The 72,089-nt window shown below is 38.6% G+C and overlaps 3 protein-coding genes across 3 annotated transcripts in view; 1 reads left to right on the top strand and 2 right to left on the bottom strand.

Moving 5' to 3' along the window:
- LOC148012297 (uncharacterized) overlaps positions 1-4,325 on the top strand; it is a 6,738-nt gene extending 2,413 nt beyond the window's left edge. The window contains exons 2-5 of the mRNA XM_087669139.1: positions 2,555-2,657; positions 3,171-3,781; positions 3,953-4,185; positions 4,229-4,325. Coding sequence (XP_087525265.1) covers positions 2,555-2,657; positions 3,171-3,781; positions 3,953-4,185; positions 4,229-4,325 — 1,044 coding nt within the window. The remainder of the gene's footprint in view (positions 1-2,554; positions 2,658-3,170; positions 3,782-3,952; positions 4,186-4,228) is intronic.
- A 23,886-nt stretch (positions 4,326-28,211) lies between these two features.
- LOC148012296 (pentatricopeptide repeat-containing protein DOT4, chloroplastic-like) lies at positions 28,212-35,159 on the bottom strand. The gene has a single exon (XM_087668919.1). The coding sequence runs from the start codon at positions 35,088-35,090 to the stop codon at positions 33,867-33,869; it is 1,224 nt and encodes a 407-aa protein (XP_087525045.1). The 5' UTR covers positions 35,091-35,159; the 3' UTR covers positions 28,212-33,866.
- LOC148012295 (pentatricopeptide repeat-containing protein At1g71460, chloroplastic-like) lies at positions 35,108-36,328 on the bottom strand. The gene is made up of 2 exons (XM_087668920.1): positions 35,367-36,328; positions 35,108-35,245 (listed from the first exon to the last, which is right to left on the bottom strand). Exons 1-2 carry the CDS (start codon positions 35,934-35,936, stop codon positions 35,162-35,164), a joined length of 654 nt encoding a protein of 217 aa, XP_087525046.1. The 5' UTR covers positions 35,937-36,328; the 3' UTR covers positions 35,108-35,161.
- Between the last annotated feature and the right edge of the window lie 35,761 nt (positions 36,329-72,089).

Genomic DNA, 72,089 nt, shown 5'->3' with positions numbered 1-72,089 from the left:
CTCTCTCTCTCTCTCTCTCTCTCTCTCTCTCTCTCTCTCTCTCTCTCTCTCTCTCTCTCTCTCTCAGTGTTTGGTTCAATTTATTGGGGGTGATGCATTCTTCTCTCTTTTAAAGAGTTTGTAAACATTGATCTATATCTATAGTTTATTTATAGATATAATTATTATGTCTTGCAATCTAGAGAGAAAACTTCATTGATTTTTGCTATGTAGTACGTATCAAAGAGTAATATTTTTGCAATGTAGTACGTATCAAAGAGTAATATTTTCTGTAAAATATGTTTCAATGTCCAGGAACTTGCTATGTATTGGAATAAGATTGTGTATTCTTTCTCTTTTCAAGAGTTTGTAAATATTAAGTACATTTTTATTTTTAAGTATATTGTCTCTTTCTTGAGGTTTGATCTATAGAAATACTTATTATGTCTTGCAATCTATAGAGAATAGTTCATTGATTTAAAAATCCTAACGTTTTATAGTTTATTGCACATTCATGTTGAAGAGTGATGTTTGGGTTTGAGTTATAGGTTGGGGGATCGTGCGCCGGTTGGATATAGCTTTTTTTGTTGTCTTTGGGTTAGATATATTTTGACTATTATTGTTCCTTGCACGTAGGAGGATTGTGTTGATTTAAATTGTCGTAGAATTTTTTGGATTATGTGATTCTAGATTGATTCTACTTTTAAGTCTTTTTGAAAATACTAATCCCAATCAAGTCTCTCCTTGAAAGAATGCATATTTTCTCTTGATGTGCAGGCTTTGTGAGAATCCAAACAATATGGGATTAAATAATCAGAGAACTAGCAGGGATTATGTGTTGCGTATTCATAGGCATAGACTCAACTCTACACGATATAGACGACGACAGATTGCTAGGCTTAGGGCTCAAATGGCAAGACATGACAGGAGGGGGTATAAAGAGATGTGTTCTACTATAGTTGAGTGCCAGAATGTTTTGCAAGGAGGGGCTCTAAATCATGATAGCTTGATTCGTGAGAGACTTCACAGCTTGATTGAGCAGCAATTTGCTAATGATTATAACTATGATGCTGAAAATCACCAAAACTTAGGAAATGCTGTGATTAATGAGTCACGTGTCAATAATGCACCAACCTTTAGTGCTCAAAATGGAGGTTTTTGCTCCATTTTACATGCTTTGCCTGCAATGGATATTCATCCTGCAACTACAATCTTGCTATTTCAAGACCTAATTGTGCATTCCATGGGGAGTCTTTCTGAGATGTGTGAGCGATGTTCGGCTAAATTGTGGAGATGTGAGGCTCAAGTGCAGGGGTCAGTTTTGTTCGGTAAACATTATTGTCGAAATGGAAAAGTAATGTTGCCACAGTTGCAATATCCACCACAACTATTGCATGATTTGTTGCATGGTATGCATCCTCAAAGCAGAGTATTTAAAAATAATATATGAGCATATAATAGTGCTCTTGCATTTGTGTCGCTTGGTGCCAATGTTGATGAGCTTTTGCCTGTTGTGGGAAATTCTTATACCTTTAGAGTGCATGGCTCCATTTATCATCGTATAGGCTCTTTGATTCCTAATGTACAATGACAGGAAAGGCCAAGATTTGCACAACTTTATGTTTATGATATTGAGCATGAGTTATCTAATCGGTTGGATGTTATGCCTAATTTATTGCCAAACTTGCTTGGGGAGCTTCAGTCTATGATGCATCAACGCAATGCATATGCACAAGCTTTTAGATCCGTGGGTATGCAATTGCAAAACAATCCCTTGCATGATTTGAGAATGACTATTTTTGGGGTTCAACATGCTAATAGACAATACTCAGCTCTAGTGGCAACTAAGGTTGCGGCTATCATGCCAGGACAAGGCGATGAGAATACTCTTGATCTTTGAGACATACATGTTTATAGTCGGGATGGACGATGTATTGCTATTTCAAACTTGCATAGGGCATACATGCCAATGCTATATGTCCTTCTTTTTCCTATTGGTGATTATGGTTGGCATGTAAAGGTACCTTATAGTGGTGTTAATGTTCCAATTAATATACATGGATTATCTAATAAGGATTGTGTTAATCAAATGTAATTTTATGCATTTCGACTACAAGTGCATGAGGACACTGAGGTGTGCATGTTCAGCCTGGCCATTAGCTTGAGGATAGCATGGTAAAGATTTCTGATGGATGATGAGAAAGGTGGATAGGAGATGAGCGATCTACGGGGTGGGCGATTGTTGCAACAATTTATTGTTGATGCTTATTGTAGTATAGAGCAATGTAGGTTAGCTTGGTGTTGTCAAAATCAATCAGTTTTACGCTCAGAAGTTTATAAGGGCTTAGCAGATATGGTGGGAGTGATGGATGATGGGCCAATGGGGATTATTGGTGCCTCTATTGGTAAAAGGGTGGTTTTGCCGTCTTCTTTTACTGGTGGGCCAAGACACATGTATTAGTTGTATCAAGATGCCATGGCTATAGTGCGAAGTAAGGGAAAACCCGATCTATTTATAATGATGACATGTAATCCAAAGTGGTTAGAGATAACTAATGCTTTGTTGCCTGGACAGACTGCTTATGATCGTCCGGATTTGACTGCTTGGGTATTTCATAAAAAACATGCTGATATAATGCATACATTGCTGAAAAGGAATCTGTTTGGAAATGTTGCAGGTTATGTTAGTGTGATTGAGTTTCAAAAGCGGGGGCTACCACATTCTCATACTTTGCTAATTTTGGAGCACCCTTTTAAACCCTCTAAAGCATGCCATTATAATAGATTTGTTTGTGCTGAGTTTCCTGATAGAGAAAAGTTTTCAGCTTTGTTTGAAACTATCTCAAAATGCAATGTCCATGGTCCTTGCGGTGTAATGAATCCCAAGAGCCCTTGCATGCGCAATGGTCGATGCACTAAAAAATTCCCTCGGAGGTTTGTGAATGTAACAACTGTTGATAGCTCTGGCTATCCTGTTTATAGAAGACGAGATGATGAAAAGACAGTCACAATAAAGGGTAATACTATTGATAATCGATGGATTATTCCATACAATCCGTACTTGAGTAAAAAATACAATGCACATATAAATGTTGAGGTATGCTCAACGGTGGCAGCTGTCAAGTATTTGTATAAGTATATATATAAGGAACATGATCGTGCAACGATTAAATTTTCTATTGGAAACTCAGGGTTAAATGGTACGACCTTTCGTGAAGTAGATGAGATTGAGAGTCATTTAGATGCACTGTATGTTTCTGCTTCGGAAGCATGTTGGCAAATATATGACTATGCATTGCACAATGAGAAGCCTGATATACAGCGGTTGCAGGTACACTTGCCTGGTGAGAATTATGTGGCGTTTCAAGATACAGACAATATATCACATGTCATGCAAAATGAAGATATCAGGAAAACTACTCTTACGGAATGGTTTGCGTGCAATTGTGTTCATCCAGAGGCTCGAGCTATTCGGTATCAAGACTTCCCAGTGTATTGGGTGTGGAATGCACAACGGAAGGTATCGACAAAGAGAAAGCGTGGAAATACGTGTGGTCGAATATACTTTGTGCCGCCCACATCTGGTGAGCGTTATTACTTGCAAATGCTCTTGACAGTGTCTCGAGGATGTATGTCTTTTGATGATTTGCGTACTGTTGGCAACATGGTGTACAACACCTTTAAGGAAGCCCGCATTGCAAAGGGCATGTTAGAGGGTGATGATGAGTGTGTTGTGTGCTTGGAAGAGGTTGCATCTGTACAAGTTGGTGCCCAGTTGCGTGCTTTCTTTGCTGCAATTTTGGTCTTCTGTGAGCCTGCACAGCCTGGTCAACTCTGGGATAGGTTTATGTCAACGATGGTGGAGGATATTTTGTATAAGTTACAGCTAGAGCATGTGCATATATCTTCTGCAGTTCTACAACAAGAGGCATCAAAGAGGGCTTTATTGCATCTTCAGGATCTTTTACGATAGCATGGGCAAAGATTGTCTGACTTTGATGGATTTCCAGAACCTCATCGAACAGATTCTCAGTTGTGTGCTAACCCTCTTTTAGAAGATGAATATGCATATGATATACTGGAGCAACATAGAGTTTGTGTTTCTATGGAGGCAATGTTCAATGATGGACAGAGGGTTACATATAATGCAGTTATAGGTGCCATTGGTGGAAACTTTGGGGATGTTTTTTTTTTTGGATGGTCACAGTGGGTCTGGAAAGACATTTCTTTACAAGTGTTTGATTGCTAGGTTGCGCAGTGATGGTCATATAGCGTTGGCAACGGCATCATCTGGCATTGCTGCTTTGCTTCTGCAGGGCGGTCGTTGTCGTCGCGTTAAGAGTTGAAGGTCTACCACCCAAGCTTTTAGTGCAGAAGAAGAGTTTAGGATTCAAGATTCAGAAAGGGAAATTGGATTGGGGTTTAATAAGATCCGGGATTTTAGAAATGATTTAGGTACGGAAGAAGAGTTCAAGCCTTCTCACTATGTACTTAGCATACATAAACAGAAGGAATAAGACTATCTTGATTACATCAAATGCCTCAGGATACATACATCATATCATAAAGGATATTTTCAGATTCTCAATTCATTTATGAATGTCAAATGCAAGCTCTAATGGCGTCTATTTCATGTACATAGATGAATTTCAACCCTTCGGTTCAAGTATATTGTTGATAGTTTTAAATGCTTCCAAGATTTGGGCCAAAGATACATTAAATGAATTGAAAAAGTATAATTTTAGCTTCAGCAGTGTTTTAAAACAGAAAATTCCAGCCCATAATCAAGTTCAAAATGAGTGCATAAACTCCATGAAATGAATTGAAAAAGTATAATTTTAGCTTCATCCCTGTTTTAAAACAGAAAATTCCTGCCCATAATCAAGTTCAAAATGAGTGCATAAACTCAAGAAGAAGCACTTTTGATCATCTATGAACAATGTCCTGAAGAAAAGAGGTCATTTCCCTCTATTACAACCATAAAAAACCCATGTTTGCTCATAAAAATTGATCATAACAGTGGGCTGCCCTGTTTATGACTGGTTATTACAGCCCATAACAGTCCATAAGTCTTCGATATCCTCACCCTTTGCTTGCCCCAAAGTCACTCAAGTACTTGGGTACAAGTCGGGCTTCATTGGACCAAGAATAAGGTAAACAAGATAAGAGAAGTCATGCATAAGGGCAAGCTGAATACTCTTCTCTCAGATTTCCCTCTTTTACAGACTGTTTCAGCATGTATTTTTGTCAGACCAAAGAGGTAGAGAAGTGGAGCTCTCACCATGTTTACATCTTCAGTAGTTGGGCATGTTAATCTTCAATTTGCATGCTCCATTTCATGCACCATAGCTCCAATTCTCTCCAGTTTGCCTCAGACAGTGCAACCCGCATTTTGCGTCGAAAAACGCGGGCTGCTCTCTGCTCAGTCCCTGGTCACTTTTTGATTAGCCTAGGTCACTTGCTGGTCACTTAAGTCAGTTACTTATGGTCCCATGTGGACCTAGTGGACTTTTGACAGTTTTTGGCATCATTCTTGGGTTCTGACCATATTTTTGTACCTGAATTAATGTGATTTATCCTGTAGACTGTCAATTACTTCCAGATGTCCAAGTTGTAGGTTCCCATAGACTTATTTTTCATAAATATACATGGTATAACTGAAAATTATATGCTAAATACAAAAGAACTTGTATAACTAAGGTGGTTATTGGATAACAATGCCTAAATTTTGTATGCAAATATCTCATATAACTTTCAGTAAATCTCTTCTGTGTTCATAAAAATCCCATGATTTATATCGTGAACAGTAAACTCTTTGACATTCACCCCCTCCTAACTTGCACATCCTCTGGCATGTGCCATTTCATAAGATTACAGGTCAAGGAGGGTCTTCTTCTTCATCTTCATTCCCTAAGTCTTTTTCTTCCTGCATGTCTTCAAGTAGAGGGCTTATATCTAAGTCATCAAGTTCATAAGTTGAAGATTCTCTTCATTTGAAGAGTTTGATTCGTTTCCTAGCTATTGGAGTCTTTATCATGGTCCCATCCATTTCAGCCAAAGAGTAAGTAGCATTATGATATACTACTTTTACAACATATGGTCCAAACGATCACTTGGTTAACTTCCTATGAGCACTATGTTGATTGTCTAGGCTGCTATCATAAATAAGAACCCAGTCATTCTCTTGAATAGCTCTTGGATGGAGTCGATGGTGCTTGTCAAACCTCTTCTTATTCTTTAATCTTGCTGTTTTTAGCCTTTCAATGGCTATTTTAACATCTTCTGGCCTTCTTTCAAGTTGCCTTATACGTAAAGACAGCAATTCTTCCCTATTCATGCCTTCATCCCAAGGCAAGATACTCCATGTGACAATAGATTCCTCAATAGGCATAATAGGTGGCTGTCCATACATGAGTTCAGCTGGCATATATCATGTCACTGCACTATGGGTTGTTCTATCAGCCCATGATGCGAATGGTAGCATTTTAGGCCATTCCCTCGACTTTCCTTTGCATGATTTTGCTAAAGCTTTAAGAATTGGTTGATGACCTCTTTCACTCTTACCATTGCCTTCAGGATTGTAGGTTGAAGTAAGAGATAGCTTAATTCCCAATTGAGCAAAGAAATGGCAAGCCTCATCGGCATCCAATTCTCCTCTATCAGCAGTTACTTTAGTAACACATCCATACCTGCAAAATACTTCTTCAAGTAAAAATCTACAAACAGCATGAGTGGATTTTGTTGTCAAGGCCTTTCCTTCCACTTGATTTGTGAGATCTTCTCTAGCAAGTACTAGATATCTCATGTTCCAAATTCCTGTAGGCATGGTTACTAAATCAATAACCCATCTATAGTGAATGGATAAAGGATAGGTAGGCTGAAGCCCATCTCTATGCTTTACCATAGAATACATTTGACAAACATGACAAGACTCAATAAAATGCTCAATGTCTTTATACATGTTTTGCCACCAAAATTTCTCTTTTATTTTGGCAAAAGTACCACATATGCCTCTATGACCAGTCAATAGGCTTTCATAGAATTCTTGCATGACCTGTCTTTGTGTCTTTTTGTCACCTAAGACACGAACAGGCGCCCTTCCTTTCTTTTTTGCATGCCTCCAAAGGTAGCCATCTTTAAGAAAAAAACCATAGGCTTTTCTCTTAATTCTCTTGAAATCTTCATTAGTCTATTCTTCCTTCTTTGTCATAGTGCTCAAAAATTGGCCAATTTTTAGCCAATCATCTGCATAATATTCTTCTTTAGAGTGTGAACAAACCATAACAAAACATGGAATATGCTGTTTACTAGCTGTCCATTGTCCTTCTTTGGTTGATTCATCCTTCCTTGCTAATGTAAAAGTTGTTTTAACAGTTGAACCTGTTGTTCTTGTTGTAATTTTTGTTGTACCTGCATTAACAGCATCATTTATAAACTCTGATTCTTCTTCATCCATCATTTCTTCTTCATCCATATATCTGGCACGTGAAAGCATGTCAGCAAACAACTGGATTATCTCTACCTGCAATATGTTTCAAATCAGGATTTAAGGACTTAATATAGGCTATCCATCTTAGCATGGCTATGTCAGGAGTGGAACAGTTGGCTATCATGCCCAAGAGTGAAAGGCAATATGTCTCAACTATAACATGTGTGCCCATGAAGTACTCCCTGTCACATTTTAATGCAGTTACTACTCCCCAAAGCTCTCTTTTAATTTGAGCATACCTTCTTTGTCGTTCATTAAGAACCTTCGCTCCAAAGCGGATTACATATTTGTTGCCTTCAAGGTCGTCTTGACCAACTGCCCATCCTATTCCAATAGGACTTGTGTCATTGTGAGTATAATGGGCTGTTCATTAGAGTAGTTAGCCCTCTTTAAAGTGGGAGCTGAAGTCAGCATTTTCTTGAGTTTCCGAATAGCCTGAGTGTGTTCTTTTGTCCATAGAAACCTTTGGCCCTTTCTTAGAAGCTGATAAAAACTTTCAGCAACATGGGCAAAATGTGGTATCCAAATAAGGTAGAAGACACATGCACCAAGAAATCTTCTCACTTCTGAAACATTTGTACATTCTTCTTGCATTTTGTTGACTGCATTTATTTTAGATGGAGAAGGCTTTCGGCCATATGGTTCACAAAATGACTAACCACAAGGACTTCTTCAACTCCAAAAACAAATTTAGCTCCTGAAAGAGTAAGATGAACTTCTTCTAATTTGGACAGGATCTGAGCACAATCATTAATATGATCAAAAACAAACTTTCAGCATCCAATTTCATTAAGTTCTTCATTTTTCTCATGAACTTCACATCCTTTGATTGGAACATCATCAAGAAAAGGAAGAGTCAATTGAGGAATATAATCCCTCAATACTTTATGCATAGCATTCATCATGTGAGCTACTGAATTCGAAACCCCTTGAGGTAGAGTACACATGCAGACTAGGCCAAGAGGCGTCTTCATTGTGGTAATGTCACGGCTTTCCAAAGCAAGCTAAAATTGATCGTAGCTTGAATATAAGTCTCCCATGGAATAGATTGCCCTTCCTGCAAATGCTTCGGCAAACTCATCCACAATTGGTCATGATCCAACATTTCTTATAGTAACTTTATTGACGGGTTGCAAATCTTGAATGAATCGTAAAGATCCATTCTTCTTAGGTATGGTAAACCATCGGTTGGAATATGGCGCTAAAGATGGCTCCAATATTCGCATTTTTATCTTTTCATTCAAAAGCTCCAATAATTTAGGCAAATGAGCCCTTGGAACCGGAATTGGTTTAAGATTCCAAGGCACATGTGGGACTGTAAAAATTACCATTGGTGCCACAATGCTTGGATCCACATAGCCAATTTCATGTGGCTGAAATGAAAAAGCTTTACCATGGTTCTTTAACATCTGCATGAAGATTTGCTTTTCAGCTGGCAAGAGAAAAGAGTTGTCACCAATTTTCAGCTTTTTTAGACTTTCTGCTGTAAATTGGTGACCAATATCTTTAGGATCACGAAGGCTTGGTTGTTTGGAAGCCCTTTCTGCCAGTCCATCACTTTCAAGTGGTAGAGGAGTAGCTACCAGCTTGACCTTCTTATCAACTATTTTATACTTTGTTTCTACTCTTGCTTCATCCTTGTTTGGCTGTCCAAAAGCTTCATAATCTGCAAATTCTTGAATTATGTCATACATATCCAATGTACATACCTGTATGGACTGATTTTCAGCTTGATTTTCTGCATGAATGGCTGTATAAATTTCAGCCATTGTATCATTATAATTCAGCCCATAAAATAGTCCTGATATTTCTTCATCTTTAGGTAAAACATCAATTTGCTTTAGCTCTTGCTCTATATGACTCAAATACTTTCTTTCAGCCCTGTTCATGGCTGAAAACTATTTATAACAACCCACTCCATTGGCTGAAAAAACCTGCAAATCAGCTTTTGGCCTTGCCTCCTTTATATGTAGAGGCAATTTTTTGTGACATGATGCACTGCCATAGCCTCCACTTATAGCAGCGCTACCCGAAAACCCTTAAATTCTCGAGCATTAGGAGGAACAGGATGATCTCTCAATCAATCCCTATTCCGATGATGATTAACACAGACAGTTAGGAATTGAACAGCTTTATCATTATCCTTGCTTTTTATCCGAGCATATGATGAACCATCATCAAGAGCCTTTGTCTCTAAACGAGACTCGGAAATAAATGGTTGTCCAAGAATGATTGGATAACTACAGGAATCTTGAACAAAGAAATGAAATTCATCTTTTACATTACCAATAGTAACTTGTACATAAGGGCATGCTGCATAAAGATCGCCAGAAGAGTTATTGGCTGCCTTCATGCGCCACCCTGGGTCCACATCAATGGGCCATCCACCATTCTCATAGAGACTTCTTGACATAACATTAATTTCTGAACCATGGTCTATAAGGGCATTGCATGGAGTTTCTTTCTCACCAATTTTAACAACAGTTTCAGTAGTCGCCCTTGCCAATGGGTACGGGAATAGTGACTACTTGGAATAAAGTGAGTTTCAATTTATTCTTGCATATTGTGAAGAAGAGTCTCTTTCTTATGCATGGGCTGCACTTTAGATTGAGAAGTTTCCACCATTATGGCTTCTTCAGCTTCTGCTTCATAAATGTCTTCTTCTTTGGCTTCTATGGCTGCAATCAATTCTTTGATTGCCTCCAGTCGAATCCCTTGGGTTTTGAGCTTCTCTTCATCCTGCAATTACACATGAAGTACTTGCAAAAAAGCATGTACAGATTCTTCAATTTTCTCACCAACATATTGTCTTTTTCCTTTAATTACATCAATTATTACATCATGAAATCCTCGTTTTGCAATACCGAGAATTTCACCTAATGTAAATTCAATTCTGCTTCCAAGAATCCTTTCTTCTAGGATCCGTTTAAGATCCGTTGCTGTCTCTATGTCAGACTACAACTTGTAACTGGGATGTTTTCTTTTTCTTTTTCCTTCTGTTTTCTTTGCTTGAGGGGCTTCTCCCATGTCAAATTCTAGTGGTGGCGGATTTTCAGCAGCCTTCTATTGGTCTGGTTTGCTTCTTGTTATGCATTTAGCCGATCCTGAAGAGGAAGGACCGGCAACATCTTCTTCTCTTTTCTTCTATCATGGCTTCTTGATTATTAATTTGAGCTAACCGGGCAAAAGCTGGAAATGAATCCACAGGCTCGGACCATCCGGTTCTTCCTCGAATACATTGGCTGGCAATGGTTAAATCATCCTTACTTGCCTTGCCTTGCTCCATGCGTTCCAAGGCCTGCGTCCACACTTTAGATTTTGCATTAGTTTTACATGTTTTAACAATTTCATTAGTTGACTCAATTTACAACCCATAAGTTGCAGCATCAACAGCTGCATAGGCCGTTCTTGTTGCCAAATCCTCCAATCTTTTCTTCATGCCACCGTTGCCGAAGTTTGGCTCAAGAGGAAGCCCGATTTCGGTTGCATGAATTTTACCATCCTTCCAAAAGACTAATTTTTGTGCTTCAGCTTCACGGAATGCACCGCACTCCTTCTTGTCATGCTGAAGGCTATCACACCAAATGCAATGTCTTTTGAAGCCTTCTCGTGCAGGCCTTTGGGCGGTTGACCGACCCCTTTCTTCTACTTTAACATCAAGCCTTTCTACTTTAGAATTAATTTCTGTTAAATTAAGATGGAGATCCCGCATGCTTTTAATTAACTCGTCCATGACATCCTTCTTTGGAGAAGGAATAGCAAAATTTCTTGATTGCTCGGCCATAGAGACAGGAGGTCGAGAAACTGGAACATGCTCCTTCATAGATTCAATTGTTACAGGGGTTGATCTCCATCTTAGGCGCAATCGCTCTCTTTGAGCAATCATATTAACTGCTTCAGTGACATCACTCCAAGCAGTCTTCAATCCCGACTCAGAGTCAGGGTCTTCAAGTCGGTCAGTCAATTTCTCCTGAAGAGAAGAATCTGCAGCTTTTAAAAATAATTCGATCTTTTGACTTTCCATACCTTGTTGGTCATCGGGATCTAGTTGGGCAAATTTGCTTTCAAACTCTCGATGAAGAGTAGTTAGCAGTTAGACCCTTATTGGGCCTTTCGACCCATTTAGTGAAGATTTTCTTTGTCATAAGGCCAGAATCTTCAAGGAAAAATTCTGCTCGAAGAGCCTTCTTGAACACAGTCCATCATGCATCTTTTTGGGAAAGACCATGAATTCAGTCCTGGAGACCATGCACAGCCAGGCGGGCAAAGTAACGGCTCCAGGCATGTTGAGGAACTCCAAAGAAGACCATCTTGTCAATGTAGAGGCGGATAAAAGAGGACACATTTTGCCCATTAAATTGCTTGAGCTCATGCCCAACTGCTTCTAAGGCCTTAATGGCAGCAGCATCAATCTGCCCTTCTTCTTGTCTCCATTGTTGTTGCAATTGCAACTGTTGCTGAAATTGCAGCTATTGTTGTTGGCTCTCTTACATTAGACGAACCAACTATTGCAAAGCATCTCCTCCTGAACTTGATGATTCTCCCATTGGACTTCTTCTTCCGCAGCGGACCTTTACATCGGGTTCACCACTATCGTCGCGTTAAGAGTTGAAGGTCTACCACCCAAGCTTTTAGTGCAGAAGAAGAGTTTAGGATTCAAGATTCGAAAAGGGAAATTGGATTGGGGTTTAATAAGATCCGAGATTTAGAAATGATTTAGGTACGGAAGAAGAGTTCAAGCCTTCTCACTATGTACTTACCATACATGAATAGAAGGAATAAGACTATCTTGATTACATCAAATGCCTCAGGATACATACATCATATCATAAAGGATATTTTTAGATTCTCAATTCATTTATGAATGTCAAATGCAAGCTCTAATGGCATCTATTTCATGTACATAGATGAATTTCAACCCTTTGGAACAAGTATATTGTTGATAGTTTTAAATGCATCCAAGATTTGGGCCAAAGATACATGAAATGAATTGAAAAAGTATAATTTTAGCTTCAGCAGTGTTTTAAAACAGAAAATTCCAGCCCATAATCAAGTTCAAAATGAGTGCATAAACTCCATGAAATGAATTGAAAAAGTATAATTTTAGCTTCAGTCCTGTTTTAAAACAGAAAATTCCAGCCCATAATCAAGTTCAAAATGAGTGTATAAACTCAAGAAGAAGCACTTTTGATCATCTATGAACAATGTCCTGAAGAAAAGAGGTCACTTCCCTCCATTACAACCATAAAAAACCCATGTTTGCTCATAAAAATTGATCATAACAGTGGGCTGCCCTGTTTATGACTGGTTATTACAGCCCATAACAATCCATAAGTCTTCAATATCCTCACCCTTTGCTTGCCCCAAAGTCACTCAAGTACTTGGGTACAAGTCGGGCTTCATTGGACCAAGAATAAGGTAAACAAGATAAGAGAAGTCGTGCATAAGGGCAAGCTGAATACTCTTCTCTCAGATTTCCCTCTTTTATAGACTGTTTCAGCATGTATTTTCGTCAGACCAAAGAGGTAGAGAAGTGGAGCTCTCACTATGTTTACATCATCAGTAGTTGGGCATGTTAATCTTCAGTTTGCATGCTCCATTTCATGCACCATAGCTCCAGCTCTCTCCAATTTGCCTCAGACAGTGCAGCCCGCATTTTGCGCCAAAAAATGCGGGCTGCTCTCTGCTCAGTCCCTGGTCACTTTTTGGCCAGCCTAGGTCACTTGCTGGTCACTTAAGTCAGTTACTTTCTGTCCCATTTGGACCTAGTGGACTTTTGACCGTTTTTGACATCATTCTTGGGTTCTGACCATATTTTTGTACCTGAATTAATGTGATTTATCCTGTAGACTGTCAATTACTTCCAGATGTCCAAGTTGTAGGTTCCCATGGACTTATTTTTCATAAATGTACATGGTATAACTGAAAATTATATGCTAAATACAAAAGAACTTGTATAACTAAGGTGGTTATTGGATAACAATGCCTGAATTTTGTATGCAAATATCTCATATAACTTCCAGTAAATCTCTTATGTGTTCATAAGAATCCCATGATTTATATCATGAACAGTAAACTCTTTGGCATCGTACTGCTCACTCGAGATTTAAAATTCCATTGGACCTATGTAATCGATCCACCTGTAATATTCCTGTTCAGAGCGATCTTGCTCAACTATTCAGACAATCGAGCCTTATTTTATGGGATGAGGCTCCCATGATGCATAGGTTTGCATTTGAAGCTATTGATAGAACTTTAAGAGATATTATGAGCTGTGATAAACCATTTGGTGAAAAGGTTACTTTGCTTGGGGGTGATTTTAGGCAAATCTTGCCCGTCGTGATGAAGGGCTCCCATGAAGATATTGCTAATGCGGCACTATGTTGCTCTCATTTATGGCAGTATGTTAAGGTGCTAAGGTTGTCTGGGAATATGAGGATGTCAATTGCTGGTGGTGTAATGGATAATGGATTTGTTGGTTGGATTCAAGGGATAGGGGATGGAGTGGGTATTACGGAGAATTGTGAGAAGTTACATATTCCATCTAGCATGGTATTGAAAGGGTGCTCTATTGAAACCTTGGTTAATAGTGTGTATGGTGAAGTATCCGCGGTGAGAGACTTTGGGGCATATTTTAGTGAGAGTGCTATTCTTGCAGCACGGAATACAGAGGTAGCTTCTTTGAATCATTGTGCATTGCAATCAATGCCAAGAGAAGTTATACAGTACTATAGTGCGGATTCAATTGCAGAGACGGGTGATAGCTCATTTTTATACTCTATAGAGTATTTAAATACACTGGATCTTGGAGGTGGATTTCCTCCCCATCTATTGTTGCTAAAGACAAATGCACCTATTATTCTGCTTAGGAACTTAAATCCAGCAAAAGGTTTGTGTAATGGTACACGGTTGATGTGTAAGGCATTCAATAAAAAAGTGATAGATGCTGAAATAATAACAGGGATAAATGTAGGGGAACGAGTTTTTATTCCTAGGATCACTTTTATTCCTAGCACCTTGCAATTTCCGTTTGCTATGAGGCGGAGGCAATTTCCTATTCGATTGGCCTTTGCTATGATAATCAATAAGTCGCAAGGCCAGACATTGTTTGTTGTTGGTCTTTACTTAAAGACACCAGTATTTACACATGGACAGTTGTATGCTGCATTTTCAAGGGTGAAATCCTCATGCGGTGTGAGGGTGTTATTGGATGAGGATGGAAGCACTGTGAATATCACGACGAACATTGTGTACAAGGAGGTACTTCAAAAGATGCAATGAGGTGCATTGCTTTTTTGCAAAGATACATACAGAGATGAGTTTTTTGGAGAGTGGAAGATATGCTTGCATTTTTTTAGAGATGTATCTATTGAATTTTGATGGCTTTGTAGTCCTTGCTTGGTGTGTAGGTGAGATAGCCTCGAAGCTGTATTCGGTTGGCATATACTCGATGGTAATTGAGTATATATTCTCTACATTGTATATAAGTGTTTGCTTGACTTTTGCAGATGCCTACTCCAAGCTGGGGTTATTATCCAACTTCTGAGTATCAGAAGGAACTGTAGTGTAGCTTGCGCACAGTGACAATGGATGATATTATAAAAAGAACGCTTGCAAGGGTCATTGAGCATTTGTATGATGATGTCAACATAGAGATTTTACTTCCAGTCTTTATTGAGGTGGTGCATTGTGGGTATACTCAGTGCTTTCGAGTGCATATGGGTGAAGCTGAGAAGGACAAGAGGTTTCGGCGATCTCACACTGATAGAATATCGAGGGGGTGGCCGGCGTATGAATTTAAGAACCTCAATTGTTTTGTGACACTACATCAAGCTGTGACAATGCCTGCCAAGTGGTTTGCAAGTGCTAAGCCAGGTATTGTTATTCCAATGTTAAGTGATCTTTGTCAATTGTTGGATGTGTTCATATTGACATTGTGAGCTTTTAAAATTTTAGGCGCAAGAAAGAGAGGAAAGACTATCATGTCCCCTCTACCATCACCAGGACGAAGAGTGGCAACGGGACTTGCTTCTCCTGAGCATGCTGTGTTCGAGAATGGAATTTTTCCCAGTGATTCCTCAAAGAAAAGAAAGCTTCATTTTGGTAGGCCCGATGGAAAGTTTCAACATCTTTGTAGCATTTGGATGTAGATGCATCTATATCTACTTATCATAGGTGTAATCAAGAAGTGGTACTTCGTGGTTTGTTGATACTTGGATTTATGGTACAAAGTTTTCGGCTCTGAAGCAAGGTTTGGTTTTGGGCTTTGCTTTACCTATCTGTATTTGATGCTTGGATATGCTTACACTTTGTGGTTCATTTCAGTGTAGCAATGTTATTTCTGATTGTAACGTCGAATGATCATGTAGAGCTACTGTAGCAGGTGTTGTTGTTTGAATGTTAAGTCCCCTGTACCATCAACAAGACGAAGAGTGGTGATCAGACTTGCTTCACCTTGCCATGCTATATTGGAGAGCGGAAATACTATTATGTCCCCTGTAGCATCAACAAGACGAAGAATGGCGATCGGACTTGCTTCGCCCGGTCATGCTATGTTGGAGAGTGGAAAATTTTCCAATTATTTCTCAGAGAAATAAAAGCTTCATTTTGGTTAGATCCTATAGGAACTATAAATTTTTTTGTAACATTTGGATGTAGATGCATAGGCACAATCAAGGAGTGACACTTTGTGGTTTGTTGATACTTTAAATTGTGGTGCAAAGTTATTGGTGCAATCTCTAGAAGAAAATTTGGTTTCGGGCTTTGCTTCACCTATGTGGGTTATTAATACTGGGAGTTTGCATGCAATGCTTGGACAAACTTAAATTTGTGGTGTGGTTCGTTTCACTGTAGGAATGTTATTTCTCATTGTAACATCCAAGGATACAAGTTGTTTCTAATTGTTGTGCAGAGCAAGTATAGATACAAGTCTATAAGTTTGGGGCATGGTCATTGCATGTATGTATGAGTCTATGTACTCCTTGATGCAAATGCATATTTGGTCTTTTATACATGTGTGTAAGAGAGAGAGAGAGAGAGAGAGAGAGAGAGAGAGAGAGAGAGACGTTGAGAGTGATTGAGTGAGTGAGTGAGTGTGGATACAGAGGGGGGAGGTGTAAATGGGATGAGAGATAGAGGGGTTGTGAGTAGAGGAGAGTAAAGCATGTGATGTTTTTGTGATAGCATTATCCACTGTGCGATTTCGTGGCAGCGAAGCTTTCGCGAAGTGGGATAGCGTTCCTTGCGCGCGAAGTGTGCTAGGAACGCTAGTATAGACAAATAGAACTCCTCTCTTCTCACCCCTTGGTTTGTTAAAGAAGAGCCTACGCTTACACCTCCTTCCTCACAAGTCTCTCTGGTTGTGATGTTTGAGAAATAAACCCTAACCTCATGCTAGGCCCATTGGGGACATCAATCCTTGTGTACCTAGGGGAATAAATTCTTGCTTATGCCATTGATAGGCTTTGTGCTCATGCACAACATGCTCCAATGAACTCTTGATGGAACCATTGAGATTGAAGACCCCTACTCAGTGTCATTGGAGACCTTCTCAACCCTCTGCTTGCCTAACCCGTTTCTCATTCCAGGGCTCTGGTTGAGTGTATCTGAATTCCCCAATGCATTGTGTCAAACATGTGTGCTTGATTGAAGGTGTACTTTCTCATGTACATGCAATTAAGTTTGTTGAGTATAGCTTTACCAGGCCTCATGCCATGCATTCATGAAAAATGTATATTTTAGTGCTTTATCCCCCATAATGGCATGGATGTTGTAGAGATGTAAGGGTATACAAAACCTCATCTCATTGTTGCTCAACCTTGGATCTAGCTCCATTTAGTTAGGCCATACAACACATCCATCCCAAACAAAGTTAAATGCATTGTGAAAATCAAACCTAGAGGCTCCTAGCTTGTCAAGAGGTTAGGCTTTACTGGATTATTGAAACGCATAAGAAACTTCCACATATGTGAACCAAGTTCAAAAAGATAGCTACATATTGCAAACTTAGGGGGTTTTTTATGGTTTTACAAAAATGCATCATAGCATATCCAACTACAATTACACTCAGAGAATGCAATCATTGAGTGATCGATGAATCATTGAGTAAATGGAGTGATATCAAGTCATGTTGTCAAAAGCAAAAGTTAGTGTTAGTATTGACAAATCAAGTGATTGTAAGAGTTTTTGTACTTCGAAGCTAACTACAAGACCACTTCAACTATATGCCAAATCTAGATGGAATGATGTATATCAATCATATGCTCCCTCAAGTCAAGTTTGCTCATAGTCTCTCACCCCACGAGGTTTCCTATCATCTCATCTCACTCTCTCGTCTTGCCACGAATACAAATTTGTAGCCGGTTAAGCAAGAAGACAACTCTAGAATATTGGTCTATGCAAGAGAACTCACCTCGTGTAGTCTAGAAATCCGTGTGAGCTCCCAACCTCCGATGACTCCACCAATGCATGCTATGACAAGCTCTGCACTTCTCGGCCTTTTTCCTTCATGCGCAAAGATACAACCTCTGTCGCTTGTTCCTCCAAGCTTCGTGAGTTCACCTCTTATAAGAGATAGAAAATAGGGTACATAGGGGTAGGTATAAAAGGTGAAGGTACCAATCATTTTGTACCCAGTTTTGATATAAATACAGGTCTTTTCTTGTTTCATCTCTCTCTATCTATCCTTTCATAGCTTCCAGTCATCTCTTTCCTGTCTTTTTCTCTCCATTTCTAGTATTTGTCTCTCCTCGTCCTCCAAACTTTCTCTCTCCTCTACACTCTTCTTCTCTCTTTCTTGCAGTCTTCTCTCTCCTCTCAGATTCCTTCATGACAAGTGGTAAGCTTAGGCTTTTGATCCATTTGATTTTCTCATTTTCAAACATATCTTCTCCAATTTTCCACCGTTAAATCTTAAACAATAGGTATGTGACCCACATGGTAGATACATGTAGGCATTCTACTTAGGCAAAGACTAAACTTGTTTGAATGTGTTTGTCAAAGGATTGCATGCTCTATATTCGTGTCTGTGCCATAAATTATGCGAACAAACTCTGTTCCCTAAAAGGCTTAATTAGTGAAGTTGATTTTAAAGGTCACACATAAATGTGATAGGACCTAATTAGATAACTAAAGAATGGCTACTAAGGGAAGCGGGAGGGTGGAACCCCCGATGGGTCCATCCTACGGTAGGGTGGTCCCAAAGAACTAGGAGGCTTCTCACAAGGTTCTATAGTCATACGACCTTTAGGTATTGTTAGGATAGAACCCAATTCGTGTCATTTTAGGGGACCGAAATGGGACTATGCCCTATGGGCAGAGAGGTTGAGTGAGACATCCCTCTCATTTCCCATTCTCTTTGAACCAAGTGCAACATGGTTCTACTTCGGCTTGGGTATCTCTGTGTAAAGTAGGATGTCTAGGACCACTAACACTAGAATGTTGTCAGGAGACCTTGACCACTAGGAACCCAGATTTCATGTCAATCCTAGTGGGTTCAGTGCGAACGTTCCCTTGCAAGGCAGACTCGAGAAACCTTAGACGACAAACTCCAAAACATTCCATGGGGATGCCGGGCAACAACGCTTAGATTCGTTTCTCGATGGACCACTAAAACGTGCTTGGACAGCCAATAGGCAGGCACGTTACAAATGGGTTCTAAGGGAAGAAATGTTATCATTGAGCAAAGGTTTGGAGCTCCAAAGGTTACTAAGGGTGGAGTTATTGTAGTGAAAAGCATCACATTCAAATTTAAACTGAAAACATGTTGGAGCAAGTCTTGGAAGAAAGTTACTAGTGTTGCAAATGAGGTTGCAGTAGTGGGGGATGGAATGACTTGTAAGACAGTTCTTATGAGAGTTATATTACTTATCATAAAGAAGCTATAATTTGGAAGATGGGCATGTTATATGTTTGGACATGGCATTGGAGTTTTCACTGGGTAGTGATGTGATAGAGATGGATGAGTTGGTTCTATGTTGAAAGAAGATGCATTAAAGCAGCTCTACTGATTGATACAGAAGTAGGAAACTTAGGACATGTTGCAAAACCTTTTTCAAATGAGGTGATTGATGGGAAAACTATGACATCAATTTTATCACCATAGGTAACTTGCATATTTTCTCCAAGATTCGTTGAACTTTTACATGCTTAACAAAGTTCACTTTCACAGTTGATAGCATCCATTTGGCAAATCAAGGATTTTCTAGACTTAATTATGAGCTTACAACTAAATGAGCTTATGGGTTTTAATGGTTTTAGCAACCACTAGCAATTATAGAAAAAGGCAAAGCTATTCAAGAATTATTGGTGTTTAAAAATCTCATGAGTCAGCAAATATTTTGCAAGAAGCTGCATTGGAAGATACTCTAATACTGAATGTAAATTAGTAGCATAAAATTGCTTGATCTTATAATAACATGCAGAGGATATTTTGATGTCACAGACCAGGGCAGCCGTGTGTGTTAACGAGCAAGATCTGGAAACGGGAGTGAACTTCTCAGCAACAACCAGGAAAACAATCTCTACTACCTCATAGATTTTGAGTTTACTAAGCTTAAAGGCTTTTCAGTGTTTAAAACTTTATGAAAACCATGAAAAACGTTTTGGAAACGTAGAAGGCTTTTAAAAGCACTATGTATGTATTAACAAGAGGGGTCTATAAAAGGAGAAGTGAGAAGACTAAGCCCTTGCCCTACCCTCCATACACACTTCTATTTTGAGAGAGAGGAGAGATGAGGGTCCCATACAATTGTATGGTTGTTTGTGTGAGACAATCAAGCTTGCGTAAACTCGAATGTTAGAAGCACAAGGAGTTGTATCAATATTAAAGAGGTAGGAAGTGTTTGTGTTTTGTTCTAAACTCTAGTATTTTGGTTTGGAGTTTGTTGATTGCTCTACTTTGTGTTTGATTATAGGCGTACTTGAGCTAGAAGAGGCATAGATGTTTGTTTGTGTTCATGAGTTGGTTCACAATTTTTGTTTTGTGTTGAAAAATGACAATCTCAATTTCCTACCAGCGCTCCTTAATGTCTTGCTATTGGGTGGTGAAAGAGGCTTTTCTTCGATCACCGCTCACTTAACAACGAGACAAAGAAGTTTGGAGACAAAGACAGAGAAGGCTGGGGAAGAGAGAAGACTAGACATAGAGGTTTGGAGATAGGGCTAGTTACAACAGGAAATCCAAAGAAAGGAGTGCTTGAGTGGTGAGAGACAAAGGTGCATGATTTGCAAGAGCACACTTTTACTAGCATAAAATGATTGCTTGATACACTGGTTGCCTCCCCTCTCTTTTTATAGTTGAAGAGAGCGGAGAGAAAAATATCTTCGTACAATATCACTATCTAGAGATGGAGTGGTGGAGGAGGTTTTCCCCAGACTATCACCAAAACTCTCTAGATTGGGAGCTTGTAATTGGGTCCAGTATTGGGAGCTTGTAATTGGGTCCAGTGTGCTTCTAAAAGTCCCAAGAGAAAAAGAGGAAAAATCCCTACCTAGGGTGGTTGTTGAGATAGGTCGAGGGCCTATCCCCCAAGGTACAAGAAGTCTCCAGAGAAAGTCTCTAGAAAAGTCCAAAACTCTCTCTACTAGAAAAAAATAAGTCACTCAAGTAAAAATAATCTACTAAACTACCTTATACACAATAAAGATTGTTCCTATGCCATAAAGTGTATATAAATCAAACACTTGTTGCTATATACAAGTGTGAAATACAACTCAAAGCTTCTTACAAAAGAGCTAGAGTGCGGTGTTCTCATGCAGTGTACAACGGCCATCCATACAAAGCATTGCACCCTCACTAAAAAAGATATGAACTACATCATTTGGCGTCAATGTAGCAAGGGAAATTCTCCATAGCATCCACTTGTGATGCAATGTCTTGCCATATGTGCAATAGCTTGGAAATCCAAAAACTTTATATGCTTTATGAAAATGGAATATATATAAATATTTTGTCTCATACAATGTGTACTTACTTCCAATAATTTCAAGTAAAATGTCTTGTTTTGTTTCTAAAATGCATGACCATTACCTTATGTTTAACATATGCATGCATTGCAAGTAATAGTAGGTACACATATCGTGTACTATATACCAACTAATAGCAATGACTAATACAAAGGGTAGATATAACAACATGCAAGTAGGGAATCTCATTCATTCCTTGGCTTTTTTAATGGTGAAGAGGAGGGGCCTTTAAATGCAAAAAGGAGTTCTTTCTTTACTTCAAATATGATGTTCTTCCCCTTCAACCCTTCCTCTAGAAGAAGCACATTCAACACTTTGGCAAGCTCACCTAACGTAGCAAGCACATACATTGCTCCACTACACGCTTGGTCAAATAAATAAGATAGCTTTGACCGCTTAACTAGCACCACCTTCTCCAAGTCTGATGTTATAGGTATTCTTCATAAACTTCCAAACTTGGTCAATGTTCGAATTTTCATGATTGTTTCCTCCCCTCCTAGCAAGTATTTCTTATGGAAAACCACCACATCCACAACAATGTTGCCGATGTACTCCTTAAGGCTGAGTCCTTTCGTCGGATCCACATGCCAAGTTCATCCTTGCCTCAATGCAAACTCACCTATATATAATATATCCTAAACTACATGGTCAAATAAAAAATATGATTACTAACTTACCTAGAGTTGTCAAAATATGGTGAAACTTGAGCAAGGCTACATCAGGTCCACATGAGTTTGCTGGTGAAATCTTGGGTCAAAATGAGGCCTGGAGTTGCCTTGTCCACCCTAGTCTGAATAGATCATGTTGTAATGCTTCAAACTTAGCCTCAAATATAAGATAATTTTCCTAAATCATTGCAATCTACTCCTATGCTGGTATAATAGAACTAACTATATCTAAGCTTGTGCCATCATATCTTCCTACCTCTACCATCATCGTATGCATGTCCACGTAATCATAATCAATCAAGCCATCCATTGAATCCCTAACAAGGACCGAGAACAACTCTTCTTTCTTCATATCCAAACATTAAAACATATCAAATAGAAGCAAGTACTATGAACCATCTATTTCAATGAGCATCAAGGAGTCAATGTTAGATGTATCTATACGTGGCTCTTTTGAAGAGAATGGCACCATGAGAGCCAACCTTTGCTTTGCCATCATTTGATGTTCCTCCTAAATGTTTATTGGCTCCTTAAGCAGCTCTTCTCCCTTGTATGTAATTACAACAACCTTTGGAATTGTATCTTCATTGCCCTCCTCGCCTACGAGGGTATCCAATGCAAGGAGATAGGTCGCCAATACATAGTCATGCTCCACAAGCTCCAAAGGTGTTATACCTAGTGCCCCATGGGAATAATGCATGCTTTGTGCAAAGGATCCACATGAGCCAAACACCTAGCATGTTGGATCCCTCAATGAAAAACATGCAAGTAGCAATGATATTCACAAATTCTTCCATGACCTGAAGGGAAGGATCCAATAGTGAGAGTATGTATTCTCTATTGAAGACCTTTGAGAAAACCTCAAATATATCATCATCCTGGCTATGAAAGTGAGTGTCATGGATCCACTCATCAAAGTGCACACGAGCATCCATTGCAATAAGTAGGAATGATGTGGTAGATGTGAAGAGATGAAGAGAGAATGTATTAAATGAAATAATAAAGAAAAAACTAAATTAGTTCTATCTCAAAAACTCAAGTTTTAGACCATAAAGGATTATTTGCATATGATATTTAGTTATGCTTTTAAAGCTAAAATGTATATATAAATATGTCTATGTGGCACTTGCACATTGCATTAGCTAATATTTGAAAGGAGCCCTCTCTTTTTATTTCTCTCTCTTCCCCTTTCCCTAAAACATAGTCATACATGTGTATGGGTTCTATCTCAAACAAAGGATGTCTACAGGTATTCAAAAAACCAATTGTAAATTGCAAGAATACATCCATGCTCTATCAACTAACGTTGGAGGGGAGACACCTTCCCATGTCTCCAAATGGATGTTTGGTTGTATGCACCTTATCTTGATTTAAAATTTGTATATGCATCTTATCTCGATAAAAAAGCATGTATAATTATATTCTTAATAATCAAGGTTAGGGGAGATGTTCCTCTCCCCCCAATGTATAATTGGACACATGCGTCTTATCTCAAAATTTAAACTATGCATATATACAAATGTTCAAATAGTTTTAAATATAATTATATAAACACATGAGACATTGAAAAATAACAAAAAATTGGAATATTGCTAAGTGTAAGATTTTGCAATATTGTTGTATTTCATTAACCCAAATGTCCAAAAGTTACAAGTGTTAAATATTACAATATATGGAGCTAGGATATTTTAAGGAGACTCCACAATTTTGAAAATATGTGGAGCCACACACTTTCCATCGGTAATCATACCCTTAGCTCGGTTTCGAATCTATTTACCATCTAATTTGAATTAGAAGCTAGCATATAGTTTCTCTATTAACATTGTAATTTCCTTGTGCATTATAATCAAGGGTCATCCTCCATCTACAATAATTGAGACTTATGAGTCTCATAGATAATTCAAGTGTGTCTTGATCAAGGGACAACCATTCACCCTTAAGCATTCTCCATATGCGATACTTGAACACCCAGGCATAAAGTCTATCATACAACAAAGAACTTACAATTGGAAATTAAAGTTAACTCAACACCCTTAAGTAAGAATGTAATCAATTAAAATTTTACCTCAAAGATATGGGCTCGGAAGCAGCCATCCTTCAAAGAAAGCGTACCTTGTTGTGAGTGAACATTCTACTATGTCAAGACTGTGAGTGATTTTCGATATCCAAGTTTTACCTAGAATTCTTATTATGTCATCCTCTGATGCACTTTTTAGAGTGTATGTACTTTTTGTACATCTCAACCCCTCACATTCCTTGAACATATGCACAAAAAATACAATTGGTATAAACCAGCTTAGGTGCACATTCTTTGAGCCGGTGCCTTTTTATAGAGTTCAATATGTCTACTAAAATTTTGTATTGCACATGTGCAAAATGTCACTATTACACAATGGCCCTTCTATAATATGAAATTTGATATATGCATAGACTCAAGGGTTCTGTATTATTGAAACCCCTTGGGCAATATATACTTGGAATCATGGAAAAAATCAAGGTTCTCTATGAGGTACTTAGCTTTTTGCCCCTCAAAAAGCAATTGACAAATTTCAATGTAGTAACACAACTTCTGGCAACTAGTTTAGCATTTGCAAATGTGAAAAGGGTCTTTAAATATTCAAATCAATTCGATCCAATGTGAACACATCTTTCTCAAACCAAATTTTTCGACTCAAATTGAAAAGGCTTTTTTTGAACCTTGATAAATAAGCCCTTGACTAAGGCTTAAGAAATCCTTTTGGTAAAAAAAGCCATCTTGATTAGGCGGCAGCTTGCTACCACCGCCTAATCTAACAAGAATAAACCCCGTGCTTTTGTTATAAGTAGGCCATGTGCTTATTTTGCAAGCTTGCCATGTCCTTCTCTTCACAAGAAGATCCTATGCTTAAGCTATTTACAATGAAGTGAAGGTTTTTGACTAAGATTGACTATTTGATTAAAAGAAGACTTGGTTAAGGTATGGACACATTAGCCACACAAATATTGATTGTTCATCAATTGTGATCATGTATGTGAAGTTAGTAATGCATCCATGTGACAACAAAATTTACCTTATCCTTTCAACATGGCCATATTTGCAATATAAAATCATACAACTAAATTTTTAAATGTGCGGAGTAGTGATCTAATAAGATTGTCAAACATGTGGATATTAGAGATAATGTCATTAAAATTGTAATATTTCCACACAATTAAAAGTTAGTTGGTTAGTTCAAAAGTCAGTTAGTCAATTTATAAGTTAGTAAAGTTGCTAAATAAAGACTAACTAAGGTAAAAACTAACTAACATTAATAAGGAACAACTTTTATTTAATTAAAAATATTTTATTTAAAAAATTAAGAGTCGTAAATTTGATATTTTTCTCATATTAACAAGGACCATAGCCGCCCTTTACAGAAGTTACAACATGAACGAGAGTTATGAGCCATATTAATCACTAGTTTTAATATGTATAGTATGGATGGTCCAAAAATATTAGATTTTGGGCAAAACTAGCATATTCTAGATATTTTAGATATTATCCTAAAAAGATATGGAGATTTCTAAAACTGGATGTCATTTAAAAGAAAAGACAAGTGATGTGTTAGTTAGTTTTGGAGATTTTATAAAAATTAAAAAAAAAGATAAAGATTGGCGAAATCACGCACGTCACGATCACAGTCTTTAGGCAATAGACAGTACTTCGAACAGGGAGAGAAAGGAGTGATCTGAAAGATTTCTAATCAAGTGTATTGGGGTTTTACCCCCCTTTTGGAGCCAATGGAATCATCAGATTTATGATATGAGCATCAAATCACTATTTCTTCCAAGAGCCTCTCCACACCAAAAACTCTTGTTCTCGGCCACATCCCCTCTTCTCTAATTCATTATAAATATGAGGCATGGGGAGGTACAAGGGAGAATGAGACCCCGAGAGGCCGCGAGAGAGAGGTAGAGAGAAGGATACCCCTCCAAGAGATTGTAAGAGAGAGCTTGAGAGAGAGAGAGAGAGGAGTTACCCCGAGAGGCTGCAAGGGAGAGAGTTAGCTCAATTCGCTCTATCTCGATCCTTAACTTAGCCATCTTCTCTTACGCTCTTCCATCTTGAATCTATTTGGCCTTCTTAATCTCTTGAGTCTACTTGAGGAGAACAATGGCCTCCAAGCGAAGAATGTTGCGTGCAGATGGCAATCCTACAACCAGCAATGAAGCTTCAGGCGAAGGCATCACTGTCAATCTAACTATGATTCTGGTCATAAGTAATGTATTTCTAAATCAATAGATACTTGATTTGATTCTCATATGAGATACATTAGGCCCCATACTATGATGTACAAGAATACGTCATGGAAAGGGATAGGTCTCTTCTCACATATTTGAAAGATGGAGTTTGTAAAGTGCATGTATCAAGGGAAGTTAATTGCACTTGTTGCGTATGGCTTATTCGTTGATAGAGCAATCGGTCAAGGGTTATAGATAGCATAATCGCAAAAAGAAATAACATTAGAAATTGTGCATACAAGTATTAAGTAAATTTTGCTTAGAATCACTCTTTGATCCCAAGGGGAAGAGCGAATATGCGATGGAATTATTATCATGTCTATTATTGTATTGTTTCAAAAAAATACAATTAGTTTTGTTGGGTGATTGAACAACACCCTAAATATTTTTTATCAATCAACTGATTGTTGCATTATGATTTGGATAAATATTCCAAGTGCTTATGTTTTATGGCAAAAGCATGGCAAGGGTCAATAATGACAAGTAGCCATGGGAAATAAAGGAATGTTTCACTGGAAGATGTTATTAGGCTGATTGCCTTGATCGTACTTGATTCCTAAATGGATTAATTAAGAAATGATATTTTGCACGAGTGAATCATCTACAACATCGCATCGCGGATTACCCTGAGAGGGCACTACTCGATTCACAGGCCGAAGGTCGAGTAGTGAAAAGGCCAACCACGGAAAGTGTGTCTCTCTCCTAGGTCGCTTGGGGTCAGTGAAACTCTGGGCACCCCTTGCCAAGTCTGAAACGGAGTTAAAGACTACCATGAGCCCAACGTCTGGAGGCATTGGAAGATCCTATTCTAGATAAAGGATGGAAATTTTGGTGCCATGTGATTTGGACTGGGTACTCCTGTTGAACAGAAGGGATACATAATTCTCATGTATGGGCAAGAGACAAAGATTAACTTGAAGATGAGTTAAGGAACTTGTTTGTCAAAAGGACTGCTCGTTTTGTTTTCGTGTTAGTGCTATAAATTACACAAACGAATCATGTTCTCTAAAAGGCCTAATTAAGGAAGCTGATTATGAATGTCATACATAAAGGTAATAGAACCTAATTAGAAAACTAAAGCTATCAAGGGAAGCGGGTGGCGATGGTTTGTCCTACGGTAGGGTGGTCCCAGAGAATTTGGAGGCTTCTCATAAGGTTTTACCCATCATATTTTTTTGAAGGTAGAAATTTTTGAAGGTTCAAGATGAAGGGTAGAGAGAGAAAGAGGGGGGGTGGTTGTTCTACAAATCAAAAGACGAGAGACAAGGTGAGCACAGATTGGGTTTCTTTCGTGGGGGGAAAAAGAGATGTTTGGGAAGGGTGAGCTATGCCACATGGTAACCCTCCAAAACCTTTTAATAATAGGTAAAAGATAAAAGATGCACCATGCATTCATGTATATAGTCAAGATTCAAACTAGTCTGGACTGACTAGTCTATCCCGAGAGAATGTGATTGTCTCAGTTTCACATACAAGTGCAAGTTTATAATAAAAAAGATTAATTTACAAGTGTCATTAACTTGTTGTCCATGCGAGTGTAAACCAGGTCATTGAACATAAAAGTTTCACCCCCATGATAAGACATGCATCACACAAAAACAAAAAAAAAAAGTATGTTAATGAGTTGGTACTTTTGAGAAATATTATTACATAAAATGAGTCGAAGGACTAAAGTACGATATTCCATCTCCTTAGACACTTGAGATGTCAATCCTCACAAAGCTTCTTACAAGTAGCCTATTTCTCAAACCGAAAGGTTGAAAAAAAAACGTTCCGAGAGTTTTGAGGAAAAAGAGACGCTTGACAAAAAATAAAGTAAAAGGAAGGTTAGGGTCTCAAAAACTTGAATCACTACAAGAGCAGAATTACTAAGGGGCGAGAGGGGTTCGAACCTTTGACCGCTGGGTCTTTGGTACACATGATATCTTCAGGCAAGCCACCCCTGTCTAACACAAATTGAAGATACATTCATACAGCAATTATAAACTAGTCGATCAAAATCCACCATATCTGTCACGGTGAACTCTATCTACCTCTACCTTTGAAAGAACACAAGTAGTTTCCTCCCTGTATTGATCAACATCATGGGCTTCTACTCAGGAAGCACCTCATAACCGCACCTACTAGCCATGCGGTCCCTTCCTTGCAGAAGCTCAATAAGTTGTCGTACTTCACGATGTAGGAATTATAGTGGAATGTATGGGTAACGGATGTCGCAAGACTTTTCTTGAACAGACGATGTAGTAATGTTGCTCTATGCTTCTTTGGCATTCTCCATTTCTAAGCATAACTCGTGATGGCTAGTATTGTATTCAGGTTACATAATACACATCTTGAGTATAATCAGTCAACAGTTCCCGTATCATGGATATCCTGTCTGGTACTTATTTCATACTTCACGAGGGCCTGCCTAGTTGAAAGATTTTAGCAAGTAAAACTGAGTGCTTAGGCTGAGTGTGAAACTCATATGAAGAGACCTACATAGCTGCACTTTCTTTTTCCGCTTTATAGAGTCTGATCTACTGTCACCCCTTTGACTGGTGGGTGGTGTGTCAATGTTGTCGATGTGGTAGTGCCTTGCGAGCTGGCCTTGGAGGTAGCACCAAAAAATTCTGTAAAAGCCCATTGGCCTCTTACCTCTGCCTTTCCTCAAAAGGCTCACTATGTGTGTCCAGAGCTCTACAAAAAACAGCCCCAAGCATCTCTTATCCTCGTATTCCATCACCCTATCGAGAGGCCCAAACCCATCTTGCAAAAGGCAATGAAATCCTTTGCTGATCTGATAATATATGGTACGTCTGCAAATTAAGTGCTCCTCAAACTCAACCTCTTGATTACACGAACACAAAGAGTAGGAGATTTACAATAGCTAGATTTTTCAAAGCAGAAAGATATGACGAGAGAATCAAAGCTGGAAGAGTTAAACAAAAGGCTCATATTGGATCAAGACACAAGAACCAACATGATAAAGGTTGAGGGTAACCAAACTTGAGTCAAAGAGGGGGGATTGAAGCAACTGCCGAATTTCAAAACATTGTCACCAAGACAAATCAAGAGGAGGAGCTTGAGAGGGCAATTGAAAGCGTGTTTTGCTGAATGTGATCAAAAATGAAAAGGAAAGTAAGATAACTAAAACCAAGGCAATAAGTATATATGGAAGGACTAACTCTCTCTCTCTCACACACACACACACACACAGATGCATGGTGGCAGGTTCTTAATGTTGATGCTCCCGTTTCCTTATCCTCTTCCTTCTTGGTTGCTCAGTTCATCTACTTGTGGAGGTTGGTTCTTCGAAAGGTCCAGTGGCACCCTGCGGAGGATCGTTTGGCCACCAACTCTTTTCAAATGGAGTTGAGAGTTTTGTGGGATGGGAAGCAAGAGGCGCATCCTAAATTTAACGGCATGGCATGACTGGGCTTATATTCAGTTTCTGATACCACTCTGGGGAGTCACCAAGTGTTGATGTCTTTCTGCACTGCTAGGCAGCTTTTTTCACATCCCTCATGGTGATGGGGACTTGTGGGACCACCTTTCACGACAATGCAGCCCAAAGAGCCCTTCCTTGACCTCATTTTTTATCATCCCTGGTAGGATTGGGACCTTGCAGTTCGACTCCACCTAGAAATGGTTTCGGCTAATCAAGTGTACCACCTTATGATTAAGGACCACCTTTGGCTGGTTGCTAAGGCCAATATTGTCTGGGGCTTGCACAAATCTTGGGATTGGTGGAAAATGATTGTCATGGAGGGTTGGTTCAATAAGACACCATACAAACGTAAAGTCTTCCTCTAGCATGTCATGATTGGTGGGCTGCCTCTTGCCACAACACTTGCAAAACACCACATTTTCAATGGCTCCTATTTTTTCTACCTCACCTTTGCAAAATCTTCTTGCCACCATTTTCTTTCATGCCCTTTGGTACAGAAAATGTGGTCCTTTTTGTCTACTATTTGGAGGGCTGTGGTCAGCACATCACTGTACCCCTTTGATTGGGGGTCTTTGCTCGGCCCAAATATCCTACTCCAACATAAGCACATATGAAGATTCTATTTTCATTCCTCCGTTTTTGGGGTGGCTGGCACAATTGGACAACTCAGAATGCTTTTGTTTCTTATTCCGCAGGGTGCAAAAACACCTTGCTAAGTTGAAAGGTCTCCTACATTTGCAGTTGGACCTGTCATCTTATTCAGCACACTGATCTCGACTTGGTTCCTTGGCATACTACCATCTCTCCTACTTTGCCGTGACTTTTGTACTCTTTTAGTCATCTGACCTTTTGTAAAAGAGAGTTGCAGTTTTGTACTCTTCTCAGTTAGAACCCTTCCCTCTTTGATACTCCATGTCTCTCTCCTTTGACAAATACAGCCAGGGTGAATGATCCCCTGGGTAGATTACAGGATTTGCCTCTGAAAGGCACCAGATCAAGCAATGCCAGTGTGGATAAGCAGATTGCAGCCCACAGGGAAGGAAATTTGCAGATATTGAAGATAAAAGACAGCAATATGTCAAAAGGCTTGAAAAGGATGAGACTAGCAGCCACATTGCCACCACACTATAGAAATCTTGGCCAATCATAATTGTCTTTGTAGTTGTTGGGCTCCGTGGGATCTCCTACTTTGTGAACAGGTACAGTAGTGTCAGTTGTGCAATTAGATGGCAATCCCTCACATAGGACTCTATTAAACATGTGTCCTAGTAGGGGGCAAGCAGGTCCCTCAATTGTTAGAAATGCTCCGCAACTAGTCCACCCTCTTGTTCAAGGTAGGGGAAGATACTACTTGGAAGTTCCTTAGTATTGGCATCCATGGCCAGAGAGGCTGAGTTAACATTTCCATCAGTGCTTCCCTCCTTCCTTGTATCAAAGATCATGATTCAATTGTTGTGAAGCACGCACTATGGTCCTGCCAGAATTTGGGGCTCCTGCCTTGGAGTCCTCAACATCTATGCACACCTGAATCGTCAAGGGACCTACCTTAAATCATACAAAAAGCTCTTCAGAACTCATTCACAAACTGGGCTCTGTCAAAATTCTTAATCAAATCTGATGAAGTTCTCTGATTCTGCCCTACGTCCACAACTCAGCCTGAAACAAAGCCAAAGCCTTCCACATAAGGCACCTCAAGTTCCCAGAATTACAGCTAAAGGACAGAATTCCCTGATAGAGAATAATACAGAAAAACACTCTGTACCAAGGATAAAACCCCCTAACAGTGATGATTACAATGCTTTACAAACAGCCTTTTGTCCTGTAATGGGTGGTGTGGATGCATAGCAGCCATCACACTTCAATTCAGCCTTATTCTGTTATGTGTTCGAGACCCTTTGAATGTGTTCGAGACCCTCTGAATGGATGATTCCAGCCCTGATTTTGCTTCGCTATTTGATGATTTCCAATCTGCTTACAATTTCTATACTTTTTGGTTTCAACTTTCAGAATTGCATGTAACTTTTCAGCTACAACACACCTTGTTGTGCAAAACTGCGTTTTGTGAACAGCATGCCTCAATAATATCAAATTCAACAAGCTTTACATATCTTTGATATTTGGCTAAATCTCTTTTACTTGAAATATTTTTGGACATGCAGAACTTTCTCAAAGGTTGCAATAAGAGCAAATACGTCAATGCAAATGGCAATCCCCTTCAGCATTTGACTGCCTCATTTTGTATTTCTGTCATCGTGTCCCATAGATCCATTGCATCATCCACATCCTTTCCGAGCACAGATTTCTCATATGTGATCTTTGTTTTGGTGATCATGAACTCCAAATTAGACTAGTTAAGATACCAAATTCCTAAATTTAAGAGATACAACAGCTCTCAAACTCTTAATCCAAATGAGACAAATTCAAGCCTGAACCCAAATGAGACAATTCAAGATTTCCATTTCTAGAATCTGATTGAAACAATACAGGGTCCTCAACCTTAGGAATTACTTGAAGGTTCACATTTTTGAATCCATAAATAATTCTGAAATGAATCACTATTGAATATTTCAAGATCGATAATAATTCCTGTTCCAAGTCATACTGGTGGTACCTGTTGTCTGCTTTATGGCTGGATACATACAAAAATGCAAAAATTTGCAGTCCAGTAAAATCCAAACTGCGGTAACATGCTATCAAATGCATAAAGGAACAGTAAAAGTTGTTGAAGGGGCCCTAAACAAATACTGACTTTGTGGCATAACAATCATGTATGCCCTCATAACCAGGTCTGAGTCTCAAATGATAGTCATGAAACCTCTGTCAAAGCCAAGATCTCACGTGCACAGTTGGAACAGCACAGCCTGAGAATTGCAGCAGCAAGCAGAAGAGGGTGGAATGGAGGCTGGGAGTACAGTTGATCAGCAACTAAGAATTGTATTGCTTTTATGATCACCACAGCCAGATATCAGTGCTCACAAAACATGGCCCCTCGTGTCCAAGCAACAGTTTACACTTGCCCATTGACACGAGTCAATGTTGCTGCCCTGCCTCAATGCTCCCACCCGTTCGCGGGAGATCTTGCAGCAAATCTGGAATAAGTTCACACAAAATTGATGGGTACATTACTGCAATAGACAGAAGAGAGGTCACATTCCAAGAGTACACATGATCAGCAGGCCGTACTGTACAAGGAACTGCATTGCTTTTATGACTAAAGCAGCCAACTGCAATTAACACAAGCAATGCTAACAAAACATGGCCAAGCTGTCCCTAGCCTTCTCTACTGCCAACTGCTGACACATGAAGTGCCTCATCGTAATCCAAGTAGCACCCCACAAGACTAGTCCTTCAACTGAAGAGTCATGCTGCTTCCCTTTTTTTAATCCATTTCAGTAGTTGTTGTTGATCATTTGATTATGTGTGCATACCAAACCCAGGTTTCGACCTTAACTGTACAAATCACACACAAGCATGCAGTATCCACTTGAGGAGGAAAGGTGATTTGCATCTTTATATTCTTACATATACAGTCGTCTGCACTATGGTCAGCCCAAGGAAAATGTTTGGAGGGGAATAGCAAACCCCCCCCCCCCCCCCCTTTTGAGGGTATGCACTCGTGCAGAGAATGCAGTTTTGGAAGCAAGCACTTTTTGTATGAACAATATTTCCAAGCGCCCAAACCTATCATCTCAAAAGCCTGCACCACCAACACCAAACCCATTGTCCCATCTAGTAGTAGATCTAAAGTGGAGCACAAATGAGAGCACGAAAAATACACTGCAATGGGACAAATGATTTTACAGGGGGATCTTTTCTTCTATCGAGAGCTGCTTTCCCCTAGACTGTCAGCTCATGTCCCTGTCACAAAACAAAATTCCCTATTTGAAGTAAGTATTTTTTCAGCTTCATAAGTCTCTTTTCAGCTAATCCCCCAGTTTAGCACTTACTGATTGATTCAGAGTCATCCTGGTTGACATTGCAACTGGTCACCAATTAACCGTTGTAATCTTGCAGCCTGTTTCTGCACATTTAATTGAATCTACTGCAGTCACTTTTATTTAACTGAGAAATATACCTAGCCACAGTGCGGAATGATATTTGCATCAGCTTCAATTGGCATCTGTCCCTCCACTTTCATACGCACAAGTAAACTTGCAAGTTTTGCATAGATTGAATCAGTTTGGGGGTGAGTTTCATCTCCTACAGAAAACTCATGCACCTTGTTCTCAATCTCAATGCAGGCCATACCTGCCACTTTTGGCAGCTTAACGTGGTTTTTCATCTCTAAAATCTCATCAGCAAATTCCCACATGTGAACATCACTGTAAATTCTTGACATCAACGCATATATAGAACATGATGCATTGCCCAATGTGATACAATGATCAAAGCACCGCCGTGCTGATTTTACATCACTGTAAAGCCTGCAGTTAGCGAGCAGAGACATCCATCCTACAAGATTTGAATGAACTGGCAGGCTTTCAAGGACATCTTCTGCTGCACTCACATATCCTATGCGGCTTAGAAGATCCACCATGCAATTGTAATGCTCAACAGTTGGTTTGATTGCATGTCCCGTTTGCATTGACATGAGAAGTTTAAACCCTTCTTCCACCAAGCCCAAATGGGCACAAGCAGAAAGAAGACTGACAAATATTACATTGTTCAGATATAATCCTTCTTGTAACATACAGTGAAAGCACTGCAAAGCCAATTTATAGCTACCATGCAGAGCAAGTGATTGAATCATTACAGTCCATGTCATCATATCATGTTTTGTTGAGGCTTCATTAAACACTTTAATAGCATTCTCAAGGCTCCCGCATTTAGCATACATGTCAATTAGGGTGCTTCTAACATACATGCTTGACTCCAATCCATTTTCAACTATCTGTGTGTGGATCAATTTGCCTTGAAATAAGGCTGTTGCGCTACTGCAAGCTTGGAGACCAGCCATGAAGCTGAGATGATCACCTAATCCAGTCTTATATTGCATTTCATAGAATGTCTGCAAAGCTCTGCAACTCTTGCCATATTTTACATATCCAGCAATGACTGCTGTCCATGCCACCACATCTTTCACCTTTAATCTGTGTAATTGCCAGTCTGCATCCTCTAGCCTCCCGCATTTTATATACATGTTGACAAGAGCATTACCCACATGAACATCCGGCTCAATACCACTCTCTACCAACTGATTGTGCAACAAGTTACCCTGACTGACTTCTGCTACACATGAGCATGCTTTCAGAATACTGGCAAATGTAACACAGTCTGGCATTGTACCAGCATCTTGCATTTGTTTAAAAACCAGAAAAGCCTCCTGACTGTCCCCATTGTCAGCATAGCCAGCAATGACAGCATTCCAAGTTACAATATTAGGCTGAATGCAATCGTTAAGCATCTGATTAAAGAGCTGGTGCGCCTCGTGGCACTTTCTATTTTGAGCAAAACCTGCAATTAAAGAATTCCAAGTCACCACATCTCTCTTGAGACACATGTTGAACACTACAGATGCATCATTTAGCAATCCACACTTGGCATACATATCAAGAAGAGCATTAGAAATAAATACCTCTGATTCAACACCAGCATAAATAATGTCGGTGTGGACCAGGTGTCCATCCTTTGCAGCTGCCAAGCCTGCAGACGCATTTAAGACAGCCACAAAGGCATGCCCATCTGGGACCACAGCTGATCGGCACATGTGCTTATACAAGTCAATGGCCCGTTCATGATGCCCATGCCGCACATGCACGGAGATTATGGCAGTCCAGGCAAATACATCTGGTTGTGGAAGGTCCCTGAAAACTTGGTTTGCATCCAGCAAACACCCACAGGAAGCAAACATGTGAATCAAGTGAGTGCCAAGGAAACCGTTAGACCTGTGCTCAGTCCTCCGGATGTAAGAATACAGCGTCCTGCCTGCAGCTGGGTCTTTCTTCTGAATGCAGCCCTGAAGAAGACAGTAGAAGATGCTTGTGGAGAGGGGAAGCCCCTTGTGTAGCATAGCATGGACCACAGGAAGGCATTCATGGAGCCGGCCTTCTCTGCAGAAGCACTTCAGCTTTTCGTAGTATCCAGCACTTACCGGAAGTGCTTGTTTGGAAGGGGCAGCAATGGGTGATGCCTTAGACTGGATCATAGTGAATAGTGGATTTTCCTGCAATTCACATGCAGCCTTCTGACAAAACCCAGCGATGCAAAACCGTGGAGTGTTGAGGCATCGTTCTTGTAGAGGGTTGCATCAACCAACTTTGTGTCGAGCAGTGCTCGCCAAGATTAATCAACTGAAGATAGGCATATTTGCGCAGCAATGTTCCGAGGCATCTGTGGATCTGTCTCTCCGGCCCGCGGGCTCGTGCATTCGAAACCGATCGCAAATCAGCGAAAATTTGTTCTCATGGATGGGCTGGCTTTGCAGGGCAATCATAGGATCTGTTCCCGCGGGGGTTTTCCCCCGGGGGGGGAGGAAGGGAAGGATTCTGGTTTTGGGGTTTTGGAAGGTTTTCTTTGAAAACTAGAAACCCTCCAAGGCTTCATGGGGGTTTCTCGGTTTTCAAAGAAAACGAGGGGTTTTTATCAAAACATCCCAGAGTGATGACCTTGTGGAAAAAAGGGGTTGCATTTTGTCGCAACCTTTCCCTTTTCTTTCCCCCCTTCAACACCTCATGTACGTGATTTTCATTGATGAGAGTGGTAGCTTGCATGATAGTCATGGTGGAAGGTGCCATGGAAGAACTGAAGGGCCAGGGTGGGACGAGCATGGGGTAGGGAACGAAAACAAGAAGTGATAGAAAAAGAAACTAGAAGTGTGTGCTCTCTTCGATTGCTACATCACTAAGATCAAAATCAACAAAAGCAAGAGAAGATGATAAAGAAGAGGCAAGCAAGGGGAGGAGGCACCGGGGTCATGTTGAGACAACGGTCAAAAACTTTTCAGAGGGCTTTTTGAATAAAAAACTAAAGGGGGGTTTTGGGAAAACCTCCCATGTCAACAAATCAAATTTTTGAAAACCTGGAACCTAGCTGGATATTGTTCCTAGTGAGAAAACTTGGTGGGAACAACTTCATAGTTGCAAAAGTATGATGAAGTTTCACAGTTTAAACAGTAAGGTATTGCAATATACCTTGTTAACTCCACTCCATGGTTGGATGGAAGTACTAATGACCAAGATTGGGCACAAGCCACATGTGTCTACTTCAGCAACAAGTGGGGAAGTACATCTTAGAGCCATGCCACAGTCCGATCAACAACTTTATTGGGCATTGTTTAGACTTAAAGAAGTGTTATAGCCACACCCTAATCAAAGGAATCCAAAGCAAACCAATTGTTTACAACATGTACTTTGTGTGTGTGTGTGTGTGTGTGGCCATTTTCGACCCCTTCCACAAACATTGAACCATGCTACTCTCTCACCTGCTCTATTTGTCGTGCACATGCAACCTGCAATAGCAACAAGGCATCAAATACCTGGCAATCATATGAAGTGTGCTTGTTATAGCCCTACATTCATACATAATATATGATGGGGCTACATTACTATTGTTAGAAATGCAGCAAATCTACACTATTGCTTCAAGCAGTAGGAATATAGAGCAAGAACACCATCATGAAACATGAGAAAAATACTAGACAACATTATGGTAGCATAGAATAGAACGAAGATAGAAAATACTCAAGAACAAGACACAAAAAACAAGGTGCAAACTATCAAGATATGTATCTCAATGAATGCTCTCTTCACAACCCATCCTACATACAGTCATGGACAACAAAACAAAGGGTAATGTCCATCATACAGGCCACGCCTGCTATAACCACACAAACTACTTGTCACATGACATTTATGGTTCATATATGTAACAAACTTTATGAACTATAAAAGACTAAGGCTAATATATACTACCAATAATCGTATCCAAAGATCATGTCCAAAGCCTAGGCTAACACCTAACACAACCCGATGGTTGGCTAGCCATAGCCAAGACCCAAACCCTTAGTCTATGGTAAATGCCTTATCCAAAATTAGAGAAATCTAGAGAGTAATGGCTATACCTCATATGAAACATTCCACCTCAACATGAGCCACAAAGAGAAATCATGAACAAAGTCCCCGTAGGATATTCACAACATGCTAATGGGTTATATAACCCGCTCTAAAGACCGTCACAAAATAAAAAGGCATAACTAGTGACAAAAAGACATATGAATCTCAAGGATTCTTAAACATGAATATGCATTATTAAGGTGCTTGAGGACATGATGGCGAACATTGAGGTGCACCGTATTTCAACACTATGATGTATTGTATAGTGTTGAGAAGAGACAACATGGAGGTGCATCTTATAGCAATCTTGAGGAAAGATAGTTAAGCTATAAATGACTTTGTATTGCCACATATTTTTAAAATGTGGAAGTTGATATATGTATTTCACTTATGCTTGCTTACATGAAGAGGTTCAACTTTTTTGTCTCATCAATGACATGTTTTTTTTAAAGGTCCAGATCCCACTAAGCTCACTACTTAACAATAAAACCATCAATCCTTTAGCTTGACTAGGTTGGAAGAATAGAATTTGAACTATAGCTTACTAAAGTTCAATGCAAGATCTTAAAAATCTCAAAGTTTCTTAAACCTGAATACACAAGGTGCTTGATGAGCATATGGCCAAGCTAAGGTTACAAAGATTAGTTCGATGCATGATCTTGAATTTCTCTAAGATTCTTAAACCTAAAAAAGTTTTACAAATTATTGGCAATTTAAAGGGGTCATAAAAGCTAACATATGGATACTGAGGTCCCACTAAGCCAAAGTCTACTAATTGACCATAAAACTCTCCATCCTTTTTTTAAAAGAATAAAATTTGAACTTAAGTTTACTAAAAGTCAATGAATAATCCTAAAATTTAATATTGAAGCTTTCAACCTAATCCAATAGCTTGGCATAGGCTGACTTTCAACCAACCCATTTGCATAATGTGGGCTTTTTTAAAACTTATTTCTAGTATGACTATCCAAATCTCCTTGGCAAGGGTCATTCCTTGAGCTACAAACAATGGTTTCCTAAACAAAGCTAGCCTTCCTTGAGCTATTAACAATGGATCTCCTTACCCCATGGCCAAGCTAACATCATGCATTTAGAATCATAAATGATAAAAGGTTTCCATGTTACACACAAGTGACAAAAAATGGGTTACAAAAGCTAAAATACAAACAAACTATTAGAGTATTCATTTAAGGAATATCCTAACTATAGAAAAACTAGCCATACTAGGAATGAGACTTTTCCCACTTTATCTAAAATAGTCTTATCTATAAAGTGATTGGCCAACAACATATTATATAAGTTCAAACTCAACGAGGTCATAGACAAGGCCATGTATATTGATGAATTACACCAAGAGAAAATTTGTGATAAAAGGGATAAGTCAAGGAATGGCATTACATCTACCTAGGACTTGCTTACCACCTTTTTAAGCAATAGGAGTTAGAGATAGCCAAGCTCACTAAGGCCTTGAAGCAACTATGACCATACCTTATGAGTATCTAGTGTATGCACTACAAAGGTGATCACTTGACATCTGAAGTTTGAGACCACCACGATTATACACAAATATTGAGGGAGAAGGTGAAAATAAAATTTGGATGTTAAATGAGTCCTATGAAGGAGGAGGCACCAAAAATCATGGGAAATTTTGTGCCATCATCATGGCCCTACATGAACCCCAATACTAGCAATGTAAACCAACCTCAAAATAGAATGCCTTACTACATAGCTAACCCTATCAACCCTTGTTGATCCAAATCTAGCTATACAAAGAGCCAAAATGAATTGTTTGGGCATATCAGTACCCCCACCTTAATTATCCATGTACCCTTAGAATGACATGCCAACCACTAGATGGAGTTGATTGAGGAGGACGAGTATACCAATACGTACATCATTCATGATAAGGAAGGTGATGTTATGGGCTCTCAAGGAATGATGCATCTAGTACGTAGACAAACTAAACTAACAAATCCAACACCACACACTCCATTCCTATTCCAACCCTAGAAAAAAGTTGATTCTAAATCAAAGAGCAAGAAAGTTAGATCTAAATGCAAACCAATACCATAAGCCACCAATTGAGGATACAAAAAAGACAACCAAAGATATAAGGGGCTAAAAAGCTACGGTTGTCAATAAAAAAAGACACTAGAGCCATCCAATGTTGAAATGCAATAGCCAAAAGCACCCTGCCACTTTGCATGAGAAATCAAAGGTATCTAAGAAACACATACCTCTAAGTCTAAAGTAGGAAATGGAAAATTAGAAGCCCCATGTTGCTACTTAATCTAAGAAATTGGACCCCAAAGAAAGACATCAAAAGTATCTAAGGTGACCAAGCAATTGCCCATGGAGGCAATTATAAGTGCCCCCAAACAACCAAAGGTATCTAAACAAGCACTATCAAAACTGATATGAGAGATGGAACAACAATACCCTCACATCGCTACTCATCTCATGAAACCAAATCCTAAGGGGAAAGTAGTTATAGCCCTAGAAGTCTCATAAGATCGATCACTATCATTTGCCAATTCCACATCCAAGACTTGTAAACACACACCAATCCCAACACCATACTATCAATTGTAAACCCATTGAATCAATAGATACAATTTTCCAAATCAAGAGTGCGATTAGAATGGTCGATGGTCACAAGACTATTTTGTTCACTCAACCAAGGGACAAGACCTTAGTGCTTCAAGAGAAGTGGGTAAAAGACCTAATCCATAGAGTGCAACGAATACACCAACTCCAAAAAAATAGGAGCAATGCTCTTCTCCACCAATACCCCTAATAAACTTGAAGCCTAAATTGATTAAGAGATTTCTTATAGAAATGGTAGAAAACATGTGCAAAAGGAGAGCTGACCCATAACTAAGTGCATGTAAGAAATTGATGACACAATAAGAACACTTCCTTGATTCTTTAATCAAGTAGACATACGAGTGTTCCTTGAAAAGTATCAAAAGTTTCTCATAATACTGATGACATGGGAGGTGTAAGAATACATATGCACTTATCCCTAACTAATTGTGGAGGAGTTGTTGAAGCTCATCTACAAGGGCACATGTGCTAGGCTTAGATCGATTCCCTCTTTCCACACACAAGTCTACCAAATGAGCCTAGAGAAGCTATACAAGCTTGAATAAAAAGCAATAGGAAAAAGCCAATTTTAATGGGAATGTATGCTACCCAAGCCATGATTTCCAAATGAGAGCAAATTTTTGTAGCCCGATTTAATGTGCAAAAGTGGCATGGGAGGCATAAAAGAGCAATTTTTTTGTGGAAAATAAAATGGTTGCGAATCGATAAGCTGGAGTTTTTTTAGATAGATTTCGATGCAGGAACCCAATGCCAGTCTATGTTCGTCGATAGGAGTCCATTTGAACCCCCCCATTTAATCCCCACAAGGTTTCACGTTATAAAGTGGCTATAGGATCCAAGAGCCGAAAAGAGCATGATGGAGGCCAGATTGATAGATTTTCGTGCTACGAAGCTAGCCGTCTAGTTGGAGTGTAATTTCGAGACCATTTGCATCCTCAACGGATATGAAACCACTTATCGGGCAGTGTGGACATGCAAAAATTGAATCAATTAACTTCTAAGGTTAATGATTAAGCTAAAGGCTTAGTAAAAAAATGTTTTTTTAGCATGGAGAATGGGAGGGGGCATAGTTTTTTGGCACCTCATCGATGGGAATGTTGATGGATTTTCAACCAGGCCGATTGATCAAAGATGGAAGGCATGTCCCTGATCTACACATTGAGGGCTTCAATCTAACTATATTCATGTGTGATATGACATGAGGAATGAAATTCTCATATTTTAGTCTTTCTCTCTCCTCTCTGCACCTTGTTCACATGGCTCAATCTATGTGAGAGAGGGGTGGACTGATTGGAGAGATTTCGATTGGGAGATGATGCTAAGACATGATGGAGCATAGATCTATGTTTGGAGGAGTGTTAGCGGGTATTAATTAGTGTCAGCAGCTTTCCAAATGCGAGGTATGTGTGAGATAAAGCACGATTTTATGAGTAAGTGATAAAATTTATTGCTTTATGATAAATCTAGGTTGCAAATGGTTGTTATTGATTCCAATTATTTGTTTTATGGGAGACATTAATAAAATCATCAAGAATTGGTCGTCTATTAAATTTTCTATAAGCACGCAAAACCCATAAAATTGTGATTTTAAGGCAAATCATAGATTTTGGGGGTTTTGATGTGTTAATAATGTTCGCATGGGATGAAATGAGGGATGAAAACAATTCTCAGCAAGTCTAATCAAGTCATATAAAAAATTTAGGAAATATTACTATTTATTGATAAATAAATAAAGAAAAATAAAAAATAAGTTTTTTACACTTTAAAAATAAATAAAAATAATATATGTATATGTGGATGTATGTATGGCTGAAGCATGATGTTTAGCCTCAGTTTAGCCCTATCTTTATGTTAAAGTGAGTATTTATCTCTCTTTATTTTTAAAAAAAATCAAAATGCTCTCTGAACCTACCACCGAATGCACAACTCTAAACGGTAGGGACAGGAGAGGGTAATAAGTGCTAATTACATGCTGAATCTCATTTTTTTCTTATGCACTTTGCATATAGAATACTTGTGTTTTGAAAATTAAAAGGGTTCAGTAGCATGAGCATGCTTGGTACTGACCCTATGCAACGTAGTAATTACTCTTAGAATCAAAGCATGAAAAAAAATGGTTTTGCACCATCACAATGCTATCTTAAATGATTAAAAATGGTTGAGCACTATGAATCATTCACAATTGCATTGCATTCAACGCATGGTATCATCCGAGAAGCATGGCAATTGTCTTCATAAACATTAATCCATGCTGAGAGTGAGGTATCCCAAGCCGTAGGGCTAGATATTCGTTTTCTTTGGGGAGTATTTAGTGAGGATTATCTTTTATCTCCTAGAATGATTGTTTAAAAGACATGATTATGTATCGTACATGCTTTATGTGTTCATGGCGCATCTTGGAGCCAATCCATGAGGTGTAGGAGAGCCGTAGTAGTGGGGTTGCAACAGTTAGCTAAGGGGTGCTCCATGTGTCTTGTTTTATGTGGTGGACAGCACCATTATGTGTAAGGGCTCCCTGTGAGGAGTTTGGAAAGGGTTATTTGTTGGACTATGAGCCATACAAATGCAAATATTTAAATTAGAGGTTAGATCGATGTGTAGCCTCCAGACACTCCTAGTCACGAGGCCATGGAGTGTTTTGGTTGAGCATAGAGGCCCACAGCTAGAGCACGAGAGCCAATGTAGTGCCCATTTTAGGTCCTAATAGGTGGTGCATTTGCCGAGAGCCGCTAATAAGTGGGGTTGTCCAAATCTCGATTGATAGGGACCGATTTATTAGTGTATGTTAAAAGGCAATGAAATAGACCCAAAAGACCATCAAGTTGAGCTTTAGAAGCAAGAAAGAGCTGAGAACAACAGGCTAGATGATGGGTCGAAATTATTAGGAGATATATCTCCTCAATGGAGTGGTCCGATATCCCTAAAAGGAAGGGGTCTTGGCAACCCTAGTTCCACGAATAGTTCGTTAGGAGGAGGAGGAAGTTCTAGTACTTCCCCTCTCTTAGTCGATCAGCCCACTTTGAGTGGGATTATAGTTCCCATAGTTTAGGGACCCTTAGCGAATCCAGTCGTCATGGTGCAACTCATTACAATCCTAGTAGGAACACCATACTTGCCAGCCTTAGGATTTCCTCTACCCATTTTTAATGGGTTAGCAGAGGAAGATGCGGAACTTCATATTAATGAGTTCCAAAAGTTAATGTTCAATTATCGAATCCAAGATGGACACTTGATGTGTTCTTTAATATGACTCTGAAAGGACAAGCTGAAGTATGGTATCATAGCTTAGAGGATGGAATCATAACTACGATTGACCTATTTTTTGCGGCCTTTCGAAGAGAGTTTGCCTGTGAAAAGAGAGGTCAGTATTAGCTATGTGTTCTCAATGTAACATGTCAAGAACTTCATGAGAATGTTCGAGGCTATGCCAAGAAACTGAATGAAGTATTTTGTAAGTTGTAGACTTATATTCCCATTCCATCTGCTCCTCAGCTACAATACTTTTTGCATGGGCTGGACTTTAACATCCAGGTGCAATTGAGCAATGTTGCTCTTGTCGACATTGATATAGTTATTACACAAAGCAGAGGAGGTAGAGTCGCACTTACAAGTGGCCTATACCTTTAGGGCAAACTGGAATTTGAGTCTAGGTGCTCAAAATACTTTGACATTGACAAATGGAGGTCAAGGGACACCCATGAGTACCTCTAATGTGAGAGGAAGCATGATTTTGAATGTGCCCATGTTGCTAGCTCCTCCCAGTGTGACCATGCCTATGGTCAATCAAATGGCTCCACCAAATGTTGGAAGCCAAACAACAAATTCTAATGTTGTTCCAAGGAATCAACTGTCAATTTCTAATCAAGTGGTTAGGCCAATGGAACAACAAGTAGATAATCATGGCTATGAGTCAAGTACCTTGAATGTCCTTAGCGAAGTTAAGAATATGATGAAACACTATATTGACATGATCACCGAACAATATAGGCAAATAGCTATTGATGTTAATTACCTTAAGAAAGAAGTAGCAGAATTTGATAGGGACTTGACGCCCTAAAGAGGGTGTCCCTTCAAGATTCAACTGTAACTTGTGCAACAACGAACATTTTCCTAGGAATTGTCCAAATATCAAATGTGACATATGCGGCAAGTCTAGCCACTTAGCTAGTACCTATTGGAGCAAGATGAGCTCTCTCTAGCAAGGAAGTAAATAGCCAAGTCCAATAAACCATCGAGCCCAAGGGAATGATCTCCAGCAAGATGAGGGACTGAAACAAATACTGCAAAGAGGGAAGGCTATTGTAGAGGAGCTACCTAGTGGTAGTGGAGTCAGTCTTATTGAAGCTATACATATCAATGGCACTGAAGCTTCTAATCTACGAGACATTACAAGAGGTCAAAATGGTAAAGACGGTGACAAAGACAAGGTAAAACCTATCGAGTGAAATCCAAAGCAAGATGATAAGGGGACGCAAGTTCTTAACCCTGACATGGAAGGCAAACCTCTAAAAGTTTATCCTTCTTGGGAATAAGCTCTCTTCTCCTACTAGACCATTCTCTCCTTTGGTCTTTGACGTGGAAGGCGGACCTCTCCAAAGAAGAAGGCAAAATCCAAGAAAGAGGTAAGCCTATTCAAAGACCAAAGGAGAGAATGGTCTAGCAGGAGAAGAGAGATATTGCTAACTATCATGAATTCAATTTAGAAAATTCTCTTTGCAAGGTTACCCTTGGGGGCATAGCACGAGTAGGAGATAATTGGTTTGAGCATGATGAAATGCATCGTCCAAGGGTAGTAGCATATGTTGACAGAATATTAGTAGAACATGCTATTGTGGATACAAGATCCTCCATCAACATTATGAGTTCAAAATTGATGGAGAGGCTATGGTTAGAAATCCAAAAAGATACCTCCACGATTCTTCGAATGGCTGATGACAATTTAAGACAACCTGAAGGTTGCATCACTAAAGTCCACGTGATTGTTGCCAATGTGGAATACATTTTGGAATTTAGGGTTATTAGGTTTGAAGGGTGGCCTAGCTATCAAGTATTGTTAGGTAGGCCATGGATCTTACAAGGGGACTATCAGGTTGATATACTCGTTGGTTAGTTGACCTTTGGTAGAGGTGCTAGATGTGTAATAGTAGATGCCTACCCTAAATCTCCTCAAAGTGAGAGAGTTACTTTATTCTCTACAGAGTTAGATATACTAGAGGATCCATCTGCTAGTGAGACGTTGTTGGAGGGGTTTTTGTCGAAAAGTCAAATCCACTGGGGATCAGAAGTAGAAGGAAGTAGAGATAGGAGATGAAAGAGAAGATAGAGAATACCCAAGTGGTAAACACTACAAAAACAAATCACAATGAATTCAATCAATATGTATTGAAAGAATCTGGAATCTTTGCACTACTCAGAAGCAGTCTCCAGGCATTAGATCTCCTAGAGCTTCTTCATAGAACAAAACGTGCATAAAAATTACAACTCCTTCTCTGCTGCTCGGAACCCAAATCTGAAGGCTCCGTTGGCTCCGAAAGGGGGGTAAAATTCCAGGACACGTGATCACGGATCTCCCAGATCACTCTTTCTTCTTCTTTCAGTTCAATATGCAGTTTTCAGCCTGTTTACAGTGATCGTGACGCGCGCGATTTCGTCAATCTATCCTTCTTGTGAAAATCCCCTAACTGGCTGAAAAAGCAACTAGTTTTTTTGCATGCCATCCTAATCTAGAAGCTTTTTTAACTTTTTCAAATTTTTACAATAAATAATATCAAATATAGGCTAAAATTATCCAAAAATCTAGTATTTTTGGATAATCTATGCAACTCACACTAATACTAATGACTCAGATCACATTGACTCTTGATTAATAAGAAGTTGGATGATGATGCATTCCATACTTTTTCACACTGTGTCCTCATAACATCACGACATCCACCCCCTCTTAACCTGCACATCCTCCGGTATGTGCCAAAATCCTAGTTGTTACCGGATTCTGAGTCCTCCTCATCCTCTGCAACCATATCCTTTACTTCTTCATCTTCTATATCTTCCTAGGTATGCCCTGTATCATGACCACTATTTTCTTCCAATTCTGGCAACTCATAGGTAGTAGATTCCCGCCTTTTGAATAATTTGATTCTTTTCCTTGCTACCAGAAGCTTGATGGTTGTCCAATCCAGTCATTTAATGCATAAATAGCATTATCAAACACATGTCTTACCACATAGGGTCCAAACCATCTTTTGGAAACTTTACCTTTGGCACTATGCTGGTTATCTAAACTGCTATCATAAACCAATACCCAATCCCCATCTTATATGGTTCTTGGTCTCAATCTATGTCTTTTGTCAAACCGTTTATTGTTCAGTATCCTTACTGCCCTTAACTTTGCAATTGCTGCCTCTATGTCTTCTGACTTTCTTTCCAACTATCTAATGTGTAAGGCCAACAACTCCTCTCGATTCAACTCCTCCTCCCAAGGTAACACATTCCATGTGACTGTCATCTCTTCTATCGGCATGATAGGTTTTTGACCATACATCAATTCTGCAGGCATATATCCTATAACAGCATTATGAGTTGTTCTGTCAGCCCACAAAGCATAAGGAAGCAATCAGTTAGGACTATCAGACAGAGAGTTAATAACAAAGTGATGGAGATTCTAGGTGAGCCTTTTCATATCAAGGCTAGCTTCAAGGGCAAGAAAAAGGAGGTTACATTCAATGAATTTAACAATATTTTCCTTGGCTTTCCCACCCTACAATGCTTAATGATCAAATTTTATGACTTGTCAGTAGTAGAGGCACAGGGAGTGGCTAGATTTGTGATTAAACTTGATAAAAGTGAGATTCTGAAATGTAAAAAATTGGAGAGAATCTCTATCACCTTGATGAATAGAGCACTTTCGTCAGGTCATTGCAATCACTCAACATCATTTAGTGTTCAATCTGAATATAACATCTGGTGGCTAGGAGCATTTGAGGTAGATACTGAGAATTTTGATATACTATATTGGGTTTTTAATCAAACATCAATACCTAATGCTATTCAAAGGCAACAAGCAGGAGAAGAGCTATTTGTTGAAGGATTTGGGAACTACAGGATTGAGTGGCACATAGCTGGTGACCTAAAGACACTCAAATGTATGTATAATGTATCAAAGGGAGCTAACTCGAGATCTCCTTGCTTATACTGCATGTCACCAGTTGTAGAGTTAAACTCAAGCAATTGGAATAGAGCTCCCTCTATGCACAATAAGGATCCACAGTTTAAACCAGACTTGGACATTCCTTTAGCGAATGCCCATATTTGTACACTTCATGCACTTTGCAGGATAATTGAAAAGCTTGTTCATCTCTATATAGGATTTGCATGGAAGTTGAAGCCATTATCAACTAGAACAGATGCTATAACAAAGGTTGAAAAAGTTCTCTCTGCAATTGGTTTGCATGGTGGCAATGTTGTTATTGAATCAGATCTTCAAAAGTCTAAGGATAGTAATTGTGTCCCAAAAAAACCATCTATTGGTGGAGTGAAGGCTAGAAGGTTTCTAGGCTTTCATGGGAGACTTGGCAAGATAAACTCGAGAAATGGTGGCTCAACTATTAAATTTAATCAGTGGAAATCCCTACATAATGCAGTTAAGGATCACACTGATAATGGACAAGCTCGAAATAGAAAAGCTAAAGTTTGGGAAACACTAGATAAAGTGTTTTTTTATTGTGATAAGACTGAATGGAATGATGATGATCTCAAAGACTTTAAAAACCAATTGAACCTTTTCAAAAAGGCGATGACAGAAGCTTGGGGTGATCAACACTTTACTCACTATATGGTAAGAAGTTTGTATATGTTTGTTTCTTCATTGTTGAACTCATATAATGTTTTTTAATAACTTTCTTTATTTGTTGACTATGCAGCATATTCTATACAACCATGCTCCATACTTTATTAAACAATATGGATCTCTATCTATCTGGTCAACTCAAGGTATGGAAAAATCACATTATCAAGCAAGAACAAAATATTTCAGACACACAAGACATGGAGGTGGAAGACACAAAGCCAACAGTTTATTAGAGGTCTTTCAATGGTTCTATCGACAAATTTGGCATAAATTCAAGCTTAAAGATACAACCACATCAAGCAATACATCATCTTTAGCAAGGACTATACAAATTGTTACCCAAAGAAGAAAAGATAGATATTTAAATTCTTGCGCAAAGCAAAGATTTACAGAATGGTTACAAACCAAACAAAGAGTTGGGAAAAGATGGGTTTCAAGAAACCCTTAATCTTTGGCATCTTCTAGTCCGATTGTGTTGCAGAAGAGTCCTTAATTTCAGGCACCTCAACAGGGCCTTCAGAGGAGTCCTTGGTTTTAGGTAGCTCGACAGGGCCTCTAAAGGAATCTTTTGTTTCATCCCACTCAATAAGACCTCTGTATTTCAAAAACTCTTGTTTCCGATAGCCTGGAAGAAGCTTCAAATTCTTACTATCTCCTGCATAAGAGAGCGAATAGGAGCCAAGAACTCCAAAATATCCAACTCTAGATCCACTGTATCCAAGCATGAAGCCAAAAACTCTTATGGCTTCTTCCTTCTCCACCAAAATGATCTTGTCCAAACCTCTGCTGAAAACTTGAGATCCAATTACCTTTGAGATAGCTCTCAAAGCCATCATTGGTAGACTTGGAGAGCTTGACAATCTACTATGATATATTACAATTGTTTGATTGTTCAAGTTTCCAATATAATGGCCAAGGCTTTGATTTTTTCCAAGCTTCGTTGGCCTAGAGCCCTTGGCCCTTCCAAGAAAGTTATCCAGATCTTCAATCTCAATCTATAGAACAAACCACAATAGTATAAGATATAAGATATTTATCTATAATGCATAATAAAGTCTAACATAAACTCAATGGGTAACTTCGAATTATATTTCATACCTTAGGGTGTTCGTCTTCTTCAAGAAGACTATCATCATAAAGATTTATTGAACTCTTGGGCTTCTCATCTGATGGAGACTTCAATCTCTCTTCATACCCTACATCATCAATATGAAGTTTCTTCTGGACCTACAAGAACTCTTCTTCTGTAGGTAGCCCCCCCTTTTCGTATTCTATGATCTGATTAATACATGTATGTAAGGCTATAGAGCTATCTTGGAAATTCTCTCCCTCAACATCAAGACTTGCTAGTGGTTCTTGTTCATAACCTATAAAATTCATGTCATTTTTGCCCCAACTTGCAAGGATTGCTAAGCAATAATCTTCTCTAAGATCAAAAAGATATTAAATATCATTTAGCAACATATATCTCTTCTTGTTGATAAGATAAGTGGGAAATGTTGGAACACATGCAAGAGGACCTTCTTCATCAACCTGTGCACTTGGCTCGATCTCCTTTTCTTCCACCATTGTGATATTGCCACTCTTGAATAAACCTACATCAAAACCTTGGACAAGTTGATTCTCAACATCTTCTTGGAACATCTCCTTCTTCTCATCGACCTCCTTATCCATACTTGCAATATCCTCTAGCTTTCTCTATTGGTCTATATCTGGAGAAGAATTTTCCATGTACTGAAGATACACAATAAATCCAACGTCCTTGTGGATCAAAAGGCATTGGTGTTGGTACCTGTGGAAAGGGCAACATGTTTCTTTCTTTCTGAATTCCTCATCAATGAGGTTGAACCTGCCTAGCAAAGTTGACCTGGATGCATTGGTGGCTCCCATGACATCACTATAATGAACAAATCCATTGACTTCCAAACCTTGCACATGTCTATCATAAAAACATATGTACTCCTTAAGTTTATCTTCAAGATCCTCCAATAACTCCTTCAAATCAAAAGGAACATTGAAAATTTTCCTGATATAGCCAAACTTGGAAGAATTTCCAGTGGTGTGTAAGAAATCAAAGAGCCTATCATCACATGTCTCAATTATCTCCTCCTCATCCATTCCTTCCAGAGATAGCTTCCTCTTTGTCATCTTGACCAAGAAAATATTTATCCCTGAAAAAAAAGTAGAATAGAACCAATATCCAATAAAACAAGATGGAACCATGGAAAGAGGCCCCAAAATTGATTTTCCAAGGCAAAAAAATAAAAAAATGAGAAATTTTTTTAGTTGACCGGTGAAACACGAAAATTCAAGTGTCCAAGGCAAATGCCTGTGAAGAAATCGCGTTTCACCGGACACTACCTTAAAGATAAAAATTATTCCAATATCTCGTCGGTGAAACGCGATACTTTGCAAAATATCACTAACAGGGACATTATTTCGTGTTTCACTGGTCAAAAGATGCAAATCAAGAAGAGAAACATGAACTATAAATTAATTCTATGGAAACACAGAAATTGATGATAAAATCATTTTTGGAAAAGCTATGCTGCTTTTAAAAGATACAAAGCACATAACATCTGTAATTATTCAAGTGTTATAAAAAATTCTTTCTATATTAATCAAATTTATTTTGTTAAAATACTTGTAATTAAAAAAATTTGTTACCTATCAAAGATTGTTGAACTGCTCTCCACACAGGAAGCAAGGGCCTTGAAGGGAAGTCGAGACGAAATTTCGGCAGAAAAGAAGACAATGTCGGAGAAATGGCTTTGAAATGCTTTTATATTGACCGTTAAGCATGTGGTGATAGTTCCAATGAAAAAGTTTGTGTAATAATGGAAAAATACGTGTATACGTGTCTCACTTAACACACAGTATCAAACTCATCAGAAGACGTGCGCACTCTCTTTTTCAAAAATACGTCACACGTGTGTTACATAACCCTTTTCCAAGTTTTAAAAAAAAATCCGGTAAGCGAGAGTACGTCACACGTGTGTTATTAACACTTTTCCAAGAACGTTGAGTCCATGCAAATTCACCGCCTTCGCCTTTCATCGCATTTCATCGCTACTCCACCTTTACCTTTGGTGTTCCTTCCAATCTCCAAGCATTTCACTGCTTCCCCAACAAAGGAAACCTTCGAGCATATTGTCGTCTTTAGGCTGAGATTGTGAAGAACAAGCTAAAAAGAAGGTATGGTTTCTGCATCTTGCTTTTCAATAACAGGCTCCATTCAATGCATTCTTTTGATACTTTTCCTTAATCCTTTATGTTATTATGAGCTTATGACCACTACAAAAGAATTTTTTCCACAGTGGGAGCATTCCTTAATGTTGTGGAGATTTAAGGAAATCTTCAAACTTCTTCCCTAATTCTGTAGATATTTTATGTAATCTTAAAAGCTTTCCTTAGATCAAAGCTCTTTTTTCTTGGTTTTGTCGATTTTTATGCTATTCATGAGTTGTCTGGTAAAATGCGAAAATAAGGTGCTTTAAGCAGGTCTCCTGGCTTAAATTCGCGTTTCACTGGACACAATGGACAACAAGTCCGGTGAAACGCGAAAAGAAGCAGCTGCAAGGAGGCGCCTTGCTTGGCACTCGCGTTTCACTAGACACCTCGAGAAAAATTCAACTGAAACGCGAAAACGCCATGCAGCATGGATACCTCTTGTCTGGGACTCACGTTTCGTTGGACATGCTGGAGAAGAAGTAACATGTCTTTTTTTGGCAGATGGCTAGGACTAAGGCAACAGCAAGAAAAAAGAAGATTGATCCTAGGGATTTAGCATCAAAGATTCATCAGTCTTCAAAGCCTCAGAAGCTCTCTAGAAAGTCAAAGCCAAGGAGAAAGTTTTCTCAAAATGTCAGGTGCCTAAGGGAGATTAGGAAGGCAGTAAATGCCCTTGACAATGCAATTCCAAAGTTGTCTTTTCAGAGGCTTGTTAGGGAAATTTGTGACAGATATAGTTTGGATAGTTTCAAATGGACAAGAACAGCTCTTAATTGTATACAAGAAGCCACAGAGGATTTTTTAGTTGAGTTTTTTCAAGATGCCTACATTTGTGCTGCTCATGCTCATAGGCTCACACTCATGGACAAGGACATGGTAATTCTTAGGAGGCTAATATATAGATTTTCAAAGGTCCTTGAGCCAATTCCCCTCACTGATATGAAGACATTTAATATCCTTAATGTGCCCCCAACTAGGAGAAAGAAAGATGATTCTGGTCTCAGGGTTGAGGATGTCACCCATGAGAAGGATACAAGGCAACATGAAAAAGAGGAGAAAGCTAAAGAGGAACAAGCAGATAAATGGAGAGAGTATAGGAGGCAAAGGGTTGAAGAAAGGGAAACAGAGCAACTAGAGTCCTTTGAAAATGAGCTAGCCACCCTTCTTGAAGCAGCTAATCCAAAAGGATTCAGTGTGTTTTGTTTCTTACCTGGTGACTTAGGCAAAAGAACTGAGGTTATCTCCTTTGATGCTGCATGTGTTCAGATTCTTAAGGATAAAAAAAGAGAAGTAAATGACAGTATTATTCTTGTTGGCCTAAGGTATGTCCATCCATAATTACTTATACTTTTTGATATTTTTTTAACAATAAGATTTTTCTTGTTTATACTCACTATTTCTATGCCTTTTCTAGGAGTATAATGCATGAGTTTCCTTTGGATATACAACAAAAAATTGAGGTTCTTGATCCATCTATCTCATTCTTTATGAGGAATGAGCTTGATACAAGTTTTATTGAGCACTGGCTCAATTTGATTGACTTCGATACTTTGGAGCTCCTTATAATTCCATATAATGAAAAGTAAGTGATTCAATATTCTATTAGAGTTTTTGAGATTTTATCCTACTAATTTGTTGAGATATGATTGGTTTTAGTTCTCATTGGAGCTTGATTGCAATAGACCTTGTGGATAAGCAATGCTTTTTAATCAACTCTATGAAAGGAAGCCATGGAAATGCTAAATTGTAAGTTATATTATCCAAGGGCTCCTTGATATTTCAATTTTTTTTTTTGTAAGTACTCTAAATTTCAACATATTTTATATACAAAGGTGCCAAAAGATTAATTGAAGAGCTAGAGAAAAGACCCCCTATGCCGTCTGATTTGCTTGCAACAATGCAATATAGACAAGTTGCGGTAAGTTATTCATTAAAATAATTGAAATATGAGTTTATTCTATGAACTACCATTCGTCCTCTTTATAGTTTTACTTTGTGTTGGTGGTTGCAGTGTCCCCATCAGGATGATAGCCATTCTTGTGGGTGGCTGGAGGGTGATTGCAAATGCTAGAAGAATGGTTAACTTTGTTTATCTTAATGATGATAAACATATAAAGGTAATATGAAAGATGCTAAACTTTAAGATAGATATTAATTGCAAATAGTCCATTGATGATAAAAATATAGTCTATTGTAAGAACAATAATGAACTAAAACTCTTTTTTCTATAAATGTGTGACAGTTTTCGAAGGATTGCTATACATATGAGCATGTTTGGTACATCAGAGCAAAGCTCTTAAAGTATATAATGGTCAATTGTATATAACCAACAACAAAGATTGGTGGGGATTTGCACCATGAAGGAGATGCGGTGCCTATAACCACGGAAGGCAAATCCACAGTTTCAACACCTTCTATACCCAAGACATCAAAGAAAGGCAAAAGGACTCCTAGAAAGGATAGTTCTCCAAAAAAGAAATAGCTTTGCCATATCGCCTTGTAAGCCTTCATATATAGAAATTTGCCCTTCAGCCCTTATATATCTCATAGAGATGGCAGATAGACATCTGATACAAAATTTGTACATATATTTTATATTGATAGTAAATATATCTTTTCTTGAATGTCATTGCAGTGTATATTATTTTCTCTCCTTTTCGATATCTGCAAAAAATAAATTACAAATATTTGTTAGTTAGAAAGTGAGATCTTGATATACATCTAAGTAGATATAATATGATGTGAAAACTTACTCGTTTCTTGTCAAGTTGGAATACAAAGGAGCATGGTAGTTCAATGTCTTCATTTTGTAAATCCATCCTCACTTGATGTAGCGTACATGATTTTCTGATCTTTAAGATTACAATAATATTCTCATTGAACCAAATATCAAGATCCACTATAGGATCCTTGCTGAAATCATTAAGATTCTGGTCTAAAGCAACTAGACTACTACCAACAAAATGCCATCGACTATAGTAAAAGCTAAGGATAAAATTTTGAGTAGCAATCATATATTTACAAGCTATAGAGTCTTGATCTATCTTACATATAATTTTTCATTCTGTCCTTGTATCCCATCCTTCATCAACAAATTGTATGATATGATCATATGTTAGTCTCTTCACTGAAAGCATGGTTTTTGTTATTCTTATCTCCATATTAGAGAAGAAATCAATAAATATATTAATAGGCATAAATAAAGTAACTTTGCTTAGCCTACTTGAGATATTAGATTTTAGTGCTTTCTGGATCTCAGAAAATATCTTACATCTATAGCCCTCACTAGTAGCTGGACTTGGCAAAGGCCACTCAAAGCTTGAAAAATCTGGCAAAGGAAGGAGTTTTATTGATCCCCATTGGCAACGTCGCATAGGAATAACATAAGAATGGTCATAAAAGAATATTCCATTCTCTGCAAGTTCTGTCTTCTTTTTGCCTCTATACATTTCTTCTCCAATTGAACCATGTATAGCATCAATAACATCAATAATAGATTCCACTGGTTGCCATTCCTCAAGATTAGAGCGATAGACATCTACAAGACAAACAAATATTATAATGGAAAAACCTAAACCATGTTTAAGAAAGGAAAAACTTTAAGAATCAAATTCTTACAATTTGGTCTATGCATTGGAAGCTTTGAAGATCCAGGTTTCAAACACAGCTCTCTATGCATGAACACATGTTGCACTAGTACCTCTTTGATGCTATTCTTATTTGCTCCAAGCTTAAAATCTCGGATTCTACCCTTCCAAGTAGAGATAAAGGAGCTCTCATGTCTTTGCCTTTTTTCACGTTTTGCTTGTTGCATGGTGATCAAACTACCTTTGCTAATGATAGTAGGAATCCATCTTCCATCAGTTTGGAATGAGTTAAACACTGATATGGATGTGATTTGGGAGCTTGGATGCCTTGTTGAAGGTCAAATTTCTGTATCCATGGTAGAAGGGAGAGATACATGTACACAGAGAGAGAGAGAGAGAGAGAGAGAGAGAGAGAGAGAGAGAGAGGACTAGGCTACCATAACGGAGGGAAAAACAATAGAGGAATAAAAGAAAGGAGGGAAAAAATTGAGCACCATGCTTTTCACCAATTTGAATTTCGATTACATCAGTCATTATCATTAATCTAGAAACATCATTAAATAAAAGTAGCCGAGACTCTATGCCATTAATGCAAAAGATGTCATAATCACGAATATAAGAGACTAAAAATACATAATAAAAATACAAATTCATAATATTATCATATTTAAATATTTTTGTAAAATGATTTTTAATTTTTTTTAAATAGAAGTTCCGTTACGGAGGCTTTGCTCTTATTGGTCTAGAGCACTCTCTCTCCACATCCTAAAAGGCATTTTCGAGACCTCAAAACTCCCCTAATGGCAGCTACCAGAGTAAACAAGCGTGACTGGTGGCTTTTTTTTTTCCACAATACAATATCAATAAGAATGGTCTGTATTTTTGCAGAGGGGGACACAATTTTTTATTTTCAACCTATAATGCTGGAGGATGTGCCAGCCACAAACACTGGTGAACTAATGTGTCTCAATAATACTATCTACAATAACATTTTGAACGAAAAATATGTTGCTAATTATGAATTATCATATAGAGGGCCATACTGAAAGTCACACTTGCAAGACATCGTCTCCCATGAAGCTACAATGGTGCAAGATGTTCCAACCACACATGCAGGTAAACAAACATGTAAGAAGAATATTATCTATCGTTAACATTCAGTAAGAAGAATATGTTAGTAATTGAGAAGTCAATGTGCAGAGGTCCACAACATTGAAAGCCCTATGGAACCCCCTTGGAAGTCGATGTCTCCCATGCCGCTATGATGGCGAAGGTGGAGTGGCGTATTGTTCTCTACGACCCATTCGAGATCGGACATACATTGCGAAATGACCAGCCAACTGAGGCATTCTCTTGATTGGTAGAGGCATTGGAGGAGGTCAACAAAACAAGATGGTCGAGGTTGACGAAGAAACCATAAACAGAAGATAGTGTCATGTATGGATTGGGGGATGGAATTCCATCATGAAACTCCCATATTGAGGCAGAGTTAGTCGATGCCATGTATCTGGCTAATCGTGTTCTCAAGGACGCAGGGATGTTACTGTTCCTTGCCACAATACACTCCATGGTAGAGCTTGTCGAGTAGGTTGTGGAGAATGGACATCGATGGATGGGGTCAAGGCAGAAGCGTTGGGCCTTACGCATGGCACAAGTTATTCATTGCGAGACACCTATATGTGTCATTAGAGGTAAAGAAGCGAGAGTTTTAAAGTCATGATATGCTCATGCTAGATATTGCTTATTTATCACACTTGTTGGCTCCATTTAGTGAGTATAATTACTAAAATTAGTATTTCAATCTTTAAATGCAAGTATATGTGATGTATAATCTAGCGTACATGCTTTCAGATATCACTTACAATGGAATCATCCCTCCAGAGTTCACAAAAGATGACATTACTGCGAATGAGTGGGTGCTAGATATATCAGGATCCCCAATGAGAGGTCGATATGAGATCCAATGTTGTTAAACTATTGTTGATATGTTTTGTAAACATTTAGTAGATTCCTAATACGTTATATGACTACCAAAAATTGTAGGTGGCATGTAACGTGGTAGGGCTTTTTGGAGCTCGTTCTTGTAAACATACACAAAAGAAGGGGACACCATTTTAGATTGCAATCCAGGATGTGGTGACTTTGCATTGATAGTGCTAAATTCCAATAGATTGATTGCATGTCTATATCACTTCACCAAAGATGGAAGATATCTAAGAGAAAATGTAACATTTTTACATAAATTTGTACAATATCTGATTGTAATGTAGTGTTCTTTTTTGTCATACCAATACATGGGTGCTCACCCTTCCCCGTGTGCATGTACAGCTACCTCCCACAACCCAAAAATTAATCATGTTCGATATGAATGGGGTGCTTCTACATAGGCGGCCAAAGCAAAAAGGATCGTTACCAGTTAAGCCCCTAGAAGTGGGCAAGTATTGGGTGATTTTGCGGCCAAGGCTCGCCAAGTTTTTGAAGGAAATATCTACATTGTTTGGCATTTCCATCTAGAGCTCCATGAAGGAAGACAACTTAAGTGAGCTACTCCAATTGGTTAGAAGTGAATATGTGAAGTCGTCAAAGCAAGCACCAACCTTTGTATTCCAATATGGACAAGGAAAGTGCAAAGCAACTCCCACAACAACTTCTGCGAGAAGGAGTTACACAAAGCCTCTTTTCATGAAATGTTTTAACGACATTGATTGGCTGCAGTTCAGCCCACACTTCAGTCCAACAACAACACTATTTGTGGATGATAGCATGGAGAAGATGCAGATGAACCCACCCAACATCTTTATATACCCATCCCCATTTGAGGGAAACCCCATGGACACAATCCTTCTGGAGCACATGCTTCCCTACTTGACCGAGCTAGCATGCTTCTGTGGTTCAGTCCTAGACTTTGTTAGGGATCACCAATTCCACCCCCCAACAATGGAACTTGATTGATATTTGATGTGTATGATAAATATATACTTTTAGAATTATTAAATTCTTTTTATTTACAAGTGCAATAAAATGAGGATGAGAGGGAAGAGGAGGAAGAGAGAGGAATGTGCAAGTGAAGGAGATTTTGTATAGGCATTTGCTCAATTGCAATACTACAAGATGTGTAAACATAGCATTTTCAAAATATCTACGGAAGGGTGGAGTGTAGAAACAGCATGCGTGTGAATGTATGTGTACATAGTGGATTGAGCAACAATGAGGTAATATTGTTGTCTCGATATTAACTATTCGAACAAAGTGAAAAACAATAGATATCTCACGTCACTACACTGAGCGTAACAAACTATTTGATACCCTATCCTCTTATAGTAAGTCCACACAATAATGCTCGATTGAAAGTAGCAAAAACATGTGCAATGTAGTTTTGCCTATGTGTGCACAATGGAAGTGATATATCAGGATATAATATCAAATCATGCACATAAAAGTGAGAGGTACGTAAATGTATATATGCATGTAGGATAACAATGTGATATTATTTTCGTCCTGATATTAACAACTAAAAGTGTTTAAGATAATTTATCTCATGCAGACCCTTGACCCTTGTAATAATAAGAGGGTTGTGAAAAATGGATGGATGACCCTTGCAAAATTAAGCGGGGGGGGGGGGGGGGAGATAGAGAAATTGCTAATTTAGAGTGTGTATGAGAGAGAGAGAGAGAGAGAGAGAGAGAGAGAGAGAGAGAGAGAGAGAGAGAGAGAGAGAGAGAGGTTGCTATTTGAGAGAGAGAGAGAGAGTGTGTGTGTGTGTGTTCATGAGCGCACAAGAGAGAGAGAGAGAGAGAGAGAGAGAGAGAGAGAGAGAGTGAGTGAGAGAGAGAGAGTGAGAGTGAGTGAGTGAGAGAGAGAGAGAGAGAGAGAGAGTATGTGTGTGTGTGTGTGTGTGTAAGAAGGGGAGAAAGAGAGGAGTTGCTTATTTGGTTTAGTGCCCTCTAATCTAATATTCATTAATTGCTTTATTTAGTTGCTATATTTGAGAGACAGAGAGGGGGGAGGAAGGGGACACACACACACACACACAGAGGAAAAGGAAAGAGGGATAGAGAGAGAGTGGGTGTATATGTATTTGTGAGTGACACAAGGAGAGAGAGGGAGCAAGCGAGAGAGAAGGTGAGTGTAAGAGAGGGAGAAGCGAAAAGTTGCCAATAAAGAGAGTGAGTGAAAGGGAGAGAGGGAGATGGGGAGAAGAGAAAATAGAGAGAGAATAACTGGTGGAAGATGGGGAATAGAGAGAGAAAGAGAGAGAGAGACATTAAGTAACATGGGGGGAGAAACATGGGAGGGGACAGTAGTGGTGAAAGTAGTGGAGGTGGTAATGACAGCGGCAGTGGAGGCGGAAGTAGAGGTGATGGTGGTGGTAGTGGTGGTAGTAGTAGCGGCAGTGGTGGTGGTGGTGGTGGTGGTGGAGATGGTGGTGGTAGTAGGGGCAGTACTGGTGCTTGATATGTGCACAAGAGAATAGGAGAAATAAGTGGAATATGTGGAACAAGAAATGGAGGTTGCCCAAAAAATCTCGCTTAAATGCTTGCTCGAAAAGCTCGCTTCTTGCCCTTTCCCCATTGTGGCAATGTCCTTTTTCCCATTGTCCTCCTATCTTCCTAGCTTCCTTCCTACCACCCATCTATCTTTACAATTTGCATGGGTGAGAGCCCAGTGCTCTTAAAGTAAATCATGGTGCACCTTGCGCTCTTTTACAAAAGTATTGACTTGCACTTTTTCTTGTGCGCCTTTCTCCTTGTTTTAGAACTTTTCTGCACTTCTTGTGTTTCCATGTTTTTCTTGGCACGTCTTCGTCTTCCATTTCACTTTTGCCTTGGCCTTGCCTTTTGCTTTAGATTTTTCGGATTTTCCACCTTGTTCATCTAAGGGTTAACAACCTCTCATGTAACCATTGCAATCTCTCCAACAAATGTAGTGAACTAACTAATTTACCTTCTTATTATAGGCTATCTACAAAAGGCTCATTGATGGATCCATTATCCAAGCAAGGTGCCTCAAATGAGCTTCACCTCCATAGCTTCAATCATTGTACAAGATGAGTAAGAATACGAACAAGAAGCAAGAACTTCTCCCACATTGACCTTCACACACACACACACACACACACACACACACACTCTCTCTCTCTCTCTCTCTCTCTCTCTCTCTCTCTCTCTCTCTCTCTCTCTCTCTCTCTCTCTCTCTCTCTCTCTCTCTCTCTCTCTCTCTCTCTCTCTCTCTCTCAAGCAAGATATACGCCAAAAGTAAGAAGAGATATTGCAAGATATCCATTCAATTTCTAGCTTTTATACATGGTCTTAGTTTTCTTGGGCACCTCCTATTACATTGGTTTAGACTACTCTTCTCTTACCTCGCATACACTCTTTTATTTTTTGCAATTATTTTTCAAAATTTAGGCTAAGATCTCTTGCACTCATGCCTCACTGGAGATTTATAATTTACACAACTCCCTTTTGCAAAATAATTTTTTGTCCAAAATTGCATCAATAAAGCAAGCACTCTGATTTCCATTTCTCTTATTATTCTTAAATTTTGAAGTTTTCTCTTCCTTTTTGCACTCCCTTTATCATGCCTTTCTAGAGGAGTGAACACCTTCCTCATCATATGTGACATATGGATTGATGTACTCCTCCTTTTCAATTGACTCTTCCACATAGTGGGCTATTGTATCACTTGAAAGGTGAGTGATAATCATGCTAGGAGATCAAGGAATACCTAAGGGATTGATTTTAGCTTTCTATGTGGTTGTCTTTGGCTTAGTGAGGGCTAGCTAGTATAGTAGGGTACCCTATTTTGACATTGGTATCTATCACTAGTATAAGGGTTTGGGTAGGGCGAGTGTCTAGGGGCTTTATAGTAAGTTGACTCATATTAAAGTATCCACATTTTGTGCATACTTGTGGGGGTCTAAAACATTCAAATGGGATGTGATCACCTCCCCAATGTATGCACTAGATGTTTAGATGGTAAAGTCATGGTTGCTTGAGTGCCTTGGCAAAATTAGCCATGTTTGATTATTACGACTTAAACACATCAAGTAGGTCGTGGGTAATGCTAGGTTTTGAGCTATCCCTTACATATGTGCATCATTTTCTAACCTCTCTTGTTATGATTGCTCTATTGGTGTAGGTCATTAATATGCATGCCCTCATCTAAGATTGCATTGATTTTGGACCTATTTAATTAAGTTGCTAGCCATTGCTTAATAGATTTGCTTTTCTCAAATGCCTTTAACAAAATCCTTAGTAACAACCTTGGTGTTAGACCTCTTTGTAGTAGGAATTTGTCTTTATATAGTTTGGACCTTGGAGACATTAATCTCGTTATTGCTTTAAGGTCATAAGTTGCATAATGAGGTTGTTCCTATTCCCAACTTCCATGACCCAATCTTGAGGGCATTGATTCTATTGAGAAACTTTCTTAGCAATAGATTGGTGATTGAGTCATTCAATCAAGCCCATAAGTGTGTCTAGTGTTTCTCTACCCTAATCCATTAGTGTTGTCTAGTACTACTACTCCATGTCCATTACTATCATTTCACTCATATCCCTATGGGCTATAGCCCATGACATTGATCAAGTCTCTATGCACATCCTCCAATAGTCATTCCTTCTCCATCATGGGTGTTGGGTTCCTTGGATTGCCGACAAAGCTAGTTATTTTAAGGTCAAACAACTAGTATGGAGTTTCCTAGTCTACCTTATTAATGCATGTACCTCTACAATGTGGCCTATGCTAGCATGGTCTTTTGTTGTTTATGTTATTAATGAGCTATGTGTGAAGGTCCTTTTAAGTTTGTGGCATTGGTTTTTATTATAGGGTCCCATATCTCTATTTCTTCATTAGTTCGTTTGATTGCTCGCAAATGTTTTCCTAGTTTCAAGTTTTGTTCACAAATTCAATCAGTCACACCTGAATTCAAGAAAACCCTAATCATGCTCTCATGCTCGAGCAAGCTTCCATTCTTTTGAAATTTAGTTGTGATTGTGCACAAACAAATTTTCTAATGTGTTTACACTCTTAGTGTTCCCTCTTGATTTTTTGATTGGCCTACATTGACTCCAAGTCACTCAGGTCCCTAGGGTTAGTGGAGGTCCTAGGGGGTTTTGGGCCTCAAGTGTGCCTTACTTGAGTGAGGTATTGCTAGTATTTGAGATATTCCTTAGTCAATGATTGTGGTTCCTAATGTGTAGGCTTGTGTACTTCACTTGAGTGATAGACTATGATGAACAAGATCATGCCTTGCTATCAATAAGGCAAGGGATGCAAGCTCAAGTGGTTGACTCAAGAATGGCTAATTGATTGAGCTTTCTTTTGGTCAAGAATAAAGTTTTGCCTTGTTGGTTGAGAATGAAGTTTTTTGTTGGTCAAGAATAAATTTTTGCCTTGTTGGTTGAGCATGAAGTTTTTTGTTGGATAGGAATGAATTTTTGCCTTGTTGGTTTCAAGGGTGATGTGTTTTGCACTTGCTTGAGGGTAATCAAGCAAGGCCTCTCAAGGGACAATGAATCATGGGACTCAAATATGTGTGTCTCAAGCTATGGTGCCCATACTACAGTCAAATGGGCTTTGAGATAACTTGAGTTGAATTTCAAAAAATCAATTCTAAACTTGCTATGATGGCCTTAAGTCATGGAGTTAGGTAAGGTCAAGTCTAGGGTTAAAATATTTGGGACTCAAGGGGGTACTCCACTCGAGTGTTTGGTGATATGCTCCTTATCAATAGCCTTGACTAGCCAAGTTGAGCTCTATAGGATTAAGTGAATAGTGTGAGAAAATATAAGGTATGTGTCCTAGGTGGATCGAGGCCTAACAAGTCAAAAAATAGTTGTACACGATAAGAGAGAGTGTGCAAGGTAAGAGAAGACCAATCTAAGCCAATGCAATAGGAGGGTACCCAAGAATACTATGCCATGTGTAAAAGCTACAAAGTGAATGGATAAGCTCATTCTTGTGGTGTACAATATTATGAACTCTCTTTTTACATTGTCCACACATCTTGCTTATGTGAGAGAGGAAGAGGATGAGATAGAGAGGGAGATATAGAGAGATAAAGTGATAGAGAGGGAGGGAGGGAGAGTATGAGGTAGAGTGAAGGACTAATGCAAGAGAAGTTCTTGCTTTCTCCTCCTCTTCTTCTTCTTCGTGGAGCTTGCATGGTGATTGAAGTATGGAGGTGGAGCTCGCTTGAGACACATCACTTGGATTATGGAGCCATCAATGACCCTTTTTGTAGATAAACTACAATGAGAAGGTAAATTGATGAGTTCACTACGTTTGTTTGGATAGCTTGCAATGGTTACGTGAGAGGCTAATGTATGCTTCTTGAGCAATGATTTGTCACACTATATAGTGCTCATTTTCTAAAGTTATAGCAATCATAATATCCAAAACTATGCATACGACACAATTTGTTAGGGACAAGTTGATAAAGGACAACTAAGTCTACTTGCATATAAAAAAGCCATGATCAATTGGAGAAGGCCAGGCCATAAAAAGGGCAAGATGCCCAAGGGATGGGGAAGACCTAATCCTAATCTTGTGTATTTAAAGGTTGAAAAGAATAGAAGAGGCTATTCATGTGTGTGCCAACTTGATGTACTTGCTTTCTTGTTTCCATTGTGAGAGCATGTGTGAGAAAGAGACTAAAAGATTGAGAGGGAGAGTTAAGTGTGAGAGTGAGGAACCAACCAAGTGAAGCTCTTTGCCTCCTCCACATACTCTCTCTTACCAAATCAATGCTTCTCTCATGCATGGGGAGGCCGTAGAGGGTCAAGGATCGAAGGGCATAAGCATGGATTGTGGAGTTTGTCATGTGCAATTATCATGACTCAATGGAGTGCCTTGCAAGCTCACTACAAGTGAATTGTTGTATTCACATATTGTGTGAGAGGCTAGGTGAGAGATAGTTGTCATACTTTGTGGATAAAACCTCTTGAATGAATTAAATGGCGTCCAACATCCCATCATTGAGCTCATGTAGTGCAACATGCATGAAGTATTTGAAGGATAGTTAATGGGGAGAAGATGCAAAGAGAAGCTTTCAATTAATGCATTATAGTTCTAGAGTTAGTGGTTCAAGAGAAAATATGCTAAATTGGTAGGTTGAGGAGACACAAATTGAAGTGAAGAATTTCTTCATATTCATTTGTAAAGATGACATGAAGAAGCTAGTAGATGGTGCACTAGTATTGTGAAAACAATGTCTGTATGTGGATGAGCTGCTAGAGTAGGTCGATTAGAGGAGACATAGAGGGAAGTGGAGACTAACTTCACATTAGCTCGTGAGAAGGTAGGAGTGTTGATGTCATTTAGGTCACAAACACAAGGTGGTGGAATGCAACAAGCGCTAAGTTCTACAAGGGAGGAGTTTGATTCTACACCTACTATGTTTGTAAACAAAACAAAGTTCACACATGGTATTCAAATCATAGGAACATTCATAAAGAAGCAAAGAAGTCAAAAGTTGTGGGCTACAAAATAATTATTTTGGTAGGTCAAGGCATAGAACTTGTAAGTCAAGAAGCCCATAGAGGGACTATTATTTCGATAAAGAGACACCTTCATTGAGTTTAAAACATAGAATAGGTCGAGGTTAGCCAAGATAGAGTTATATTCAACTTTGAAAGAGGTTATAAAGAGGAGTTTGTTTTGTTTTCATCATGGGTATGCTCACTTTGTACTTTGGCGGAGAACTTTAATTTTCTTGACACTAATTGGGTGTATGAAGGAGTGATAAGATCCAAATATGAAAGTTTCTTTCTCTAGATTATGCCACACATTGTAATCTTATCAATCCATAATCTAATGGCATTATTAATATTAGATTCTTGCTTGAATGAGTTGTAAAGTGAGCATACTCAGCTTTTCTACACCTTACTAGCTCTATGTTTAGGCCGTGGTGTGTTAGGTATTAGATTTTATGATTTTATTTACATCATCTAGGAAAAATATATGTGACTTATGGCTTTTGTGATGAAAAACCTTTGGATCAACCAAGATTGTGAAATTTCTTGGGGTTTTGTGGGTTTATGATCTATAATGTATGTTCTCCCTTGTTTTGAATTTGTTTCTCACAATGGTACGAGGAAATAGCCTTAGTTTTGATTGGGTTCTCAAGATTGGATATAACTAGGGAGCCTCAACTCACCTAGCATTCAATCCATCTCCTAGTTACACTCTCACCCACTCCACCATGTGCACGAGGCAGTCACATCCCCTAGGAAGCACACTTTATTGTATGTAACCATAATATGATATGCCATCACAACAATCATCTAGACCTTCATCGATGAGCCATCCATGTCCTCATCAACAAATCCATTAACCTTGGAGATCCTTTCACACCTTATGAATAAGTGCCAAGGAAGTGGAACAATCTAGCAAGGGGGTAGTGTTACTAATTAACAAGGTAAGGCAGAAAGAAGAAGATGAAAAGTGAACATGCAATGCTATTGGTATGCATCCAAGGAGCAAGAGAAGCCAATTGAAGCCACATAGACACAAAGAATTAAGTTTTCTAAGAAATTATTCGAAGTGATGGCTATCAATTTAAAAATTGCAAATATGGTAAATACTCATCATAACTTTTGAAGGTCGAGATCATCCCAAATGAAGCCACACTAACACGAAGATTTAATTTTGCTAGGAAACTGTTGTGAGTGATGGATATCAATTTAAAACTTGCAAAGTATGCTAAAGACTAGCTCATTCCCATGCAGAGTGTAAATCCTATGGGCATATTGGAAAGGCCAAGGCCAAGAGAGCCAAGGATTGTACTTATTGAAAAAGGGTTCCAAAGGCTATGTAAAAGGTTGAAAGCCCTCTCCAAACTTACATAAACAATTTAAAACCACACAATGAAATGTTAGATCTTGTGTATACACAATCTTGTAAAGCTCTTTCTCTCTGTTTTCTTCTCCCTAATTTATTTACCGTATCTTGAGCTTGAGTAAGGGTGAAATTGTGTGCTTAAGAGGCCTTATTGATCTTAGGAATGTCAAAGTTTTTCATATTTTGATCTCTTGTGTGATCTCTCTTCTCTTCTTCTCTCTCATTTTCTTGCATGCTTATGGTGGAGGGTTAAAGGGCTATAGATTCAAAAGAGCTATTAGAGCTTGCATTACATGTTAAGAGTCTATTGGAGCTTCTCTCCACACCATTCAAACTACAATGGCAAAGATCGAGGTACTAGTGAATGTAGAGAATCCTAGGTGGGAGATTGTATGTTCAATATATATGTGGAACCACTTGAAGAAATATGCAATTTGTCAAGTCTTTGATGTTGTGGTTGTGTCCCTCAACACACAAGATTTGGCACCTTTATTTGTGTCAAGAATGTAGTTCTTTACCTTAGAATGAGGCTTGTAGAAAAAACATTGCACTTGCAACAAGTTCGAGAGCCCATCCATCTTAAAGAAAATATTAAGGAGACCAAGTTGCCCAAAAACACAAATAATATATGTGATCCACTACAAGATTATAATTAAAGAAAGCTACTAGATCCTAGATCATCTTTGTGTATACAAAAAATAAAGTTGTTTATATCAAGAATCCTAAAGATCTAATTGCCACATTAGTTCCTCTTCATTCCAAAAACAAATGGGATGAGAATATACCCAATCAATTTGTGTATAAGCCAATGAATCAAGCAAAGAATTTCATAACCTCACCATGATCATCCACCAATCGACTATGTACCCCCAACACACTTGCAAACGAGAACATCCTAAACTAGAAAAAGACAATCCAATTACAACATTTCTAATTGGCAAAGAGAATCAAGACACCCCTCCCTTCTAACAAGTACACATTACCTCCCCTCCTACTTTCATTATGAAAGATACCAATAAGGCATAGCCTCATCAAAACGGTCCTATGTGATAAAAGTGAATTTAGGGGACCCTTCATGCTATTCATTTTATGCATGAATGTTACAAGGCAACATGCCTCATATGAGTTACCTAGGCCTAATGACTCAAGTATCCTAACCATTGCATGTGAGTAGGATCAAGAGGGTCATAAAGTATCAAAGAAATCACTAAAGCAAGTATGGCTCAAGAGTAACCAGAATACAAAGAGCCTCAGACATTGTAAAGTGAGCAAGTAATGAACTTAGTTGGCTATTTTCAAGGTGGATATTCTATCAATAGGCTAAATTAAGCATGTAAAACTTTTTTGTTCTGTAAGCTAGCATTGAGGAGGCAACCTCTTAACAATGCTATCATAGCCATAATATGGCATGTTGTATAGCTCTACTCCACTTTAATATCACCTCTCAAAGAAGATATCATGAAGGCTTGAGCTACCACTTTTCCACTCTCTATAGAAGCCCAATTGACTCTTGAATGAGAACAAAGCTAATAGAGCCTTTCAAGGCACTTGAGAAATCTCTCTTTGGGTGCTCAACTAGAAGATCGCTTATCTCTAACAAATTTCCCTCACTAAAGGCCTTGTTGTGGGAGAAAAGGACACCATTATCATTTTCTTTAGTGGGATCAACATTTTTCAAGTCTAAAGAGCACCAAGTTCCTAAAAATTAAAAATTTATATGCTCCCCTATTTGAATAATTGAAAATTGAGATCTCACAAAAGTCTTAAAAAGTCACAATTTTTTTGTTGTTTGAGAAGTTATGATAAATTTTCCTCCAAAGTGAGCAAGTAAGCTATCTAGATTGATGACATCACCTTTTTTAAAAAGGTTATGCCATCTTGACATCTTTTATAACAACTCCTTTGTTCCTACCATGTACCATTGACATCTTTACCAATAGTCGCTCCTCCCTCCAACCCCTTCTCCAAACCAAAATAAGGTTTAAATACTCCCCTAAATCCTCCATTCTTTAACTTCCAAGAGTAGCAAACCAACTTCTCCCACAACCTACTATACAAACCCTAATGTGTTCCAATTTCCTCTTCTTTCTAGGTCTCCCACCAAAATCCCTTTCTATCAATGTGGTAAAATGGGTAAATAAGAATGGGTTGATTGTGCCCTTTACACCTTGCCAATCCATAAACATGTAAGCATCTCCACCCAACGAAATTCAAAATGCATAGAAGCATGTTTTGATGTAATCAATACCTCATCAACTATTCCCTCCCAAATATGCCAACTTTGATGCTTATGACTGTTACATTGAAGAACTTGACAAGTATAAAAACTCCTAAAAGTTCAATGGCTACTTCATTGCATTAGGGTGGACTTAATAATGTGTTTCTTTACATATTTTTTATACCAAAGACAACTAAAATGTTGAGCTAGGTGAACAATTAGACAAGAGAGCTTGTCCAATCCACCACCTAGCTTTTAACTTGAGAGAAAATGTCCTCAAGAAAAAATATTGGGATTGTTAAGGAACACCTTAAGGATTGATAACCCCAAAGAACACATTAAGATATGGCTACCACAAAAACAAAAATGAGGTGAAGGTCTTCAAGCAAGAAGCTTTGGATTCACAATCTCAAGAAACGCCTTAAGGGTTGATCATTAAAAAGAAAGAACAAGTTTATATATATATATATATATAAGGATGAATCACATAAATGCACAAAATAATAAAAAATATAATTGAAGGAAAGAGTTAATTGAGCTTTGTGGAAGATGGCAATAGAAGTATCGCCCCATTGCTCTTTAGTTAATGTAGCTTGAGTAATAAGGACAACCAATTGTCTCAAGATCATACTAAGGACTTAACGAAGAAAATAGGAAATTTTTACAAGTATAATTTTAGAGAGGGATCATGCATGATTACATCTTCAAGCTTTCCAAGCTAAACCAACATTAAATTGAAACAATGAAGGGATACTTCTTAAATAGCATCCATTAATATCAACAAGCCCACCAATCATAGTTTTGAGACCTCAAGCAACTTCAAGCTTGCGACTATGAACTCACCATTCTATTATTAATGTCATAAGAATCCAAAAGATAACCAAAATATTGTGCATAACTAAGAAGGATCATAATTTTCCACAAGCTTGAAGTTAGCTTATTTGTTAGCATCTAAGGAACAACATAAAGATCTAGGTCATAATACATGTCACTAGCATCATCAAGCAACATGTTGAGTGTTATATGGTATATTACAAGGTAGTCTTACATGCCATTATTGACATTTACTTAATACTACTATACTACTATAATCACACTATAGCAATATAATAGTAACACCGTGAAACTATCATGGCCTCTATAGCAATATATCACTAATATAATGTGTAGCAATTCCAAGAAAATATTTTATGGTATGTAGTCATTGATCATGGTGTGCTACATAGCACAAAAGAGTTGGTTGACATTAATGTTGCATTGCAATACTATGTCTTACTTAATCAAGGCTTGCTATATGCCTAGAATACTTGATGGTTCACACTCCCATGATATGCCATATAGCACAACATAACAATGAAACAAACATGTCAAGCACTTAATCATAGTGTACCTATGGAAGTGGTAAGGAGCCTTGCCCTATTTTGCTACATAGCCCCCATTTCTTGGTTGATGCCAAGTATCACAATAAGACTGTTAACTATGAAGCGTTTAGTCATCAGTTGTTTTAACAGTTTGGTACAACATGCTATTTTAACTATTTTCTCTTATCTCTTCTACTAGTGTTCATTACTATATTTTGATGTGTAGTGCTTTCGTTCAATAAATAGAAAGAATATGGATTTGAAGCATCTCCTTCACTCCAACTAGTTGTGGACATGATTCAATCCATTATGAGGCAAATTCAATGCAAGTGTTAGTTTTGTTGTGTGTAGAGAGAAAGAAATGCATTTTGAGAATATCTCATTTGACTCTAGATACCATTGCTTTTGTGCCTTATCCATAGGAGCCCACACTAATACAATAGCTATTAGATACTATGGTTAAGTTGGGGATTGCACATTAAAGAAGACTTGCTATTTGTTAAGGTATGAGGAGACTCTCTCCCTCTCTCACTATGATATATGTAAGTGTATTAGAGAAACACACACACACACACACACACACACACACACACTCTCTCTCTCTCTCTCTCTCTCTCTCTCTCTCTCTCTCTCTCTCTCTCTCTCTCTCTCTCTCTCTCTCTCTCTCTCTCTCTCTCTCTCTCTCTCTCTCTCTCTCTCTCTCTCTCTCAATTGGTATACATGTCCAAAAGCTATAGTAGGTAATCCTATGATCATTCCTAGAAATGGTTAATGATTTGATATCTTGGTCTATGTACATGTGAAAATTTCCAATACTTTTCTATGTTATAACCAAGTGATCTTTGTGGTGATTGGGGTTGGTTTTCAGTTTCCTCTTCTTTGAGGCATTCCTAAAATATGGATGATGTTTTGGATCATAGCAAGATGTTGTGGACGGTGTTATGGATTTCTATATGTCAAGATCTAAGTTTGGATCTTACAAGATAGTCAAGCATGCTTCTTCATCCTAAAGTGGTTCTACCTTCTTCTATCATGGAGACTAACATAGAGTTCTTTACTCATCCTCTTGATTTCTGGAGGGGCATTGAAGGTTGCTTAAATGTCCACCTATCAAATTACCCATCTTTGAGTATTTTAAGGCCCCAAATGAGAAGTTGTGTTTGGGGTCTATTCAATAGGCTACTAAACGAAGGTAGTGGATTATACGTGCATAATGATTTGTGAGGTGATAGTCTAGATAGACTACCTAAGTGCACTTTTTATTGGTCTACCTCCAACATTATATAAACACATTGCTAGCCCTTAATCAAGTACAATTGTTTACTCACTTTTTTAGCATCTAGTGTCCATGGAAACACCAAAGCTTGTAGGAGGGTAGGCAAAGCTATCCATGAGCCATTGATCATACACTTTTCTACTTTGTGCAAAAACAATGTCATGCTTTCCTTTGACAAGTTCTTCAAGGGGAAGGGCAAGAAGCGAGTTTTTTGAGTGAGCTTTTGAGCGAGTTTCTTTTTGCAATCCCTCTATTATTATTCCACATAGTTCACTTATTCTAGCCTTAGATGTATCCTCCTCCACTTCCACTTCCACTTCCACCACCACCACTGCCACCATCGCCAGCACTACTACTACCACTGCCATCATTGCCTTCACCACCATCCTCTCTCTCTCTCTCTCTCTCTCTCTCTTTACATGTAACTAGCTCATTCTGTCTCTCCCTCTCTTTCTCTCCTCTCACACAACACACAATCTCTCTCTCTCTAATTATGCTACCTATCTCACCATCACCATCACCACCTCTCTCTCTCTCTCTCTCTCTCTCTCTCTCTCTCTCTCTCTCTACATGTAAGTAGCTCATTCTCTCTCTCCCTCTCTTTCTCTCATCTCATACAACATACAATTTCTCTCTCTCTCTCTAATTATGCTACCTATCTCACCATCACCACCTCTCTCTCTCTCTCTCTCTCTCTCTCTCTCTCTCTCTCAACCCAAAAATAATTTGTGCTAGCACTTTGGATTGATAGAATCTATATTATATTGTATTATGAAAGGTATTTCAATAAATAGTTCTCTCTCTCTCTCTCTCTCTCTCTCTCTCTCTCTCTCTCTCTCTCTTTGTGTTAGATTAAAAAATTAATTCAATATTTTTTAAAACTTTTTTAATTCAAACTTTTTTGGACAGTTTTTCACACACTTTGAAAGGGAGATAGAAGAAGAAGAATAAGGAGAAGGATTTTAAAAAAAAAGAAGAAAGAGAAAACGACTGAGAGAAGGGGGAAAGAGAATAGAGAATAGTCTTTTTTAAATTAAACCTTTTTTTATAGTTTTTGACTTAGAGAGAGAGACAGATAGAAAATATATAATTTGAAAGAGAGAGAGAAAATAGGAGGAAAGGAAAAGAGAGAAAAGAGAAAAGTAGAGAGAGAATAAAAAATCTTTCTACTATATTATTTTTGTTGTAGGTTCGAAAAGCCTCGAACCTCCCCCTTTTTCAATCAAAACCCCCTCCCTTCCCCTCTTTCTCACGTGTAATCTCTCATTTTCTCTTC

This window comes from Lygodium microphyllum, chromosome 27 (assembly GCF_053477565.2).
Source record: "Lygodium microphyllum isolate KBCC chromosome 27, Lygodium_microphyllum_v1.1.10, whole genome shotgun sequence".
In the NCBI taxonomy this organism is placed as follows: Eukaryota; Viridiplantae; Streptophyta; class Polypodiopsida; order Schizaeales; family Lygodiaceae; genus Lygodium; species Lygodium microphyllum.
Note: the sequence above shows the minus strand (reverse complement) of the source record. Positions and strands in the feature narration are given on the sequence as shown.

Coding starts and splice junctions, on each gene's coding strand:
- LOC148012296 (XM_087668919.1), bottom strand. CDS start 35,090: ATGCAAGATGCTGGTACAATGCCAGACTGTGTTACATTTGCCAGTATT.
- LOC148012295 (XM_087668920.1), bottom strand. CDS start 35,936: ATGATCCAGTCTAAGGCATCACCCATTGCTGCCCCTTCCAAACAAGCA. Junction 35,246..35,366: donor ATGCTGGTGTTGAATCAGAG/GTATTTATTTCT, acceptor CTTTAATTGCAG/GTTTTGCTCAAAATAGAAAG.